Source organism: Loxodonta africana, unplaced genomic scaffold, assembly GCF_030014295.1.
Source record: "Loxodonta africana isolate mLoxAfr1 unplaced genomic scaffold, mLoxAfr1.hap2 scaffold_283, whole genome shotgun sequence".
Classification (NCBI taxonomy): domain Eukaryota; kingdom Metazoa; phylum Chordata; class Mammalia; order Proboscidea; family Elephantidae; genus Loxodonta; species Loxodonta africana.
In genome coordinates this window covers 88,911-160,999 of record NW_026975006.1, presented here as the reverse complement: position 1 = coordinate 160,999, position 72,089 = coordinate 88,911, and the positions used below count along the sequence as shown (strand labels likewise).

At 44.3% G+C, this 72,089-nt stretch overlaps 1 long non-coding RNA gene across 2 annotated transcripts; it reads right to left on the bottom strand.

Moving 5' to 3' along the window:
• Nucleotides 1-19,643: 19,643 nt before the first annotated feature.
• On the bottom strand, nucleotides 19,644-70,621 carry LOC135229360 (uncharacterized). Of its 2 annotated transcripts, none has more exons than XR_010320142.1 (3): nucleotides 32,989-33,953; nucleotides 25,757-25,931; nucleotides 19,644-20,396 (listed from the first exon to the last, which is right to left on the bottom strand). It is a non-coding gene; the product is annotated as an uncharacterized LOC135229360 (long non-coding RNA). The 2 variants fall into 2 exon arrangements; XR_010320143.1 differs by lacking the exon at nucleotides 19,644-20,396 and adding an exon at nucleotides 70,539-70,621 and having other exon boundaries at nucleotides 23,012-25,931; nucleotides 32,989-33,136.
• Between the last annotated feature and the right edge of the window lie 1,468 nt (nucleotides 70,622-72,089).

Genomic DNA, 72,089 nt, shown 5'->3' with positions numbered 1-72,089 from the left:
TTTTTCTATACTCTATATTTTCTATATTCCGTTTTCCATACTCTGTGTTCTATATTCAATGTTTTTTCTATATTCTATATTTCCCCATACAATTTTCTGTATTCTATATTCTACATTCTATACCCTATATTCTTCTATGGTCTATATCATATATTCTTCTATATTGTATATTCTCTTTTTACATTCTACATTCGATATTCCATAATCTATATTCTCTATATTATGTATTTATTCTATATTTTATATTTTTCTATATCCCATTCTTTGTATTCTATATTCAATGTTGTCTCTATTCTATATTTTTTATAATTTTCCATATTCTATATTCCATATTGCATGTTCTGTAAACTATATTCTACATTCTATATTCTCTTATATTTCATCTTCTATATCCTATGTTTAATTCTACATTCTATATTCCAGAATATTCTATATTCTTCCATATTCTATGTTCTTTATTCTATATTTTATATTCAAAATTCTGCATTCTACTTTGTACATACTCTTCTATATTCTATATTTATCTCTATTCTATATTTTTCTGTATTCTCTATTCCATACTCTGTATTCTATATTCTATGTTGTATATTCTATATTGTTTATATCCTATACTCTTCTGTATTCTAGATTCTATATTCCATATTCTATATTCTGCATTCTATATTTTTCTATGTTCTGTATTCTATACTCTTCTACATTCTTATGCTACATTCTATATTCTTCTGTTATAATCTATATTCTTCTTTCTGCTATGTTCTATATTGTACATTCTAAATTCTATATTCAATATTCTACAGTCTACATTCTATAGTCTCAATTTTTCAAAATTGTTTATTCTTCTCTATTCTCTATTCCATATTCTATGTTGTCCCTTCTCCATTCTCCATTCCTTTTTCTTCTATATTCTATAGTCTACATTTTATATTCTAAATTTTTCTGAATTCTATATTCCTCTATATTCTATATTTTTTACTGTATATTCTACCTTCTAATCTCTATAGTCTATAAAAAAATTTTAATACTCTTCTGTAATCTAATATTCTATTCTACATTCTATATTCTTCTATATTTTGTAATCTACATTCTTCTACTTTATTCTCTATTCTTCAATAGTGTATGTCCTATATCGTATATTCCCTATGTGTCAATATTCTGTTTTCTTCTACTTCTTGTCTTCTATATTCTGTAGTCTGTCATCTATGTTCTTTATTCTTCTATATTTTGCATTCTATATCCTATATCTTCTATATTCTAAATTTATGCTGTTTTCCTATATTCTGTATTTCAATATTTTATATTCTTCTATAATTATATTCTACATTCTCCTATTTTCCATATTCCATGTTCTTCTATACCCTATATTCTTTTTTCTTTTATATTCTCTATTGTATCTTCTATGTTCTTCTATATACTATATTCCTCTTTATTCTATAGTCAATATTCTATACTCTATGTCCGAAATTCTTCTATATTCTATATTCTGTATTTTATATTCTATATTCTACATTCTAAATTGTACATTCCTCTATGTTCTATATTCGTTTATATTCTACTTCTATATTTTTCCATATTCTAGGTTCTATATTCCATACTCTGTATTCTATATTGTACATTCAAATTTCTGCTCTATATATTCTTTATTTTTCTATAGAGTATATTTTTCTGTATTGTATAATCTATGTCTTTTTATGTTCTATATTCTATATGCTATATTCTACATTCTGTATTCATGAACAGGCCCGAATAGTGGAGCCCCGCACGCACGAACAGGCCCGGATAGCGGAGCTCCGCAGGCTCGAACAAACCCGAATAACGGAGCTCCGTAGGCACGAACAGGCCCGAATAGAGGACCCCCGCAGGCAAGAGGAGACCCAAAAGGACACTCCTGCAGTCAAGATTAGGCCTGAATGGAGAATTCCGCAGGTAAGAATAGTCCCGGATGGAGGGTCCCGCAGGCTAGAATAGGCCCGAATGGAGATTCGTGCAGGCAAGAATAGGCCAGAATAGAGGAGCCCCACAGGCAACAATAGGCCTGAACAGAGTTCCGCAGGGAAGAATAGGCCCGACCGAAGAGTATCGCAGGCAAGAATAGGCTCCAACAGAGAGTCCCGCAGGGAAGAATAGGTCCAAACGGAGAGCCCCACAGGTGAGAATAGGCCAGAACGAAGAGTCCTCCAGGCCTGATAGGCCCGAACAGAGTCCAGTAGGCAAAAATAGGCCTGAATAGAGGAGCCCCGCAGGCAAGATTAGGCCCGAAGAGAGTCCAGCAGGCAAGAATACGCCCAGAGAGTCCTGAAGGCAAGAACAGGCCCGACCAGAGTCCCGCAGGCAAAAATAGGCCCTAATAGAGGAGTCCCGCAGGCAACAATAGGCCCGAATAGAGTCCCGCAGGCAAGAAGAGGCACGAACGGAGAGTCCTGCAGGCAAGAATAGACCTGGAGTGCGCTGCAGGCAAGAATAGGCCCGAACGGAGATTCCCGCAGGCAAGAATAGGCCCAGAGTCCAGCAGGAAGTATAGGACCGAATAGAGGAGCCCCGCAGGCAAGAATAAGCCAAACACAGTCCCATAGGCAATAATAGGCCCAAAAAGAGGAGATCCAGAGGCAAGATTAGGCCCAAACAGAGAGACCCGAAGGCAAAAATAGGCCCGAGTACAGGAGCCACGCAGGCAAGAATAGGCCCAACCAGAGTCGCACAGGGAATAGGACCGAATAGCGGAGACCTGCAAGCACGAACAGGACTGAATACCGAAGACCCGTATGCATGAACAGGCCCGAATAGAGGAGCCACGTACGCACAAACAGGCCCAAATAGCGGCTCGATAAGGCCTGAATAACAGAGCTCCATAGGCATGAACACTACGGAATAGAGGACCCCCACAGGAAAGAGGAGGCCCAAAAGGAGACTCCCACAGCTGAGAATAATAAAGAACAGAGTCCCGTAGGTGAGGATAGGCCCGAACGGAGAGTCCCGCAGGCGAGAATAGGCCCAGAGAGTCCCGTAGGTAAGAAAAGGCCCGAGCGGAGAGTCCCACACGCCAGAATAGGCAAGAATGGAGAGTCCCGCAGCAAGAATAGGCCCGAATAGAGGAGCCCCGCAGGCAAGAATAGGCCTGAACAGAGTCCCGCATGCAAGAATAGGCCTGAAAAGGGGCATTCCTCAGGCAAGATTAGGTCCGAAGAGAGTCCAGCAGGCAAGAATAAGTACGAATGGAGTGTCCCGCATGCCAGAATAGGCCCAAACAGAGATTTCCGGAGGGAAGAATAGGCCCGAAAAAGAGTCCCGGAGGCAAGAATAGTCCCGAGTAGAGAAGCCGTGCACGCAAGCATATGCCCGAACAGAGTCCGGCAGGACATAATAGGCCCGAACGGAGAGTCCCGCAGGCAAGAATAGGCCCAAAGAGAGGAACCCTGTAGGCAAGATGAGGGCCGAGTAGAGTTCTGCTCGCAAGAATAGGCCCAAACAGAGAGTCCCGCAGGCCAGAAAGGCCCAAACGGAGAGTCTCGCAGGCAAGAATAAGCCCAGAGAGTCCCGCAGGCCAGAATAGGAAAGAATGGAGAGTCCCCCGTACAGAACAGACCCGAAGAGAAGTCACGCCGGCGAGAATACTCCCAAACTGAGAATCCCACAGGCCAGCATAGGCCCAGAGAGTGTTGCAGGCAAGAATAGACCTGAACGGAGAGTTCTGCAGGCCAGAATTGCCTGAAAGCAGAGTCCCGCAGGTCAGAATAGGCCCAAACTGAGATACCCGCAGGCAAGCATAGGCCCAAAAAGGGGAGCCCTGCAGGCAAGAACAGGCCTGAACAGAGTTCCGCAGGCAAGAATAGGCCCAGAGTCCCGCAGCCAGAATAGGCACGAATAGAGGAGCCCCGCAAGCAAGAATAAGCCCAAACAGAGTCCTGAAGGCAAGAATAGGCACGAGTAGAGGAGCCGTGCAGGCAAGAAGAGGCCCGAACAGAGGCCGGTAGGCGAGAATAGGCCCGAACGGAGAGTCCCGCAGGCCAGAATAGGGCCGAAGAGAAGTCACGTAGGCGAGAATACTCCCAAACTGAGAATCCCACAGGCCAGCATAGGACCGAACAGAGAGTCCTGCAGGCAAGAATAGACCTCAACAGAGAGTCCCGCAGGCTAGAAAGGCCCGAACGGAGAGTCACGCAGGTCAGAATACGCCCGAACGGAGAGTCCCGCAAGCCAGAATAGGGCCGAAGAGAAGTCACGCAGGTAAGAATACTCCCAAACTGAGAATCCCGCAGGCCAGAAAAGTCCCGAATGGAGAGACCCGCAGGCCAGAACAGGCCCAAATGGAGATTCCTGCAGGCAAGCATAGGTCCGAACAGAGTCCCGCAGGCCCAAATAGGCCCAAACGGAGATTCCCGGAGCAAGAATAGGCCTGAACAGAGTCCCGCAGTCAAGAATAGGCCCGAGTAGAGGAGCCGTGCAAGCAAGAAGAGGACCGAACAGAGTCCACAGGCAAGAATAGGCCCAAATGGAGAGTCCCGCAGGCAAGAATAGGCCCGAATGGAGATTCCTGCAGGCAAGAATAGGCATGTATGGAGTCCCCTAGGCAAGAATACGCCTGAGTAGAGGAGACATGCATACAAGAAAAGACCTGAAGAGAGTCCCGCAGGCAAGAATTGACTCGAACGGAGAGTCCCGTAGGCAAAAATAGGCCCAAATGGAGATTCCTGCAGGCAAGAATAGACCCGAACAGAGTCCCGCAGGCAAGAATAGGCCAGAATAGAGGAACCCCGTAGACACGAATAGACACGAATAGAGTCCCGCAGGCAAGAATAGGCCCGAGTAGAGGAGCCGTGCAGGCAAAAAGAAGCCATAACAGAGTCCCGCAGGCCAGAATAGCCCCAAATGGAGAGGCCCGCAGACAAGAATAGGTCCGAACGGAGAGTGCCGAAGGCCAGAAAGGCCCGAACAAAGAGTCCCGCAGGCAAGCATAGGCCTGAACAGAGTCCTGCAGGCCAGAATAGGCCCCAACGGAGATTCCCGGAGGCAAGAATACACCCAAACAGAGTCCCGCAGACAAGAATAGGCCCAAGTAGAGGAGCCGTGCAGGCCAGAAGAGGCCCAAAAAGAGTCCCACAGGCAAGAATACGCTCAAACGAAGAGTCCCGCAAGCCAGAATAGGCCCGAACGGAGATTCCCGCAGGCAAGCACAGGCCGGAACAGAGTCCCGCAGGCCAGAATACGCCGGAACGGAGATTCCTGGAGGCAAGAAGAGACCCGAACAGAGTCCCGCAGGCAAGAATAGGCTCGAACAGAGAGTCCCGCAGGCAAGAATAGGCCCGAACGGAGATTCCTGCAGGCAAGAATAGGCAAGTACAGAGTCCCACAAGCCAGAACAGGCCCGAACGGAGATTCCCGCAGGCAAGAACAGACTTGAACGGAGAGTCCCGTAGGCAAAAATAGGCCGGAATATAGATTCCTGCGGGCAAGAATAGGCCCGAACAGAGTCCCGCAGGCAAGGATAGGCCCGAACGGAGATTCCTGCAGGCAAGAATAGGCACGAACAGAGTCCTGCGGGCAAAAATAGACCCGAGTAGAGGAGCCATGCAGGCAAGAAGAGTCCTGAATAGAGTCCCGCTGGCAAGAATAAGCCCAAACGGAGTGTCCCGCAGGCAAGGAAATCCTAACGGATACTCCTGCAGACGAGAATAGGCCCGAATGCAGAGTCCCGAAGGCCAAAATAGGCCCTAACGGAGATTCCCGCAGGCAAACCTCGACCGGAACAGAGTCCTGAAGACCAAAATAGGCCCCAACAGAGATTCCGGAGCATGAAGAGGCCCGAACAGAGTCCCGCAGGCATGAATAGGCCTGAATAGAGGAGCCCCACACGCACGAATAGGCCCGAGTAGCGGAGCCTCGCATGCATGATCAGGCCTGAGTACCGCCCCGCATGTACGATCAGGCCCGAATAGCAGAGCTCCACAGGCTAGAACAGGACCGAATAACGGAGCTCCGTAAGCACAAAAGGCCCAAATAGAGGAGCCCCGCATGCAAGAGGACACCTGAAAGGAGACTCCCGCGGGTAAGATTAGGTCCGAACGGAGAGTTCCACAGGTAAGAATAGGCCTGAACAGAGAGTCCCGCTGGCAAGAATAGGCCCGAACGGAGAGTCCCGCAGGTGAGAACAGGCCCGAAGGGAAGTCCCTCAGGCGAGAATACACGCAAACTGAGAATCCCGCAGGCCGGCATAGGCCTGAACGAACATTCCCGCAGGCAAGCATAGGTCTGAACAGAGTCCCGCAGGCCAGAATAGGCCTGAACGGAGATTCCCGCAGGAAATCATAGGCAAGAACAGAGTCCCGCAGGCGAGAATAGGCCCAAAAGGAGATTCCTGGAGCAAGAATAGGCCCGAACAGAGTCCCACAGGCAAGAATAGGCCTGAGTAGAAGAGCCGTGCAGGCAAGAAGAGGCCCGAACAGAGTCCCGCAGGCAAGAAGAGGCCCGAACGGAGAGTCCTGCAGGCAAGAATTGGCCCGAATAGAGTCCCACAGGCAAGAATAGGCTCGAACGGATAGTCCCGAAGGACTGAACGGCCCGAATGAAGAGTCCCACACGTAAGAATAGGCCCGAACGAAAATTCCCTCAGTCAAGCATAGGCCCGAACAGAGTCCAGCAGGCCAGAACAGACCCAAACGGAGATTCCCGGAGGCAAGATTAGGTCCGAACAGAGTCCTGCAGGAAGAATAGGCCCAAGTAGAGGAGCCGTGCAAGCAAGAAGAGGCCCGAAAAGAGTCCCGCAGGCAAGAATAGGCCCGAATAGAGAGTCCCGCAGGTGAGAATAGGCCCGAACAGAGAGCCCCGCAGAAAGAATAGACTCGAACGGAGTGTCCCTTAGGCAAGAATAGGCCAGAACGGAGATTCCTGCAGGCAAGAATAGGCACGTACAGAGTCCCGCAGGCAAGAATAGGCCCGAAAAGAAGTCATGCTGGCGAGAATACTCCCAAACTGAGAATCCCACAGGCCAGCATACGCCCGAACAGAGAGTCCTGCAGGCAAGGATAGACCTGAACGGAGAGTCCCGCAGGCCAGAAAGACCCGAACAGAGAGTCCCGCAGGCCAGAATAGGCCTGAATGGAGAGTCCTGCAGGCAAGAATAGGCCCAAATGGAGATTCCCCCACGCAAGCATAGGCACAGAGTCCCGCATGCACGAACAGACCCAAGTAGGGAAGCCCCGCATGCACGATCAGGCCCAAATAGCGGAGCCCCACATGCATCATCAGGCCCAAATAGTGGAGCTCCGCAGGCTAGAACAGTACCGAATAACGGAGCTCCGTAAGCACAAAAGGCCCAAAGAGAGGAGCCCTGCATGCAAGAGGTGACCCGAAGGAGACTCTCGCAGGCGAAAATAGGCCCGAAGCAAGTCCCACAGGTGCAAATACGCCAAAACTGAGAATCCCACAGGCCAGCATAGGCCTGAACGGAGATTCCCACAGGACAAGCATAGGCCCGAACAGAGTCCCACAGGCCAGAATAGGCCCAAATGGAGATTCCTGAAGGCAAGAATAGGCCCAAACAGAGTCCCGCAGGCAAGAATAAGCCCGAATAGAGGAGCCCCGGAGGAAAGAATAGGCCCGAATAGAGTCCCGCTGGAAAAAATAGGCCCGAGAAGAGAAGCCATGTAGGCAAGAAGAGGCCCGAACAGAGTCCCCAGGCAAGATTAGGCACGAATGGAGAGTCCCGCAGGCAAGAATAGGTTCGATCGGAAAGTCTCACAGGGAAGAACAGGCTCGAACAGAGATTCCCGCAGGCAAGAACAGGCCCAAACGGAAATTTCTACAGGCAACAATAGGCCCGAACAGAGTCCCGCAAGCAAGAATAGACTCGAACGGAGAGTCCCGCAGGCAAAAACAGGCCTGAATAGAGACTGCTGCAGGCAAGAATAGGCCCAAACAGAGACCCGCAGGCCAGAATAGGCCCGAACGGAGAGACCCGCAGGCACGAATAGGCCCGAAGGGAAGCCTCGCAGGCAAAAATACGCCCAAACTGAAAATCCCGCGGGCCAGCCTAGGCCTGAACAGAGATTCCCGCAGGCAAGGATAGGATCGAACAGAGTCCTGCAGGCAAGAATAGGCCCGAGTAGCGAAGCCCCGCACGCACAAACACGCCCGAGTAGCAGAGCCCCACAAGCACGATCAGGCTTGAGTAGCGGAGTCCTGCATGCATGAACAGGCCCGAATAGCGGAGCTCCGCAGGCTAGAACAGGACCGAATAAAGGAGCTGCGTAAGCTTGAGAGGCCCAGATAGAGCAGGCCTGCATGCAAGAGGAGACCTGAAAGGAGACTCCCGCAGGCAAGATTAGGTCCAAACGGAGAGTACCGCAGGCAAGAATAGGCCCGAAGGGAAGTCCCGCAGGCGAGAATAGGCCCTAGTAGAGGAGCCGTGCAGGAAAGAAGAGGCCCGAACAGAGTCCCGCAGGCCAGAAGACGCCCGAACGGAGATTCCCGGAGGCAAGAATAGGCTCGAAGGGAGAGTCCCGCAGGCAAGAATAGGCCCAAGTAGAGGAGCCGCGCAGGAAAGAAGAGGCCCGAACAGAGTCCCGCAGGCAAGAACAGACCCGAACGGAGAGTAACGCAGGCAAGAATAGGCTCGAACGGAGAGTCCCGCAGGCAAGAATAGGCCCGTACGGACAGTCCTGCAGGCAGGAACAGGCAAGAGCAGAGTCCAGCAGGTAAGAATAGGCCCGAGTAGAGGAGCCATGCAGGCAAGAAGAGGCTCAAACAGAGTCCTGTAGGCAAGAATAGGCCCGAAGGGAGAGTCACGCAGGGAAGAATAGGATCGAACAGAGAGTACCGCGGGCAAGAATAGGCCCGAATGGAGATTCCTTCAGGCAAGAATAGGCCCGAATAGATGAGCCCCGTAGGCAAGAATTTTTTTAAAGTCCCACTGGCAAGAAGACGTCCAGAGAGTCCCGCAGTCCAGAAAGACCCGAACGGAGAGTCCCGCAAGTGAGAATAGGCCCGAACGGAGAGTCCTGCAGGTCAGAATAGGCCCGGAGAATCCCGCAGGGGAGAATGGGCCCAAACTGAGAATCCCGCAGGCCAGCATAGGCCTGAACGGAGAGTCTTGCAGGCAAGAATAGACCTGATCGGACAGTCCCGATGGCCAGAAAGGCCTGAACAGAGAGTCCCGCAGACGAGGAAAGACCCGAACGGCGAGTCCCGCAGGCGAGAACAGGCCTGAACTGAGAGTCCCGCAGGCCAGAATAGGCCCGAACGGAGATTCCTGCTGGCAAGCATAGGCTCTAACAGAGTCCCGCAAGCAAGGATAGGCCCGAGTAGAGTCCTGCTATCAAGAATAGGACCGAACGGAGAGTCCCGCAGTTCAGAATAGTCCCAACGGAGACTCTCGCAGGCGAGAATAGGCCCGAACGGATAGTCCTGCAGGCCAGAACAGCAAAGAACGGAGAATCCCGTAGGCCACAATAGGCCCGAATACAGGAGCCCCACAGGCAAGAATAGGCCTGAACAGAGTTCCGCAGCAAGAACAGGCCCGAATAGAGAAGCCCCACACTAAGGAACAGGCCCGAGTAGCAGACCCGGGCACGCACGAACACACCGTGTAGCGCAGCCCTGCACATATGCTCTGGCCCGAGTAGCGAGGCCATGCACGCACGAACAGGCCCGAATAGCAAAGCTTCGCAGGCTAGAACAGAACCAAATAAAGGAGCTCCGTAAGCACAAAAGGATCTAAGAGAGGAGCCCCGCATGGAAGAGGACACCCGAAAGGAGACTCCAGCAGGCAAGATTAGGTCCGAATGGAGAGCTCGGCAGTAAGAATAGTCCCGAACAGAGAGTCCAGCGTTCAAGAATAGGCGCGAATGGAGAGACATGCAAGCAAGAACAGGACCGAACAGGACATTTCTGCAGGCAATAATAGGCAACCTCCGGTGGCACACTGCATGTGCGTCACTTCTCCAAAGACAAGGCCAAAATCAGGGCATCCAGGGCCCCAGCAGTCCAGAGTCTGTGCATGGGGGCATAGGGATCACCTCTTTGAACTTACATGAGGGAGGCCTGGGCCCTGGATTGGCTCCGCTAGAGCTCCACGACCTCAGCTATTTTCCGTGATCTTTGGCCCGTACCCTTGTGAGTGTGTGATCTCTAGTTACACTTCTCCTCCGACCACTCTCAAAAAGCCACCTGTGGATACGTGAGTGTGGAAATCAACATCGATCACTGGCTACAGTGTCACAGGTCACTAGGTGACTAGGCTCAGGCTGACCTTGGTTGTCTTCTGTCCAGGCAAGGAGCTTAATCCTTCAAAGGAAATGAGGACACGTGGTCACTGGCCGACAACCTTTCTTTCATCCACACAGCGCTCTAGATGAGGATAAAGAGGCCACGTAGCCCAGGTGAAGGCTGCGTGCCAGGCCTAAGGCTTCTTCCCCAATCAGTAGGCAAGGCGCCCTTCCCAAGCATCTATGGCCCCACTCTGGATGCGTTCATTCAGAGAAATCTCTTCCTTCTACCCCTGAGACACATCACAAGTATGAGGGGCCTGACAGAGAGCCTGGAGATGAAACGGGGGAGGTTTCTGGCTAGACCGCTTCCCCGTGGGTAGACAATAGCAGGTAGTCTCTCTGGAAGGTCTTAGCTTCTGTTGATTGACATGGGCAATACAGTAGGGGTGGTCCCTGGCCAGGTGGAGCTTGTGGGCAGATGCAACCTCTCCGGCGACGAATAATCCCGCTGCTGCTTTGTTTGGTGAAAACCTCCCCCGGCCAACTCGGATGGACAGAGAACATTGACCCACACCTGCCAGGGGCCTTTCCTGGGACTAAAGATCCCAGCCTGGTCTCAACGTCATCACCCTCTCAGCACACACCTTTCCTGCACACATAATCCTGCCTTTCTCCGTCAGTGCCTTATCCTACTAGGAAACAAAGCATGCCGCTCAAAAAGGCCGATGCCGGGGAAATCGAGGAGACACTGCCATTTTCCAAATTTTTGCTGTCTACATGTCCCCGCCTCCGGTGCAAGGCTGCGTATGTGGCCGGGCTCCGAAGGCAAGGCCGAAATCCTGGCAGCCTGGGCCCCGGCAGTCCAATGTTTTATGGACGTGGGGACACAGATGACCTGTTTGCCACATACAGGAGAAATCCTTGGGCCCTTCACTGGCTCGCCATTCGGCTCCACGACGTCCATTCCTGGCCCTGGCCTTTGGCCGGTACCCCATTCAACGTGTGCTTCAGAGCCATGTTTCTCCACCCATCACTATCCTTTTGCAACCAGGGGATATGTGAGTGTGGGAGTCACCATTTGTCACTGGCAGCAGCGTCACAATTCACTAGACGTCCAGGGACCCGCAGACCTAGGCTGCCTTCTGCCTCAGAAAAGGTCCTGAATCCTTTATCCCAGATGCTGACAACTGACCACTGGCGGACAATCATTTTGATCAACACAGAGGTCTGAGTGAGGGTCAGGAGGCCGGGTAGGTGAAGTCAAGGCCAGGTGGGCGGGACTAAGGCTTCTTTGCCATCATGATGGAGACAGTCTCCCCAGCGGAAGAGTGGGCGCAGCTTATGATGGGCCTGGTGACAAGACTCAGCCAATGGCAGAGATCCAGCCCACCAGGCAGATGACACAGGGCCCTCCATTGTGACCTAGGACACCTAGTGGCCACAGGATTTGAGCACACTCTGGGAAAGGCTACGCAGGCACAAGGGAGCCCCTGGTGCGGACTGCTTCAGGGCATTGGCAAAACAGGCCAGGATCCAATTTTCCCACTTTCCGCAGGATTTCAGTACGCAAGACATGCCCACTTAGCATCTCTTGGCTCTCTCTCTGTGTCTCTCTCTGTATGTGTTCTTCTCTGAAATCTCTTCCTTCCCCCCCCAGGCACTTCACAGCTTGGAGTGCCTGACAGAGTGCCTAGAGACGAAAGAGCAAAGGGGGAAGGCCTCTGGCTGTACTGGTTGCCCATGAGCAGAGAAGATCTGGTAGTCTATATGGAAGGTCTAGAGAGTAGTCATTGATTGTGGAGCTACATCACGGGTGGACCCTGGCCGGGTGAAGCTTGTTGACATGTGGGAGCCTCTCCGGAGACTACTAATTCCGCTGATAACATTGTATGCAAATACCGGGTGAGTGTCATGTGCAGAAAACATTGACACATACCTGCCAGAGGCCTATCCTGGGTCTGAAGAATCCACCCTGGTCTCCAGCGACTCATCATCTCAGCACACACTTTGCCTGCACACACGGAATCCGCCTCTCTCCATGAATCCTTCTCCTGCTAGGAAACACAGGATGGCACTCAGCCAAAGGAGAGCACAGGCAAAGTCAAATGAAGCCCGCATTTTCAAGATCTTGCTTCTGCTGGGCCACAGCCGCCGGTGGCACACTGCATGTGCGTCACTTCTCCAAAGACAAGGCCGAAATCCGGGCATCCAGGGCCCCAGCAGTCCAGAGTCTTCGGATGGCGGCATACTCTGCGGATGGTGCCACCTATTTGCCAAGTACAGGAGGGAGGTCTGTGCCCTAGACTGGCTCCGCTAGGGCTCCACGACCTCAGCTATTTTCCGACACCTTTGACCCGTACCCTCGTGAGTGTGTGATCTCTAGTTACGCTTCTCCTCCGACCACTCTCAATCCGCCACCTGCGGATACCTGAGCGTGGAAATCTACATCTATCACTAGCTGCAGTGTCACAGGTCACTAGGTGTCTAGGCTCAGGCTGACCTTGGCTGTCTTCTGTCCAAGCAAGGAGCCTAATCCTTCAAAGGAAATGAGGACACGTGCTCACTGGCCGACATCCTTTCTTTCATCCACACAGCGGTCTAGATGAGGGTAAAGAGGCCAGGTAGGCCAGGTGAAGGCTGAGTGCGGGGCCTAAGGCTTCTTTCCCAATCACCATGGAGACAGCCACCGGAAGGCTGGTCGGAACTTCTGACGGGGACGGGTCACAAACACTGAGCCAATAGGAGAAGTCCAGCCTAACCGGCCAGTTCTGCAGAGCCCTCCGTTGTACCCATGGACACACAACAGGCCCTTGTGTCTTTGGCCACAAAATCGAGGGCACCAGGGAATAACTTGACAATAGCCAATCCCTGATGTGGACACGTTCGACACACTGGGACAGCAGGCAGGTACCTCTTTACCACTTACGCTAGGATGTCAGTAGGCAAGGTGCCGTTCCTCAGCATCTATGGCCCCTCTCTGGATGTTTTCATTCAGAGAAATCTCTTCCTTCTACCCCTGAGACACATCACAAGTATGAGGGGCCTGACAGAGAGCCTGGAGATGAAACGGGGGAGGCTTCTGGCTGGACCGCTTCCCCGTGGGTAGACAATAGCAGGTAGTCTCTCTGGAAGGTCTTAGCTTCTGTTGATTGACATGGGCAATACAGTAGGGGTGGTCCCTGGCCAGGTGGAGCTTGTGGGCAGATGCAACCTCTCCGGTGACGAATAATCCCGCTGCTGCTTTGTTTGGTGAAAACCTCCCCCCGCCAACTCGGATGGGCAGAGAACATTGACCCACACCTGCCAGGGGCCTTTCCTGGGACTAAAGATCCCAACCTGGTCTCAACATCATCACCCTCTCAGCACACACCTTTCCTGCACACATAATCCTGCCTTTCTCCGTCAGTGCCTTATCCTACTAGGAAACAAAGCATGCCGCTCAAAAAGGCCGATGCCGGGGAAATCGAGGAGACACTGCCATTTTCCAAATTTTTGCTGTCTACGTGTCCCCGCCTCCGGTGCAAGGCTGCGTATGTGGCCGGGCTCCGAAGGCAAGGCCGAAATCCTGGCAGCCTGGGCCCCGGCAGTCCAATGGTTTATGGACATGGAGACACGGATGACCTGTTTGCCACATACAGGAGAAATCCTTCGGCCCTTCACTGGCTCGCCATTCAGCTGCACGACGTCCACTCCTGGCCCTGGCCTTTGGCCGGTGCCCCATTCAACGTGTGCTCAGGAGCCATGTTTCTCCACCCATCACTATCATTCTGCCACCAGGGGATATGTGAGTGTGGGAGTCACCGTCTGTCACTGGCAGCAGCGTCACAACTCACTAGACTTCCCGGTACCTGCAGACCTAGGCGGCCTTCTGCCTCAGAAAAGGTCCCGAATCCTTTATCCCAGACGCTGACACCTGCGCACTGGCGGACATTCATTTTGATCAACACAGAGGTCTGAGTGAGGGTCAGCAGGCCGGGTAGGTGAAGTCAAGGCCAGGTGGGCGGGACTAAGGCTTCTTTGCCATCACCATGGAGACAGTCTCCCCACCGGCAGAGTGGGCGCATCTTATGATGGGCCTGGCGACAAGACTCAGCCAATGGCAGAGATCCAGCCCGCCAGGCAGATGACACAGGGCCCTCCATTGTGACCCAAGACACCTAGTGGCCACAGGATTTGAGCACACCCTGGGAAAGGCTACGCAGGCACAAGGGAGCCCCTGGTGCGGACTGCTTCAGGGCATTGGCACAGCAGGCCAGGGTCCAATTTTCCCACTTTCCTCAGGATATCAGTACACAAGACATCCCCACTCAGCATCTCTTGCCTCTCTCTCTGTATGTGTTCCTTCTCGGAAATCTCTTCCTTCTCCCCCTGAGTCACTTCGCAGCTTGGAGTGCCTGACAGAGTGTCTAGAGACGAAAGAGCAAAGGGGGAAGGCCTCTGGCTGTACTGGTTGCCCATGGACACAGAAGATCTGGTAGTCTATCTGGAAGGACTAGGGAGTAGTGATTGATTGGGGAGCTACATCACGGGTGAACCCTGGCTGGGTGAATCTTGTTGACATGTGGCAGCCTCTCCGGAGACTACTAATTCCGCTGATAAGATTGGATTCAAATACCCGGCTGAGTGCCATGGGCAGAAAACATTGACACATACCTGCCAGAGGCCTATCCTGGGTCTGAAGAGTCCACCGTGGTCTCCAGCGACTCATCATCTCAGCACACACTTTGCCAGCACACATGGAATCCGCCTCTCTCCACGAATCCTTCTCCTGCTAGCAAACACCGGATGGCACTCAGCCAAAGGAGAACACAGGCAAAGTCAAAAAAGCCCGCATTTTCAAGATTTTGCTTCTGCTGGGCCACAGCCGCCGGTGGCACACTGCATGTGCGTCACTTCTCCAAAGACAAGGCCGAAATCCGGACATCCAGGGCCCCAACAGTCCAGAGTCTTCGGATGGCGGCATACTCTGCGGACGGTGCCACCTATTTGCCAAGTACAGGAGGGAGGTCTGTGCCCTAGACTGGCTCTGCTAGGGCTCCACGACCTCAGCTATTTTCCGACACCTTTGACCCGTGCCCTCTTGAGTGTGTGATCTCTAGTTACACTCCTCCTCTGACCACTCTCAATCCGCCACCTGCGGATACCTGAGCGTGGAAATCAACACCTATCACTAGCTGCAGGGTCACAGGTCACTAGGTGTCTAGGCTCAGGCTGACCTTGGCTGTCTTCTGCCCAGGCAAGGAGCCTAATCCTTCAAAGGAAATGAGGACACGTTCTCACTGGCCGACATCCTTTCTTTCATCCACACAGCGGTCTAGATGAGGGTAAAGAGGCCAGGTAGGCCAGGTGAAGGCTGAGTGCGGGGCCTAAGGCTTCTTTCCCAATCACCATGGAGACAGCCACCGGAAGGCTGGTCGGTACTTCTGACGGGGACGGGTCACAAACACTGAGCCAATAGAAGTCCAGCCTAACCGGCCAGTTCTGCAGAGCCCTCCATTGTACCCATGGACACACAACAGGCCCTTGTGTCTTTGGCCACAAAATCGAGGGCACCAGGGAATAACTTGACAATAGCCAATCCCTGATGTGGACACGTTCGACACACTGGGACAGCAGGCAGGTACCTCTTTACCACTTACGCTAGGATGTCAGTAGGCAAGGTGCCGTTCCTCAGCATCTATGGCCCCTCTCTGGATGTTTTCATTCAGAGAAATCTCTTCCTTCTACCACTGAGAGACATCACAATTATGAGGGGCCTGACAGAGAGCCTGGAGATGAAACGGGGGAGGCTTCTGGCTGGACCGCTTCCCCGTGGGTAGACAATAGCAGGTAGTCTCTCAGGAAGGTCTTAGCTTCTGTTGATTGACATGGGCAATACAGTAGGGGTGGTCCCTGGCCAGGTGGAGCTTGTGGGCAGATGCAACCTCTCCGGCGACGAATAATCCCGCTGCTGCTTTGTTTGGTGAAAACCTCCCCCCGCCAACTCGGATGGGCAGAGAACATTGACCCACACCTGCCAGGGGCCTTTCCTGGGACTAAAGATCCCAACCTGGTCTCAGCGTCATCACCCTCTCAGCACACACCTTTCCTGCACACATAATCCTGCCTTTCTCTGTCAGTGCCTTATCCTACTAGGAAACAAAGCATGCCGCTCAAAAAGGCCGATGCCGGGGAAATCGAGGAGACACTGCCATTTTCCAAATTTTTGCTGTCTACGTGTCCCCGCCTCCGGTGCGAGGCTGCGTATGTGGCCGGGCTCCGAAGGCAAGGCCGCAATCCTGGCAGCCTGGGCCCCGACAGTCCGATGGTTTATGGACGTGGGGACACGGATGACCTGTTTGCCACATACAGGAGAAATCCTTGGGCCCTTCACTGGCTCGCCATTCAGCTCCACGAAGTCTACTCCTGGCCCTGGCCTTTGGCCGGTGTCCCATTCAACGTGTGCTCAGGAGCCATGTTTCTCCACCCATCACTATCATTCTGCCACCAGGGGATATGTGAGTGTGGGAGTCACCGTCTGTCACTGGCAGCAGCGTCACAACTCACTAGACTTCCCGGTACCTGCAGACCTAGGCGGCCTTCTGCCTCAGAAAAGGTCCCGAATCCTTTATCCCAGACGCTGACACCTGCGCACTGGCGGACATTCATTTTGATCAACACAGAGGTCTGAGTGAGGGTCAGCAGGCCGGGTAGGTGAAGTCAAGGCCAGGTGGGCGGGACTAAGGCTTCTTTGCCATCACCATGGAGACAGTCTCCCCACCGGCAGAGTGGGTGCATCTTATGATGGGCCTGGCAAAAAGACTCAGCCAATGGCAGAGATCCAGCCCGCCAGGCCGATGACACAGGGCCCTCCATTGTGACCCAGGACACCTAGTGGCCACAGGATTTGAGCACACCCTGGGAAAGGCTACGCAGGCACAAGGGAGCCCCTGGTGCGGACTGCTTCAGGGCATTGGCACAGCAGGCCAGGGTCCAATTTTCCCACTTTCCTCAGGATATCAGTACGCAAGACATCCCCACTCAGCATCTCTTGCCTCTCTCTCTGTATGTGTTCCTTCTCGGAAATCTCTTTCTTCTCCCCCCCCCAGTCACTTCCCAGCTTGGAGTGCCTGACAGAGTGCCTAGAGACGAAAGAGCAAAGGGGGAAGGCCTCTGGCTGTACTGGTTGCCCAAGGGCAGAGAAGATCTGGTAGTCTATCTGGAAGGACTAGGGAGTAGTGATTGATTGGGGAGCTACATCACGGGTGAACCCTGGCTGGGTGAATCTTGTTGACATGTGGCAGCCTCTCCGGAGACTACTAATTCCGCTGATAACATTGGATTCAAATACCCGGCTGAGTGCCATGGGCAGAAAACATTGACACATACCTGCCAGAGGCCTATCCTGGGTCTGAAGAGTCCACCCTGGTCTCCAGCGACTCATCATCTCAGCACACACTTTGCCAGCACACATGGAATCCGCCTCTCTCCACGAATCCTTCTCCTGCTAGGAAACACCGGATGGCACTCAGCCAAAGGAGAACACAGGCAAAGTCAAAAAAGCCCGCATTTTCAAGATTTTGCTTCTGCTGGGCCACAGCCGCCGGTGGCACACTGCATGTGCGTCACTTCTCCAAAGACAAGGCCGAAATCCGGACATCCAGGGCCCCAGCAGTCCAGAGTCTTCGCATGGCAGCATACTCTGCGGATGGTGCCACCTATTTGCCAAGTACAGGAGGGAGGTCTGTGCCCTAGACTGGCTCCGCTAGGGCTCCACGACCTCAGCTATTTTCCGACACCTTTGACCCGTGCCCTCTTGAGTGTGTGATCTCTAGTTACACTCCTCCTCTGACCACTCTCAATCCGCCACCTGCGGATACCTGAGCGTGGAAATCAACACCTATCACTAGCTGCAGTGTCACAGGTCACTAGGTGTCTAGGCTCAGGCTGACCTTGGCTGTCTTCTGCCCAGGCAAGGAGCCTAATCCTTCAAAGGAAATGAGGACACGTGCTCACTGGCCGACATCCTTTCTTTCATCCACACAGCGGTCTAGATGAGGGTAAAAAGGCCACGTAGGCCAGGTGAAGGCTGAGTGCGGGGCCTAAGGCTTCTTTCCCAATCACCATGGAGACAGCCACCGGAAGGCTGGTCGGTACTTCTGACGGGAACGGGTCACAAACACTGAGCCAATAGAAGTCCAGCCTAACCGTCCAGTTCTGCAGAGCCCTCCATTGTACCCATGGACACACAACAGGCCCTTGTGTCTTTGGCCACAAAATCGAGGGCACCAGGGAATAACTTGACAATAGCCAATCCCTGATGTGGACACGTTCGACACACTGGGACAGCAGGCAGGTACCTCTTTACCACTTACGCTAGGATGTCAGTAGGCAAGGTGCCGTTCCTCAGCATCTATGGCCCCTCTCTGGATGTTTTCATTCAGAGAAATCTCTTCCTTCTACCCCTGAGACACATCACAAGTATGAGGGGCCTGACAGAGAGCCTGGAGATGAAACGGGGGAGGCTTCTGGCTGGACCGCTTCCCCGTGGGTAGACAATAGCAGGTAGTCTCTCTGGAAGGTCTTAGCTTCTGTTGATTGACATGGGCAATAGGTAGGGGTGGTCCCTGGCCAGGTGGAGCTTGTGGGCAGATGCAACCTCTCCGGCGACGAATAATCCCGCTGCTGCTTTGTTTGGTGAAAACCTCCCCCCGCCAACTCGGATGGGCAGAGAACATTGACCCACACCTGCCAGGGGCCTTTCCTGGGACTAAAGATCCCAACCTGGTCTCAACGTCATCACCCTCTCAGCACACACCTTTCCTGCACACATAATCCTGCCTTTCTCCGTCAGTGCCTTATCCTACTAGGAAACAAAGCATGCCGCTCAAAAGGCCGATGCCGGGGAAATCGAGGAGACACTGCCATTTTCCAAATTTTTGCTGTCTACGTGTCCCCGCCTCCGGTGCAAGGCTGCGTATGTGGCCGGGCTCCGAAGGCAAGGCCGCAATCCTGGCAGCCTGGGCCCCGGCAGTCCGATGGTTTATGGACGTGGGGACACGGATGACCTGTTTGCCACATACAGGAGAAATCCTTGGGCCCTTCACTGGCTCGCCATTCAGCTCCACGACGTCCACTCCTGGCCCTGGCCTTTGGCCGGTGCCCCATTCAACGTGTGCTCAGGAGCCATGTTTCTCCACCCATCACTATCATTCTGCCACCAGGGGATATGTGAGTGTGGGAGTCACCGTTTGTCACCGGCAGCAGCGTCACAACTCACTAGACTTCCAGGTACCTGCAGACCTAGGCGACCTTCTGCCTCAGGAAAGGTCCCGAATCCTTTATCCCAGACGCTGACACCTGCGCACTGGCGGACATTCATTTTGATCAACACAGAGGTCTGAGTGAGGGTCAGCAGGCCGGGTAGGTGAAGTCTAGGCCAGGTGGGCTGGACTAAGGCTTCTTTGCCATCACCATGGAGACAGACTCCCCACCGGCAGAGTGGGCGCAGCTTATGATGGGCCTGGCGACAAGACTCAGCCAATGGCAGAGATCCAGCCCGCCAGGCCGATGACACAGGGCCCTCCATTGTGACCCAGGACACCTAGTGGCCACAGGATTTGAACACACCCTGGGAAAGGCTACGCAGGGACAAGGGAGCCCTGGTGCGGACTGCTTCAGGGCATTGGCACAGCAGGCCAGGGTCCAATTTTCCCACTTTCCTCAGGATATCAGTACACAAGACATCCCCACTCAGCATCTCTTGCCTCTCTCTCTGTATGTGTTCCTTCTCGGAAATCTCTTTCTTCTCCCCCCCCAGTCACTTCCCAGCTTGGAGTGCCTGACAGAGTGCCTAGAGACGAAAGAGCAAAGGGGGAAGGCCTCTGGCTGTACTGGTTGCCCAAGGGCAGAGAAGATCTGGTAGTCTATCTGGAAGGACTAGGGAGTAGTGATTGATTGGGGAGCTACATCACGGGTGAACCCTGGCTGGGTGAATCTTGTTGACATGTGGCAGCCTCTCCGGAGACTACTAATTCCGCTGATAACATTGGATTCAAATACCCGGCTGAGTGCCATGGGCAGAAAACACTGACACATACCTGCCAGAGGCCTATCCTGGGTCTGAAGAGTCCACCCTGGTCTCCAGCGACTCATCATCTCAGCACACACTTTGCCAGCACACATGGAATCCGCCTCTCTCCACGAATCCGTCTCCTGCTAGGAAACACCGGATGGCACTCAGCCAAAGGAGAACACAGGCAAAGTCAAAAAAGCCCGCATTTTCAAGATTTTGCTTCTGCTGGGCCACAGCCGCCGGTGGCACACTGCATGTGCGTCACTTCTCCAAAGACAAGGCCGAAATCTGGACATCCAGGGCCCCAGCAGTCCAGAGTCTTCGGATGGCGGCATACTCTGCGGATGGTGCCACCTATTTGCCAAGTACAGGAGGGAGGTCTGTGCCCTAGACTGGCTCCGCTAGGGCTCCACGACCTCAGCTATTTTCCGACACCTTTGACCCGTGCCCTCTTGAGTGTGTGATCTCTAGTTACACTCCTCCTCTGACCACTCTCAATCCGCCACCTGCGGATACCTGAGCGTGGAAATCAACACCTATCACTAGCTGCAGTGTCACAGGTCACTAGGTGTCTAGGCTCAGGCTGACCTTGGCTGTCTTCTGCCCAGGCAAGGAGCCTAACCTTTCAAAGGAAATGAGGACACGTGCTCACTGGCCGACATCCTTTCTTTCATCCACACAGCGGTCTAGATGAGGGTAAAGAGGCCAGGTAGGCCAGGTGAAGGCTGAGCGCGGGGCCTAAGGCTTCTTTCCCAATCACCATGGAGACAGCCACCGGAAGGCTGGTCGGTACTTCTGACGGGGACGGGTCACAAACACTGAGCCAATAGAAGTCCAGCCTAACCGTCCAGTTCTGCAGAGCCCTCCATTGTACCCATGGACACACAACAGGCCCTTGTGTCTTTGGCCACAAAATCGAGGGCACCAGGGAATAACTTGACAATAGCCAATCCCTGATGTGGACACGTTCGACACACTGGGACAGCAGGCAGGTACCTCTTTACCACTTACGCTAGGATGTCAGTAGGCAAGGTGCCGTTCCTCAGCATCTATGGCCCCTCTCTGGATGTTTTCATTCAGAGAAATCTCTTCCTTCTACCCCTGAGACACATCACAAGTATGAGGGGCCTGACAGAGAGCCTGGAGATGAAACGGGGGAGGCTTCTGGCTGGACCGCTTCCCCGTGGGTAGACAATAGCAGGTAGTCTCTCTGGAAGGTCTTAGCTTCTGTTGATTGACATGGGCAATAGGTAGGGGTGGTCCCTGGCCAGGTGGAGCTTGTGGGCAGATGCAACCTCTCCGGCGACGAATAATCCCGCTGCTGCTTTGTTTGGTGAAAACCTCCCCCCGCCAACTCGGATGGGCAGAGAACATTGACCCACACCTGCCAGGGGCCTTTCCTGGGACTAAAGATCCCAACCTGGTCTCAACGTCATCACCCTCTCAGCACACACCTTTCCTGCACACATAATCCTGCCTTTCTCTGTCAGTGCCTTATCCTACTAGGGAACAAAGCATGCCGCTCAAAAAGGCCGATGCCGGGGAAATCGAGGAGACACTGCCATTTTCCAAATTTTTGCTGTCTACGTGTCCCCGCCTCCGGTGCGAGGCTGCGTATGTGGCCGGGCTCCGAAGGCAAGGCCGCAATCCTGGCAGCCTGGGCCCCGGCAGTCCGATGGTTTATGGACGTGGGGACACGGATGACCTGTTTGCCACATACAGGAGAAATCCTTGGGCCCTTCACTGGCTCGCCATTCAGCTCCACGACGTCCACTCCTAGCCGTGGCCTTTGGCCGGTGCCCCATTCAACGTGTGCTCAGGAGCCATGTTTCTCCACCCATCACTATCATTCTGCCACCAGGGGATATGTGAGTGTGGGAGTCACCGTCTGTCACCGGCTGACCTTGGCTGTCTTCTGCCCAGGCAAGGAGCCTAACCCTTCAAAGGAAATGAGGACACGTACTCACTGGTCGACATCCTTTAACCAACACTGAGTCCCTGGTCAGCATCCTGGTGTCCTGGCAAGAAGAGCCAGGCATCTCCAGGAGCATCTGGAGGAGGAGACAAGGGCTGAAGAGACTGCCACACCTACTGGTGCTGCTACACATGTGGGAGACCTGGCTGCAGAGGGTGCAGGCATGGCCTGAAGGTCAAAGGAGAAGCATCTGAAGACGTGCTAGGCCTCTTAGACTGAGAGAAGCGGGATGTCTGGACTGAAAATATGCACCCTTCAGGGAAGAACTTCATTCAGGCTTCTTAAACCCACTTCACCTGGAAGATCCATCCTTTTAGCCTTGTGCCCCTTCCACGCCCCCTCTATTACGTGGAGAGATCCAGCCCTAGAGCACCATGGTGGAAGTAGGCCCAGGATAGCTGTCCGAAGACATGAGATCCACTCAAAAGCTCCCCCTGCCAAGGAGAGAAGAGGACAAGACTCATCTGCAGATGAGGTCTCAGGGCCCTGAGAATGAGCATAATGTTGGTAAGGAAAGAGAAAAGGGATTTCAGTGGGACATGGAAGTCTGAGAAAGAGCCTCTGCAAAGATAGCTCTAAGGGAGGTGTGATTGTGAAGGTGGGCTGGTCACTGAGTTCTTTGTAGTACAAGGTACCAGACAGAAGCCAGACTCTGGGGGGAATCTGCCTGCCGGTGAGCAGTGGGCATAAAACCCTAAACCAATGAGAATCGAATCCCTTCCCAGCAGCTTCTGCACAGATCAGTGATGTTTGCTTGGTCTCTCTCTTTTCTGTGGTCTAACCTGATCTGTCCTGAGATCAGAGAGTTGGAATAGAAAAGCCTGACTGAGATGAAACGAGCAAAGAGAAGACAAGGCCTCCTAAATCTGGTGAAGACAGAACACAGATAACCAAAGGTGAGGATGGGAAGAAACAGATTGAGTTCCAAGTCCCATCCACAGTATCCCAGGGCCTGGGAATCCCTGGAAGTGCCAGAGGTGTGTACTCCCTGGGAGATGCGACCCCAAGTGTCAGAGGTAGCCCTATGGAGCAAGGAAGGGAGGGCAGGGCCTCTAGGATGGGCACTTCCATACAGGCTGCCCATGTGAATTTCTCAGAGTGACCGTGACAGATCCTGAGAGGGACAGTTTGAGGCAAAGGAAAGTAAGTTTTCTGAAGAGGGGTGAATTCCACAGTCTCCTGATAATGAAACAGAAATCCCGTCCTGCTCAGAGGTACTGAGTAGGAGGGATTGTGAATTCCCATCCTGCACAGAGGTTGGCTGGGAAGTTCAACTGTCTAAAGACAATGTGGCCAAAGTCTTCTTTATCTTTCAAAGATGTATCTTTAACTTCCTGCAAATTCAATCCTGAAAAAAAGCCTAGAATATACAAGTGTGGGTTTTTCAGGAGAGCAACAAGGGGAGAAGGTGATAGTGGCATATCAGAGAAGGAGAACAATAGTCTAATGGTCCCCGTGTTACTTAATGAATCACACATGGTGTCCAGCATTCTTCCTTATCTGTAGACATGTAAATGCAGTAGATGTTTGAGCAATAACTGAATTAATCCTCACAGAATTCTTTTTGGCCATTTCCAGGCATAGAGACCAGAAGAAGTCATTAGTTACAAGAGCAAGCAATAATTCGCTGGTCTGAATTTTGTTCAGTTTCTGTGTTTGCCCTTCACAGATGGATAAAAGTCTCTGAATCTGGCATTGAAGACAGTGTTTTCTCTATTGTTATGGATTGAATAGTGTCCCCCAAAATGTGTGTCAACCTGGCCAGACCCTGATTCCCAGTATTGTGTGGTTGTCCTGCATTTTGTGATCTGATGTGATTACTTATGTGTTGTAAATTCTAACCTCTGTGATGTTAATGAGGCAGGATTAGAGGCAGTTAGGTTAATGAGGGAGGACACAATCTACAGGATTAGGGTGAGTCTTGAGTCAGTCTCTTTTGACATAAAAAGAGAAAAGTGAGCAGAAATGAGAGGGACCTCATACCACCAAGGAAGAAGTGCCTGGAGTGGAGCAGGTCTTTTTGACCCAGTGTCCACAGGCTGAGAACTTCCTAGGCCAGGGGAAGATAGATGACAAGGACTTTTCCCCAGAGCCACAAAGAGAGAAAGCTTTCTCCTAGAGCTGGTGCCCTGACTTCAAACTTGTTGCTTCTTAAACTGTGAGAGAATAAGCTTCTGTTTGTTAAAGCCATCCACTTGTGGTATCTCTGCTATAGCCACACTAGATAACTAAAAAACACATATATAAAATAGTCAAAACAGAAAAAAAGTTTCAAATACACACACATACACGTATGATGTTATTAACTTTAAAAGGTTTTACATTCTTATAACATATTTAACAATAGAGACTTGTATATAGAAGTTATAATAAGAGCCACCCCCTCATAAGTATATTGTACCTGCTCCCCAAAGTGTCCAGTGTCCAAAGATACATATGTACCCTTTTACACACTGCTTTTTGCCGGGACACACGTAAGTACATTCATTTGTTTGTTTTTATGGAAATTAGGTCACACTCTACCCATGTTTTTCTCTGAATCACTCTTCACTTGACAATTTTTCATGGTTCCTCTAAATCAGCAGACATGGAAGAAGCACTCTTTTTGGTTCTTCTCATTTTTAACTCCCACCACTCTTCTGTCAGTTTGTTGTAGTGTGGTGGCTTGCATGTTGCTGTGATGTTAGAAGCTATGCCACCGGTATTTCAAATACCACCAGGTTCACACATGGTAGACAGCTTTGAGTGGAGCTCTGGATTTAGACAGACTAGGAAAAAGGACCTAGTGATCTATTTCTAAAAAAAACTGGCCAGTGAAATCTTCCAAATAGTACTGGAACACTGTCTGATTGAATGACAGAGGATAACCCCTTAGGTTGGAAGGCACTCAAAATACGAGTGGGGAAGAGCTACCTCCTCAAAGTAGATCCCACTTTAATGACATTTCCTGATGGGGCATAACTCATAATGAGAAGAAACTGATGCAAATATCCTTTAATAATCAGAATGTGGAATGAAGGAAGTATGAATCTAGGGAAATTGGAAGTCATCAAAAATCAAATGGAATGCATAAAGGTCAGTAATCCAAGGCATTAGTTAGCTGAAATAGCTTGGTTTTGGACATTTTAAACTAGACAATGATATGTCCTACTATGCCAGGATTGAGATACTGAAGAGAATGGCATCATATTCATCGATAAAAAGAACATTTCAAGATCTTTTCTGAAGTACAACATTACGAGCAATAGGATAATATCCACAGGCCTACCAGGAAGACCAGTTAATAAGACTATTATTCAAATTTACACACAAATCATGAATGTGAAAGATGAACAAGTTGAAGGTTTTTACCAAGTTATGCAGTTTGAAACTGATCAAATGTGATGCATTGATCAATCATTTAGAATGCGAAGTTGAAAACAAAGCAGACAAATCAGCAGTTGGAAAATAAGGTATTGATGATAGAAATGACAATGAAGCTTACATGATAGAATTTGGCAAGACCAATGACTTATTCATTGCACATACCTTTCATCAGGAACATAAACGGTGACTATACTCATGAACCATTCCAGGCAGAATAGACAGGAATCAAATTTGTGGAAGGTGATGATGGAGAAGGTCAATACCATGAGTCAGAATCAGGCCAGGGGCTGACTGCAGAACAGATGATCAGTTGCTCATATTCACGTTCAAGTTGAAGCTGAAGAAAATTAAAACAGGTCCATGAGTCAAAGTAAGCCCTTGAGTATATCAAACCTGAATTTAGAGAGCATCTCAAGAATAGATTTGATGCACTGCACACTAATGATCGAAGACCAGAGTAGTTGTGGGATGATAGCAAGGACATCATATATGAAAAAAAACAAAAAGTCATTAGAAAGACAGGAAAGAAAGCAAACACCAAAGAGGATGTCACAAGAGACTCTGAATCTTGCTCTTGAATGTACAGTAGCTAAAGAGAATGGAAGGAAAAATAAAGTAAAAGAGCTCAATAGAATACCTGAAAGGGAAGCTGGAGAAGACAAAGTATGATAATATAATGTGAACAGATCTGGAGTTAGAAAACCAAAAGGGAAGAAAACACCTGGCATTTCTCAAGCTGAAAGAACTGAAGGAAATATTCAAGCCTCTAGGTGCAATACTGAAGGATTCTATGGGCAAAATATCGAACAACACAGGAAACATCAAAAGAAGATGGAAGGAATACACAGACTCAATACACCAAAACGAACTGGTCAACGTTCAACCATATCAGAAGGTAGCATAGGATCAAGAGCTGATGGTACTGAAGGAAGAACTCCAAGCTGCACTGAAGAAAAAAGGCACTGGCAAAAAACACGGCTCCAGGAATTGATGGCGTACCAAATGAGATGTTTCAACACACGGATGCAGTGCTGAAGGCGCTCACTTGTCTATTCCAATATATTTGGAAGACAGCTACCTGACCAAATGACTGAAAGAGATCTATATGTGTGCCCATTCAAAGAGAGGTGGTCCAACACAATGCGGAAATTATCAAGCAATGTCATTAACATCAGACGCAAGAAAAATTTTGCTGAATATAATTTAAAAACAGTTGCAGCAGTGCACAGACAGGGAACTACCAAAAATTCAAGCTGGATTCAGAGGAAGACATGGAACATGGGATATCATTTCTGATGTCTGATGGATCTTGGCTGAAAGTAGAGAATATCAGTAAGATGTTTACCTATTTTTGTTTACTATACAAGCACACTCAACTGTGTGGCTCATGACAAATTATGGATAGCTTAGCAAAGAATGGGAATTCCAGAACACTTAACTGTATTCATGCGGAATATGTACATAGACCAAGAGGCAGTCATTTGAGTAGGGCAAGGGGATACTGTGTGGTTTAAAATCAGAAAGTTATGTGTCATGGTGGTATCCTTTCACCATACTTACTCAATCTGTATGCTGAGCAAATAATCTGAGAAGCTGGTCTGTAAGAAGAACATGGCATTAGTTTTGGAGAAAGATTCACTAACAACCTATGATATGCAGCTGATACGACCTTGCTTGCTGAAAGTAAAGAGGACTTGAAGCAGTTACTGATGAAGAGCAACCACTACACCCTTCAGTATGGATTACACCTCAACATAAAGAAAACAAAAATCCTCACAACTGGACCAGTAAGCAACACCATGATAAATAGAGAAAACACTGAAGTCATCAAGCATTTCATTTAACTTGAATCCATAATCAATGCCCACAGAAGCAGCAGTCAAGAATTCAAACAATGTATTTCACTGGGCAAATCTATTGCAAAAGACCTCCTTAAAGTGTTGAGAAAGAAAGATGTCACTTTGAGGACTAAGGTGTGCCTGAGCAAAGCCATGATATTTTCTATCACCTCACATGCTTGAGCAAGTTAGACAATGAATACGGAAAACCAAAGAACTGATTCATTTAAAATATGGTGTTGGCAAAGAATACTGAATATACCATGGACTGCCAGAAGAATAAACAAATCCATCTGGGAAGAAGTACACCAAGAATGCACCTTAGAAGCAAGGATGGCGAGACTTCGTCTCACGTGCCTTGGACATATTTTCAGGAGGGACCTGTCCCAGGAGAGGCTCATCATGCTTGGAGAAGCTGAGGGTCAGAAAAAAAGAGGAAGGTGCTCAACAACATGAACTGACACAATGGCTGCAAGAATGGGCTCAAACATAGCAATGATTGTGAGGATGGTTCAGGATCAGGCAGTGTTTCATTCTGTTTTACACAGGATCGATGGCATCTAACAGCCACAACTAACATATGTATGCGTATATATATGTATGTGTGCGTGTGTGTGTGTATGTATATATATATATACCCATTGCCGTCAAGTCAGTTCCAACTCATAGTGACCTTACAGGACAGAGTAGAACTGCCCCACAGAGTTCCCAAGGAGCGCCTGGTGGATTCGAACTGCTAACCTTTTGGTTAGCAGCTATAGCTATTAACCATTATGCGACTAGGGTTTCCATACACACACACACACACACACATATATATACACACACACTCATATATATGTGTGTGTGTGTGTGTATATATATATATGTTCTCTTCACTAGTTTTGCACCTCTAGAGATCCCAGGCTAAGACATTTGGTACCTACACTGGTTCTAGAGGAACCAAATCTTAAGGATGAGTTTTCTGAATTGATTCTCAAGTCTGGCTAATCTTAAAGGCACTGATGACTGTCTCCAGGAGTAAACAGGCTATTGCTAATCCATGGTGGAGGTGACAATAGAAATACGCAAAATACTACTACCACTGGATCAAATATTTGTGAGAGACAAGGCTCTGCCTGATTATATATTTGATACTTTTCTATAATTTTGTCAGCATAAGAATAATAAGGAAGCTGCTTGGTTGGTCCTGCTTTTGCTAGCCACACTGGTGAATGAAAGAAATGGACTCAAAGCTCAAGCACCACATACAAGATCTGAAAGCTGCCACCTGTGCCCAGAAAGAAAACCATATTTCTTATAGTAACAAGGCTAATGCTGCCAAAAATAAACTCAGATTCTTATCATAAGAGTGACTGAATTAAAGCGCCGGTTGAATATCCGACCTCAAATGGTGTCTGAAGTTAGAGTGAGGGCATTGATTGGGAAGAAATGGGATCCTGAAACTTGGGATGAGGACATATGGGCAGACAGTCAGAAAGCGGGGGACAATGAACCTCCAATTTCTGTTGAATCGCTCTTCCTAACAGAACCAGATCTTTTACTACCATCTGAAGAGATTCTCTAACTTTGCCTGCTAAGGCACCCTTCCCAGTAAAACAATTATCCCTTCCACCTCCATCTGATGAGATTACCCCAGCTGTGCCTGAAGTGTCTTGTTTGAGTTGTCTCCTGGGGTGGTGTCTGGGGCATTGCCTGGGGCATCACCTTAGGCAGATGCCTTATAAGACACGGCTGAACATCCCACTGCCACCACCCATTTTTGCTTCTAGACCTATACCTAGGCTTCAGTCCCAACAAGCCCCCAAAGGTGAACTATAAAGTGTGACCCAGGAGAAGGTATGCTAAACTCCTAAAGAACTGCTTGATTTTTCTAATATATACATACAGAAACCTGGTGAATATGTGTGGGAATGGCTATTCCAGGTGTGGGATAATGGTGCAAGCAACATAAAGGTGGATTAGTCTGAGTTTATTGATATAGGCCCAGGAAGCATAGATTCTTCATTCAGTGTTTCAGCTTGAGAGGTTAGAAAAGGATCTCATAGTTTATTTGGTTGGTTTACTGAAGCATGGATTAAGTGGTGGCCTACAATAAATCAAGTGGAAATGGCAGATCTGCCATTGTATAATGTAGGAGAAGGTAACCAAAGGCTGAGGGAAATTGGAATGTTAGAATGGATTTATTAGGCTGGACCCACAGACCCACACACGGAGTGCCCAGGGGGCTCTCTTTTTACCATAGCGGTGAGGTACAAATTTGGGAAGCAAGCCCCAGCATTACTGAAGACTTCTGTGGTTGCTATTTTATGTAAGTAAGAGTCCACAGTGAGAACTGCCCTAACTGAATTAAGACACCTAACTACAATGCAGTTGACTGGAGCCCATGGTGGTAGCAGCCAAGTGGTGGCACTCAATCAACAAAGACAAGATGGGTGTGGTTACCATAACAGACAGTAGAGTCAAAGCAGTAATCAGAATAGTCTGCTCGCATGGATTTATGGCATTGGCTACTTAGTCATAGTGTCCCTGGGAGTGAAAGAACTGGGAAATGTACATCTCCTGGTACCTAGTGTCTTAGACATCTAACGCTCCTGTAACAGAAATACCACAAACGGATGACTTTAACAAAGAAAATTATTCCCTCACAGTCCAGGAGGTTCTGTAAGTCCAAATTCAGGGTGCCAATTCCAGGGGAAGGCTTTTTTTCTCCGTCACTCCTAGGGGAAGGTCTTTGTCACCAATCTTCCCCTGGACAAGAAGGTTCTCAGCACAGGGATCCTAGGTCCAAAGGATGCACTGCTCCTGACACTTCTTTCTTGGTGGTACTGAGGTCCCCCTGTCTCTCTGCTCTTTTCTCTTTTATATCTCAAAAGAGATGGACTTAAAACACAACTTAATCTTGTAGATTGAGCCCTGCCTCCTTAACATAACTGCTTCAAATCCTCGATCATTAACATCATAGAGGTAGGATTTACAATACATTGGAAAATCACATCAGCTGACAAAATGGTGGATAATCGCACAATACTGGGAAGCATAGCCTAGTCAAGCTGATATATACATTTTGGGAAGACAGAATTTAATCCGTAACACCTAGTATGCAGCTATCGACCTGTTAATGCCTTTTTCTCCATACCTGTTTCGAAGTATCACCAGAAACAGTGTGCCTTCTCTCTGACCTAAGTATATAAGGACCAAATAATATAGAGGAATCTCTGTTACATTTTCTCCATCTTACCGTTATTTGGCCTCATAGGCAGACCCAGTCACTTAATTGCACAGCAGAATGAAGAGATTAAAGCCTCTACATTCTTGCCAGTGGACCAGGAAGGTAGCTGCTCAGACATCAGAGAGCCTCAGAGAGACAGAGAAGAGGCGGCTCAAGAGAGGGATACCATAAAGTTGTTTTTCATACCCCCCCCCATAGTTGCATATGCTTTGCTCTGACCCTAAGAAGTAGATCAATCCTTTGAGAACTGCATTATGGGTTAGAACACCAACAAGGTCCCAGACTGGGTGACACTCCCATAGATTACATCCAAATATCACCGCAAAGTCTTCAAAATCTGAACCGACATCTGAGCCACAGCATACAGAAGGTGGGAAAGAACCTGCAACCTGAACATAACTGGGTCAAGTGATTCCTAAAACAAACAACATCAACATTTTCTGTAAGTCTTGGAATCATAGACAAAAACTTTAAAAAGCTACTTTAACCATGCTCAAAGAAGTAACAGGCACACCTTAGAAAAACAGAAAAATACATAGAAACCATTCACAAATGAAAATTTTAGACAGGAAAAATAGAAAAATAGAGATAAATAATTCACTTGATCAGCTCTACAGCGGAATGCTGTTGACAGACAAAAGGATCAATGAGATGAAAACAGTTCAACTGAAAATATCCAATCTGAAAAAAAAATGAACAGAGCCTCAAAATAATCCAAAAATATCTAACATTTATTTATTGGAATTCCATAAGGTGTAGAGAAAATATGTGGTGTAGAAAAAAGTATCTGAAGAAATACTGGCTCAACACTTTCCCAATTTGTTGAAAGACATAAACTTACAGATTCAAGAAGCTATGCAAACTCCAACAAGTTAAACTCACATAATTTTACGCCCAAATGCCTCACGGTCAATTGTGGAATAACAAGGACCAAGAAAGTATCTTCAAAGAAGCTAGAGAGAAAACAACTCATTTCACACAGGAAAAACAATTGGAATGACTCCGTATTCATCATCAGAAGCCATGGAGGCCAAAAGGCTGTGAAAACAACATTTTTTCAACACCGAAAGAAAAGAAACATTAACCCAGTATTCTATAGGCTGTTATTTCCTTCATGAGTAAAGGAAAAATATTGACATTCTCAGGTGAAGGACGCTTAAGAGAATTCATCGCCACCAGACTTGTTCTAAATGAAACACTAAAGGAAGTTCTTCAGGTGGTAGACTTGGAATTTCAGGAATTATGGAAAGCAACAAAGTCGAAAGTACCTTCTGAAGTTCACCCTTCAGCCAAAGATTAGACAGGTCTATAAAACAAACAATAACACACGTGAAGAAAGTGTTTCTTAGTTCAATCGTGTGTATGAGACCAAAAGTGCAAAACCTGCCCAAAAGCACAGAAAAGAGGGCAGGATGGAACAGGAATCATGGCGGATGGAAACGGGGAACTAGAGCATAGAAGAGAATACTGACACATCATGAATATTGCCACCAATGTCACAAAACAATTGTGCATAAATGGCTGAACAAGAAAGTAATTTGCTCTGTAAAGTTTCAAATAAAACACAATAGAAAATTTTTAAAAAGTGGTAGGTATCTGGGTAAACATATTATGCCAACCCTGCTGTCACTGCACAACATGGCGCAGGACTCCCCTCTTTGGAAAGACTTTCTAGCCTATTGGAAACACTTTGGAATATACTCTTGGTGGCAAATTAGTATTAGAGAATGGGATTAATTTGGAAAATATGAGATGTCTGTACTCATGTCTGGTGAATAAACTGGATAATAACATTTTCAGAGCGAAATGAGATGTTCTAACAGAAAAATAGGCCTGAATTCCCACCTGGGCCATGAGCCTAATCTGAAGGCCTTTCCCAGAGAGGCATTTCAGGCACTTCTAGAACAGCAGGAGCACTGGGGTATGCACGTATCAACCTCCCCCAGGGCCTTCTCTGAGGAGTAAGTACCTGCTTTAATACTAAGCTTAGTGGTTCATAAATAGTCATTCTGCATAAGGTCTTCAGGTTCAAGTCTGTAATCCAGCTGGGATTCTGTGTGTGCTGCATCTCTGCATCAAAAGAACATACTTCTAGAAGCAGAATGCCAGGAGAGAGGCTGTTGGGCAGTTGGGGGTGGAGGGTGCTGTGCAGACAGGGGTGCCCAAGGGAGGCACAATATAGTCATTCTGCAGGAGGTCTAGTCATTCTGCATAAGAATTAGAATGCTTCTGTCAATGCATAATAGTTTACTTGCAGCACATAAACAAAGTGACTGAAGGACAAAGTCAAATAGTAAACCAAGCCACTCCCTGTCAGTCCTTACCTGAGAGGGTCTTCATCAGGACTTCCGGGGATGGAGAAGGAAACAGTAAACGCTGATTTATTTTACCTCTTCCTTCCTCAAGAAACAGGAACTGGTGTTAAGATGTCAGGTGTCAAGCCCCAAACTCCTCTTCTGGTCTGTATTTAAGCTGTATAATAAAACTGGGAATCAGGCAATCAGCCGTGAGCAGACAGACCCAGGAGTATTCCCAGTGCCCCACATCTTTGAGCTCCAGTGAGATCCTGTTCTTAGTTACTACATTAGCAGAGGAGCTGAAAGACTGAAATTCCGTGTTTTAAGGCAACTTGGGCTTCAAACAGTCACTTATTGCTAAAGTCGTATTTCTCTGTGTTAATTTATGATCCTTAACTCAAATCCGGAGTTTGGAGCTCATTTTGATAACTCCTCATTAGTCTGCATAGACTAGAGTCTGCTCACAGTCAGGGATGACAATGGAGGAAACAAAGTCCCTAGCCCAGAGGAGGGACTGCTCCCCATATTTGGGGCAATGCCCCTGGGAAGCATCAGCGAGGTGCACTTTGGCCTCTGTGGCTTTGCCTTCTGCTCCTGGAATTGCACCCTGGGGGCCTCCATATGCAGACCCAGAGTCCCTGGGTGACCACAACTCCCGCCCTTCTGGGTCATCGTCCGGACACACATTGTGATATGCTTCCTGCCCTCCTTTCCAGCATAAGCGCTGCGATCACAAGTGGCAGAACCAGTTCTCAGGTCCAGACCCTAGACCTTGCCCTCCTTGGCCTTAGGCTTCCCCTAGTCCTGGTGGAACCTGCAAGCACCCGGCTGGGCGGGCTTGGGCCTGTCTCAAAAGGCTCATGGCGCACGCGGGTTCCGCCTCCTTGGAGTCTGCGGGCTTGCGGTGGGCAGCCCGGCATCTCCTGCCTCCCTCGGGCGCCCTCTCTGAGCAGCGGCTCCCCTCCCCCTACCCCGCCAACCACCCAACAGTCGCACTGCCTGCTTTCTGCTTCTAGAAGCACGTTCTTTTGATGCACACATGCAGCACAAACAGAAGCCCAGCTGGATTACAGACTTGAACCTGAAAAGCAGAACTTTAAAACTACTAGATTGGGGGAGGGGGTGTATTGGCAGTGAAAAAAGGAAAAAAAAAATAAGAAAAAGAACAATTACAAAAAAAGTATTAGAAGACTGTATCCTCACATTATGGACTCAAGAAGGCTGCGGATACACAACTGCGTAGATAGCATACTGTTGTCTCTTTCTTTGCAAATAAGTCTTAAATGAGGGAATTTGGTACCGGGAAGAGTTGCAGAGCCTGACTTTGGGGAAATCTGGGATTGATGAATTGGCTTGCATGAGGCTACAAGCCCTGATAATCAATATTTAAAGATGAGATTCGAGCAATCTAGAACATGCATCAGAATTTTTTCTAAGTAAATTAGCACCAGAAGATGCCTTTAACCACTAAATAAAGTGGGTCAGTAGTTCAAGATCTCCCTACAAAGAAAACGGCAGACCTAGATCGTTTCCAGTCAGGTTCCAGCAAACATGCAAGAAACAGTCATTTTAATCTTGTACATAGTCAACAGACATTACAAAACCATGAGATACTCCCCTAACTTGATCCTTAAGGCTAGTTTAAAAATGATAACAAATTAGAGAAGGAAGGTAGAAGAAGAGTTAGAGGACAAGCACACTCAGTAACTGAGATGCAAAACCCTACGTAAGATGCCAGCAAAGGAAATCCAGCAAAGGATAAACCACGTAACATGCCATGATCAAGGCGGTTTATTGTAGGCATATAAATTTGAGTGAATATTAAAGATTTAGTAATTTCATTCACCACATGCATAGGTGAAAGAAGAGAAGACATATGCTCACCTCAAGAGATGGGGGCAAAGCAGGTTGATAAAATGCAATCACACGGAGAGATAAGGACTAGGAGCAAACATGGAACAGAAAAGGAGTTCCCGAACGTGGAAAACTACAACTAGCATGATAGTTCATGGTGACGTGTGGGACATTCTCTTTAAAATTAATAAACAATAAAATAAGGGTGCTTCTATCATTACTTTTATTAAACATTTAACACTGGAAGTGTAAGCTAGTACAAAAAGAGAAAAAGTATAAATGCTATTCATAGATTATAACACTGTCTCCATTGAAAACTGTAGAAAATACTGGAATTAATAATAATCATAAATATAAAATAAATTGAAATTTCAATGCATCACCATCGAGCTGACTCTGTCATAACTCTTAGGTGAAAGCAAAGGACACTGATAGGAAAAGAGCAGGTTCAGGTGGGCTAGACCAAGGAGGGAAGAAAATTATTCTGCACTGGGCTGAACTTATAAGCACGGTTATGTGTGTTAGTTACCTAGTGCCTCCATAACAAAAAATATCACAACTAGATGGCTTTAAAGAACAGAAATTTATTTTCTCACGGTTTAGCAGGTAGTCGTTCGAATTCAGGGCATGGCTGTAGTGGGAGGTCCTTCCTTGTCTACCTCAGCTTCTAGTAAAAAAAAAAAAATGCCAGCAATCATTTGTGTTCCTGGCCTTCTAGAAGCATCTGTCTTCTTTGTCTGTCTTCCTTTTCACCTGTTTGTGTCTGGGTGTGTTCTGCTCCTTTTATAACTAAGAAGAGTTACGCTTAGGACCCACCCTACATTGGTATGACCTCATTCACATAATAAAAGCAGGCCCCCTCTTTCCTAACAAGGTCAGATTTACAGGTACAGGGGTTAGGATTTCCACATACATTTTGGAGGGACACAATTCAATCCCTAACAGTCGACTTACCAGATATTCCGGATTGAGAGTACTCGCATGAACAGCTGAGAGTGGTTCCAATTCTTTGCTACATTCGTTGGCTGAAACTTGTCTCAATGGTCATCCATAGGAATGCTGGAGCTTTTTATTGTGTAGGACCTAGCCAACCATTCCTAATCACATCCATTGTGTGGAAAAACACACATTCCCATCACTGAAGCCTTGAGAAATTCATCGATAAGAATGGAATGGTGGTTGGAACCAAGAATTGTTTCATAGCCTAGATAACATGGTGTAGGTGTTAGATATTCACATGGAGATGTCCGGTAATAAAACTTCACCCCACACGGAGATGTCAAGAATAATACCAACAGCTAATGTTCATTGAGTACCTACACTGGTGCCAGGCACTCCTGTGCTTTTTCTTTCATGTTTGCTTTTCATGATGGCCATAGGAGGAATGTATCATTATAATGCATAAAGAGGTCAATACAGAGAGTTACGCTGACATTTCAATATATGAGTCTGGACCCAGGAGGAGTCTGAATGGATGGAGGTATAAACCTCACGTCCTTAGCTACAAATAGACAGCAGTGAACTCACTGAGGCATCCTAGAGGGAGGGTGTCAATAGAGAGAGGAGCAGGCACCAAGCCCAAGGGTACTCTGGTATCTAGAAGCCTGCCAGGTGAACAGCAGCCAACAAGCCTCTCTGAAGTCCAGTGTGGTTCCTGGAAGGTTGTCTGTCCTTGCTCTCAGCTGCATTTCCCCAGTGCTCCTCCCACCTGCACTGGGTTGTCCCCTTCATGAGGACAGGGACAGTGTGTCAGTGTGTACCTTTCACCACTGTATCTGCATAACATAGACTATTTCTGGCCCATGGAATATACTGACTGAATGAAAAATAAACAAACGATAAGGACGTAAAATCCTTCGTAGTTGATACCTTGGAATACATTAAGGGGCTTCATGAGTAAGAGGGAGAAAAACTGATCAGGGCTGCTTCTGAGACCATCTCTTAGGCGTAAAGAGTGTTAAACAATAATTAAACAAAGAGATTTAATGGCAGAGATGTATGTTAAAAAGATGTAAGTATAGGTTGAGGATTACTAGAAACATGCACATTTATTATTGCAACTATAGTCAAATCGTTAAAAAACATATACTACATGCACACAGAATATTATAAAGTAATTTAATGCCCTCATTAAAAAAAAAACAAAAAAAATTTATTGTGAGAAAAGACTAATGTTGAATGAAAATATCAGGATATAATATCCGTGTTAATATACATAACTGTGTGTGCTAATACACACATAAAACCAGTTGCCATTGAGTCAGTTCTGATTCATGATGACACCAGCGTGCCAGAGTAGAACTGTACTCCATAGGGGTTCCAATGGCTGAGTTTTCGGAAGTAGGCTGCCAGATCTCTCTTTCATAGCAATTCTGGGTGGACCTGAACTCCAACTTTCTGTCAGCAGCTCAAGATATTAACCATTTGCATCAACCAGAGACTCTAATACACATACATGCCAATATAAGCAAGAAAATAGACATATCGGAACGTCAATAATTTATTCTATGCATTACGTATGTTTTCTTGTTATTTATTGCATACATTCGCATTGCTTCCAAGTTTTTGAGGAATAGAATGTACTTCTGGAAAAATTCATGAGAGATTTTTAAGTAATGAAATAATCAACAGAAACAGAATGAGTAAATCTGTGGCAAGGCAGCCCAGGAACCCAAGATTACAGTAACACTGGTATAAAAAGCAGAATTGTGGAGTCCTGAAGCTCAGTGGTCCCACGCATGCATCAGGAAAGAGGGAAGAGCAAATAAACAAGGAGAAAATACAGTGAGCCAGAGGAGTGGGAGCCCTCTGTTGTGGGCACAGTTTTCTCATGAAACTTTAGATGGACACAATGGGTGGGATTATCCACCTCCATCATACAAACATTTTTATTACCCTTGATTTTAACGGAACTATGTTATAAAAACAAATGATACAATAAAGTATAATAAAAGAATAAATCTCATCAGTGGACTACTATCATTTTCCCCAGCTACCGAGGAGGGCAGGAGACACACACGGGAAAGAAGATGGAGCAGTGTGAAGAACCATGCTATGTGGGGAGGAGAGTGTTTCTGAGACAGGCCTTAGCTGCTACTACCTAGGGAAGTAGGCAGCCGTGCACAACCAACTGGAAGAAATGGTACATTATTTCTGAGACCTACTCCAGCTCATAACAAATTATGGATAACATGGGGAAGAATGAGATTTCCAGGACACTTAATTGTTCTCATGAGAAACCTGTACATAGAAAAAGAGGCAGTCATCTAAACAGAACAAGGAATACTGCATGGTTTAAAGTCAAGAAAGGTGTGCATCACCGTTGTATCCTTTCACCATACCTATTCGACCTGTATGCTGAGCAAATAATCCGAGAAGCTGGACTGTCTGAAGAAGAATAAGGCGTCAGGATTGGAGGAAGACTCGTTAATAACCTGAGATATGCAGATGATACAATCTCCCTTGCTGAAAGTGAAGAGGCCTTAAAGCATTTACTGCTGAAGATCAAAGACTACAGACTAACAGCCTAAAAACTGGACCAATAAGCAACATCATGATAATGGAGAAAATGTTGACATCATTAAGGGCTTCATTTTACTTGGATCCACAATAAACACCCACGGAAGCAGCAGTCAAGAAATCAAACGACACACTGCATTGGACAAATCTGCTGCCAGAGATCTCTTTAAAGTGTTCAAAAGCACAGATGTCACCTTGAAAACTAACGTGCGCCTGACTCAAGCCATGGTGTTTTCAGTTGCCTCATACGCACACGAAAGGTGGGCAATGAATAAGGAAGACCAAAGAAAAATTGAAGGCACTGAATTACGGTGTTTGCAAAGGATATTGAATATACCACGGACTGCCAAAAGAATGAACAAATCTGTCTTGAAAGAAGTACAGCCAGAATATTCCTTAGAAGCAAGAATGGCGAGGCTTCATTTCACATATTTTGGACACGCTGTCAGGAGAGATCAGTCCCTGGAGAAGAAAGTCATACTTGGTAACAAGTGGCCACAACAATCGGCTCAAACATGACGACGACTGTGAAGGCAATAATAGGTAGTTTAACATACATTTTGACCCATACGAATTAAAATTTAAACAATTATTTCATGCCTTTTTGTAGCGGTTTCAGAATATACAATTAAAATAAATGTAAACAATTAATAGAAAAAATCTCTGAAAATAACATTTAATTTTTTAAAGTCACTGCTCCATACCCCAAATCTAAATGGCTTGATATAAAGCACTGGTCTTTGTGATTCACAAAAAGCAGGTGCCAATTCCTGAACAAGAACTGAAGTGACAGGAGAAACCCCCCGTGCTGTTAGAGCCCTGAGTATGGGCCCTAATCCAATAATCTGTCCTCATTAATTCCTTTTCATTTCATCTCTGTGAAAGGGGAGGGAGAAGGTGAGAGAGGGTTACATGTGCCTGTTCTGTTCTTTAGCATCTAGTTCACTGCCAGGAACAAGTATTCATAAGAGTCTACAAAACATTAAAGTACAAATAAGGAGGAAAACTTCCTCGTATATATATGTGTTAGGTGGCACAAAGAGTTAAGTGCTCAGCTACTAACTGAAAGGTTGGCAGTTTAAATCCACTCAGTTGCCTTGGAAGAAAGGCCTGGCAATCTACCTCCAAATGGTCACAGCTATTGAAAACCGTATGGAGGGCAGTTCTACTCTGAAAACTCACGGGGTCGTCATGAGTGAAAATCTACTCAATGGCAAGTGGATTGGTAATCTATATATGGCATAAGTGTTCGGAAAATTAGTTTCTGAACACATACACGGCATACAGAATACACTGCACATTAGTATTATGTGCCAAAACCCACTGTCATCAAGTCGATTCTAACTCATAGTGACCCCAAAGGACAGAGTAAAACTGCCCCATAGGGTTTCCAAGGCTGTAAGTCTTCACTGAAGCAGACTACCATATCTATCTCCTACAGAGACGCTGGTGGGTTCGAACCACTGACCTTTCAGTTAGCAGCCAAGTTCTTTAACCACAGAGCCACTAGGGCTCACTGCTGTCATGTACAGTGATTACATAAGCAAATTCTGAAACAAACTGCCTGGGTTTAAATCCTAACTCAATTTATCAGGTGGGTGATCTGGGCACGTTACTTTACCTCTCACTGCCTCAGTTTCCCATTTCTAAAATGGGTCTTATTCAAAAGGTGGTCATGCAGGTTAAATAAAACACACAAGGCACTTACAAAAAGGCCTTACACACAGAATGAACACAATAAATGTTAGCTTTCATAATTATTAAGGGAATACAAACAGCTTAGTTGAAGAAACTTCCATTGAGAAATAGTTGCGTTCCAAAATTCATGTGTAAAGTCATTTACATCAACTGTTAAAGTTTTATGTTTAGATTCAAGTGATTACTGAGGTATGTTATGATCTTGAACAGAGTTCTGGGGACTATACAGGCTGACTCTGCATGCCCTTCCCCTGCACATCCATTCCATCTCCCTTGGAGCCCAGACATCATGTTATCAATTAAACCCCTCCCACACTGGTGGTGTACTGTTTAAGAGCTATGGCTGCTAACCAAAAGGTCATCAGTTCAAATCCACCAGGCACTCCTTGGAAAGTCTATGGCACAGTTCTGCTCTGCCCTATAGGGCCGCTATGAGTTGGAATAGACTCAGTGGCAATGGGTTTTTAATGGGTATGAGTCAACTCTTCAGTGCTTAAAGACATACCAAAAGCAACCACGAACACAAAAGTATAGTAAAAAGTTCTTATTTCAGAATAGCAAAACCTTTTTCTAACACAGTGGTGAATTAGGGTGGACTGTGGATCAAGAGGAGGCCTGGTGGCATAGTGGTTAAGAGCTCAGCTGCTAACCAAAAGGTCAGCAGTTCGAATCCACCAACTAGTCCTTGGAAACTCTATGAGGTAGTTCTACTCTATGCTATAGGGTCTCTATGAGTTCAAATCAACTAGGGTCTCTACGGGTTGGAATCAACTTGATGGTGACAAGTTCGATTTGGTTTGGATTGAATTATGACCCTGAAAAACGTGTGTTTCAACTTGGTTAGGCCATGATTCCCACTATTGTGTAGTTGTCCTCCATTCTGTGATTGTAATTTTACTTTAAGAGGATTAGGGTGGGATTGTAACACCACCCTCACTCAGGTCACCTTTCCCTGGGGTGTGGCCTGCACCACTTTTTATCTCTGCAGAGATAAAAGGAAAGGGAAGCAAGCGGAGAGTTGGGGGCCTCAGACTATCAAGAAAGCAGCACCAGGAGCAGAGCATGTCCTCTGGACCCAGGGTCCCTGCACCTGAGAAGTTCCTTGACCATGGGAAGGCTAAGGACAAGGACCTTCTTCCAGAGCCGAAAGAGAGAGAAAGCTTTCCCCTAGAGCTGATGCCTTGAATGTGGACTATTAGCCTACTTTAATGTGAGGTATTAAATTTCTCTTGGTTAAAGCCATCTACTCATGGTATTTCTGTTATGGCAGCACTAGATGATGAAGACAGTGGGTCAAGGTGGAAGGGGTGGATGAAGAACAAAAAAACAAAAATGGACAACAGGAGAACCATAAGAATTCAGAGAACTGTGAAAATTTAATTCCTGAATATACTTTCTTTCTCCTCCCTATAACTGGAAGGACTTTTCTCATATACAGCATATATAAGTAAATCCTTGCAATATTTAAAACACTTAGATTTTTGTAAAACTCATTCTCTGAAAACTCATGGTGGCCCCATTAATTTGTGGCTTAAAAACAACTCAGAACTAAAAAGAAGCATAAATAAATAAATAAAGGCACTGCTGTCATTTGCGGGTGATATTCTTTTCCTGCTATCCACAACCCACACACTTGGGAGTTAATTTTCCAGCGTCAGTGTTCATAGACCATCCTCTTTCTCTTACCACCACCCCACCACCCTTAATTATTTAGAAAAGGCAGGGCCAGTCAGTGCTCCAAACATCAAGTTTTCTCTCCAAAATGCCAACTCGCACTTGGGGAGCAGGCTACATTCTCAGCTATCAGCACTTCCACTAGCCCCTGCACATAAGGAACATGTCTCCACTGAACTGTTCATTGTAATTAAAAAAAAAAAAAGTAAAAAACTGTTTCTTAAAACCAAAAAAAAAAAAAAAACCAGGCATTTCCCTATTACCCACCCACCCCACTCTCCCACACCCAGTGCTCCCCTCACCACACACACACTCAAATATTTCCTACCAAGGGTGTGTCCCAAGCACAGGGTCTGGCTCCGCTCTTCTTTTACACCCCTTGGAGGCCTCTGGAGAAACCATACCTTTGGTTGGCAATTCCCTGAACCCTGCCTATTCAAGCTGTCACTTATTCAAAAAGGCAGGTGAGTCTTCAAGTCAGGTTTTTGAAAGGAGTTTAAGAGGAGCCAGGTGATATGCCTACTCACCCTCAAGTTTCTCAAAGGTAATAATTTCTTGAGATGTTTACAATGTCTCAACTATGGGTTAATTAAATCCCTTAGGATGGTGGGCATGGGAAAATCCTCCATCTCAATGCCCCCCATTTAAAAAAAAAAGACGGGGAATCTCCAAAATTACGAATTTAAATTTCTACATACTTGTTTGAACTAAGGAGTAAGTTCCTCATGTGTGTTATTCTTGGTCTGAGCCATGGTGGTGCAGTGGTTAAGAGCTCAGCTGCTAACCAAAAGGTCTGCTGTTTGAATCCACCAGCTGCTCCTTAGAAACCGTATGGGGTAGTTCTACTCAGTCCTATAGGGTTGCTAAGAGACAGAATTCACTGGATGGCAATTGGTTTGTTTGTTTTTCAATCTTTGGCTGAAAGGTGGACTTTGTTATCAATTTATTAAATGAACTGGTAATTTGCTGGACATTTCTCATACACGAACTTTGATGTCTTCAAATCCAGCCAATCAGGTTTAGGAACAGAGAAACTTCTCTACCTTAGCCTCCCTGCCACTCCCACACCTTTTTCATTGATTTCCATGCCCTGTTTAAGTAACATCATTCATCACTTCTCACTGTCTAGGTTATCTGAGCCAATTCATGGCAGTCAATTCCACATGAGCCCTAGGATACCCTCATTTACATACTCTGCCCTGTTGTTCCTTCACCCATGGCTGTCTTCACATCTCCCCTTGAATGTCTACTAGGCATCTCAAACTTAATGTGGTTCAAATAAAATTCTTGGTCCAAGCGTCTTATCTACCTCCCAGTCTTCCTTATCTCAGCAAATGTTCTCACTATCCTCTGGGTTGTTCAGGACAAAAACCTAGAAATCATCCTCGATTTCTCTCCCTTATTCAAATCTTGCATCCAGTCCATTGACACATATTCTGGACTCTTGGCTCTACCTTAACATAAATCCTGACTCTATCCACTTCTCACTACCTCCACCTTACAGCCACCATCATCTCTTGGTTAAAACTGGACTCCATGCCACTGATCTTCCCTCTTACAGTCTACATAACAGCATCATCTCAGTGGCTTCTCATGGCAATTAGGAAAAATTCCCAAACTCTTCCCATGGTCTTTCATGATGCGGGGCTTGCCCACCACACTAACCTCATTTCCTAACAGTCTTCCCTCAGTTCACTCCACACTAGCCATGACTTATTTCCTGAGCTTCCTCAAACATGCCAAAACACTTGGTTATTTAAGGACCTCAGAAAAAACTCTTTCCTTTATCGGCAATATCCTCCCTCCAGAACTTCATACAGCTATTCTCTCCTTTGATATAGGTCAGTTATCTCCTCAAATATCCTGCTCCCATAAGCCTTTACTAACTATTAACCTAAAACAGCTCACCCCACTCATTCCCTCACATGCAACTCTGTCTTATTTTCAAAATATTTAGCTCTCCTTGACATTTTTGTTAATTATTACCTGTAAATGTATTTTTTGTGGTTGAGAATATATGCAGTAAAACGTACACCAACTCAACAGTTTCTACCTGTACAATTTAATGACATCGGTTGCATTCAAGTTGTGCAACCATTCTTACCCTCCTTTTCTGAGTAGACTGCTCCTTAAGGTTCCTATCTAATCTTTTCAGTAGCTGTTGTCAATCTGATGCCATATAGACAGTCCTTAAAAGAGCATATGCTCAAGGTAGACCATTTTTATTCGTTAAGTAGCTAATGTTCTGGAGCCCTCGTGGCACAGTGGTTAAGTGATACGGTAGCCAAGCAAAAGAAGAGCAGTTTGAATCCACCACCTGCACCTTGGAAACTCTATGGGGCAGTGCTATTCTGTCCTACAGGGTCTCTGAGTCGGAATCAACTCAACAGCAACAGTATGGTGTTTCCTTTTTTATACTTCAGTTTTAAGATGATTCAAGGGAATGCTTTTGGTGTAATGTTTAAAGATTATCTCACGGCAATAGTTTCAGGAGTTCATTCACCCTCAATGGCTCCAAAAAGTCTAGGGTTCATGAGAATTTTAAATTCTGTTCTGCATTTTCCCCCTTTTAATCAGGGCTTTGCTATGGACTCTTTGATCAAAATGTTCAGGGACAGTAGCCGGGAACCTTCTGGTTCTTCCGGTCTCATGGCATGCTAGACGTTCTTTTAAAAAACATGAGTGGACGCTGGAGGTTATCAAATACTTATTTTATTACACCTATTAATATAACCACATTTATTTTTCCTGTACATATGGCAAATTATACTGATTCATTTTTGAATATTAAACTAACCTTGAATTCTTGGGATAGACCCAACTTGGTCATAATATATTCTTCTTTAGAGTATTGCTGGATTTGTTTTGCCTATTTCTTTTTATATTTTGCATCTATGTTCATCAGTGACATTGCCCTGTAATTTTCCCATCTTGTGCTGCTCTTGTCAGGTTTTGGTATCAATATTCACTCTACAAGCTTTATAAAATGAGTTTGGGTATATATTTCATTTTATATTGAAGAATTTGTGAAGTATTTCTCGAATATTTGGCAGAATTTGCAGGAAAAGCCATCTGACATGAAGTTTTCTTTTTGAAAATAGTTTGAGCTCTAATTCAATTCTATTAACAGTTTTGGAATTACTTTTGTTTCCTGTTTCTTCTTGAATCGTTGTTATTAACTTACATGGTAGGATACGTTTGCCTACTTTACCTTAATTTGCAAATTTATTGGCTAATACGGTTCATAACATTCTCACATTATCTTTATGTTCTGCAAGATCTGTAGTCATTTTCTTTCTAATTCCTGATATTCGGTATTTATACCTTCATTCTTTTTCACTTGATCAATCTTGCCTAAAGTTTGTCAATTTTACCAGCATTTTCTAAGAATCAACTTTAGTCTTCGTTGATCGTCTGTTGCATGTATTCAATCATTAATAGAAACAAAAATTCCTATGAATGTTTGTTTCTGGTTTTTTCCCAACATTTTGAATGGATGTTTAACTCACTTATTTTTCAAGATTTGTTCTTTCCAATTATATTTTTAAGGCTATAAGTTTCCTATATTATATTGTCTGTACTGCACAAATTTTTATATGCACTATGTTCATAATTGTTCACTTCAAAACATATTCTAATTTTCATTATGATGTCTTTTTTAACACATAGTATTTTAAAATATCCAAGCACATGGAGATTTTGTATTTTCTTTTTCTAAGATGGTTTTTTTTTAAATTATGGTGTACTTACATAGTATCCTCTATATTATTGCAGACTCTTGAAATTTGTTGAGACTTGCTTTATAACACAGTATACAGTCAATTTTTATAAACACTATGTATGTGCATGAGATGAATGTATATTCTTTAGTGGTTAGATAATGCACACACACATACACATATATAAATTTGGTATTTTTATAGATGTTAAATCTTCTGTATCCTTGACAATTTATGGACTTCTATGTTTCTGAGGGGTGTGTTAAAAATCTATTATGATGCATGATGTCAAAAGGAGCCCCAGTAGTGCAGTGGTTAAGCACTCAGCTCTTAAACCTTTTGATTTGATCCACCAACTACTCGACAGGAGAAAGATATGACCGTTTCCTTCCATAAAGATTACAGCCTTAGAAACCCTTTGGAGAAGTTCTACTCCATCCTATAGTCACTATGAGTCAGAATTGACTCAACAGCACACAAGAAAAAATGTATGATGTGATGGAAACTCAGGAGAACAAAGCTCAAAGAATTGGTCCTACCTCCAGGGTCAAAGGATGAAGGACAGAAAAAACAGCAGAGACATCCAAAAGCTTGGAAAAAGGAGGCTGAGAGGACGATGGTTAGTGGTTTAAGGGCTTTGAAGGGCTACCACATATACTGAGGAATCTGGAGTGCAATGTTCTTGCCTAAGGATGAAGATATGCTCATAAAGACCCTGACAAAGCTTTAGGCTTGCACCTCTGGCTGATCTTTGGGCTCCATGGGGGCAGGAAGTGAAGGCTAAGGCAGAGTTTTAGGCCCTCTTGCTTAGCATTGAAAGAACACGCCAGTTCAGAGCCAATCTGCAAAGACTGGGATAATGTTACTTTTTCTTTTTGGCTACAAGCATTTAAAGAAAGCACTGTCAAGTCATGAACTGACTGCTGAGATAACAGAACAGAACCTCAGTGTCCACACATGAGAAGACATACAATCTTTGCAGAAATAGTTTGGAAACATCACTAAGCAAATGGATGACTGGCCCTCAACAATTGAAAAAGAAAAAAAAAGCAAACCATACTGACAGGAGGGAATCTGATTTCCAGAGTTACATTATAATATTTAAGATATCCAGTTTTCAACACACTATTTTAAGTCATAAAAAGAAAAAGAAAAGGATGGTTCATTTGTTAAGAACAAAGAAAGAAGAGAAATGAACAGAAAGCATCCCTAAGGAAACACAGATATTGGGATTACTAGACAAAAATTTTAAACCAATTGTCTTAAATTTCCTCAAAGAGCTAAAGAAACCATAGACAAAAAAAACAAAGGAAACCAAGAGAAGAATGTATGAACAAGTAGAAAATATTAATAAAGAAATATTATACAAAAGAACCAAATAGAAATTATAGAGCTGAAAAGTAGAATACCTGAAATAAAAATTTCATTAGAGGAGCTCAACAGCAGATTTGAGCAAGAAAGCAGGAAAATGTAAACTTGAAAAAGCACAACTGAAATTGTTCTAACTGAGGAGCATAAAGGAAGAAGAATGAAGAAAATGAACAGAGCCTAAGGGACCTGCGGGACAACATCAAGCATACCAATATACTCATTAAGGGAGTCCCAGAAAGGAAAGAAAGATGAAAGGACGGAAAGAATATTTGAAAACGTAATGACTGGAAGGTTCCCAAATGTCATCTAGATATCCAAGAAGCTCAATGAACTCAAAGGACAATAAATACATAGATATCCACAGAGAGACATAATCAAAATGTCAAAAGACGAAGACAGAAACTTGAAAGCAGCAAGAGATAAGCGACTCCTAATGTACAAGAGAGTCTCAACAAGTTTAACTGTTGATTTTTCATCAGAAACCATTGAGACAAGAAAATAGTGGGATGATGTAGTTAAGGTACTGGAAAAAAAATACAGAAACAAAACTATGAACCAAGATGTCCATATCTAGCAAAACTATCTTTCAAAAATGAAGGCGAAATTAAGACATGCCCAGATACACAAAACCTGAGGGAGTGTGTTAGCAGCAGAACTGCCTTATGAGAAATGCTACAGGGAATCATTCTGGCTGCCATGGAAGGACACAAGACAGTAACTGGAAGCCATAAAAAGAAACAAAGACTCCGTAAAGGTAACTACTTAGATAAAACAAAGTCAGTAATATTTTTATATCACGCCTCTCTTTTATTCATATATGATTTAAAGCACGAAAGCATAAAAATAGTTACACATCTCTCTTAATGGACACACAATGTATAAAGATGCAATTTTTGTAACAGCAACGTAAGTAGGGGAGGTAACTGAGCTGAATAAAAGCAGAATGTTGTATACTGTTGAAGCTAAATTTGTATTAATTAAAAGAAGATTGTTATAAATATAAGATATTAATTGTAATCCTCATGGTCACCACTAAGAAGTTAAAAAATATAAGGAAAGGAAACAAGGAGAGGATCAAAATTGTACACTTGAAAAAAATCAGTCAAACACAAAAGTGGACAGTAGTGAAGAAAATGAGAAACAAAATAGGTATATGACCTACTACAAAGTAGAAGATATAAGTCCTTCCTTATCATTAATCGCTTTAAATATAAATAGATTAAATTCACAATGGGGATCATTAAATTCACAATTGGGAACTTTGTTGGACCATGATTCTCAGTGCTTTGGCAGTTATGATGTAGTTTACCAGTCGTTTAACGATGCAATCACTTCCATGATGAGATGTGACATAATGTGATTACCTCCATGATGGGATCTGCTGTGAGTAGCCAATCAGATGTAAGGGAGTTTCCTCGGGGGTGTGGACTGCATCCAATATAGGTGGACTTTCTGGCAAGGCTCTTGAGCTTTTGCTAACTCTGAATCCTGCAGCTGGCTCCTCTTCATCTGATCTCAAGTTTTTGGGACTTGAACTCTCAGCTTACCTTCCAATTTTGGGATTCATCAGCCTCCGCAGTCTGTGAGCCGCGGCCTGCCAGCTTACCTGCCGATCTTGAGATTTGTCGGCCTTTGCAGCCTGTGAGCCACAGACCTGTTGTATGACCTGCAGATCTTGAGTTCTGCAGTCCCTGTATCTATGAGTCAGGAGAAGCCACCAGCCTGACCCATGGACTTGAGACCTACCAGCCTCTACAGCCTTGTGAGCCATTTCCCTGATATAAATGTATTTATATATAAATACATATATATGTATCTCTCACTGGTTTTGCTTCTCTAAAGAACCCAGCCTAAGATACCAATTAAAAGACAAACACTGGCAGAATGAATAAAAAAAATCATTCAATTGCTATCAAGCTGATCTGACTCATGGTGACCCCTCCCCCCATGTGTGTCAGAGTAGTAGTGACACACAAGTGTGTCAGTTCAATGGCTAATTTTTCAAATGTAGATCACCAAGCCTTTCTTCCGAAGTGCCTCTGGGTGGACTCAAACCTCCAACATTTTGGTTAGCAGCTGAATGCATTAACCGTTTGCACCTCCCAAGGACTCTATGTTTATTTCTGTATTACTTGTCTTTATACTATACACATACATACACACATACAAACACATACATACACAGACACGTAGACATCCATGAGTGGTTCATACAGACGCTTTGGACTTCAACTAGCAGGGCTCTAGTAATTATTCATAGAAAAGTACTGATACCAATTACAAATGCGTATTTGTCCATTTCCCCTTTCAGATTTATTAGTTTTTGTATTTTGGAGCCCTGTTGTTAAATATGTACACATTTAGGATGGTTGTATCTTTTTGGAGAATTGAACCTTTATTATGTTATGTCCCTACTTATTCCTAATAAGACTCCTTTTTCTGAAGTATAATTTGTCTGACATTAATATAGTACTGCAGTAGAACTGGATAATTTTCAACCATTTCAAGAGGTAGCATAAGATCAAGAACTGATGGTATAAAAGGAAGAAATCGAAGCTGCATTGAAGGCATTGGTGAAAAAACTATCCTCTCTCCACCATCTTCACTAACTCTGACACCAACTGTCCCTCACACAGCACTCCCTACTTCTTTGCTGGGTTCAATAATTCATTGCAATGGCCACACAGAGCTCACAGTCCATATTCATGATTATGGGGTTTATTAGGGAAGTAACAGTTATAACTCAGGCTCAAAGACACTCAGAATACAGTTCTTCTATCAGGACAGCCTCTTCCCTCCTGTGCTCATAGGTGTGCCTCTGCCTCGCCTTGGGCCTCTCTCCAAAGGCACTCAGCTTTCCTTCTCCATGGGCCATCATCTCCTATAGCCGGGTCCCTGTTGCTCGGTCTCTCCTGCCATGGCATCTTACCGTCTTCAGGGTTGCAGCTTCCTCTCTCTATCTCAGTCTCCTGCTTCTAGGAGCTTCTCAGTGTAGGGATCTCAGGTCCATAATATATGCTCAGCTCCTGGCTGTTCTTCCTTGATGGGAGTTGAATCCTCCTCTTTGCTCTGGAACTGGTTCTCTTTGAAGGGAAAACTAAACAATCCCCTTGGTGAGCCACAATTACCCTATCACACAGTCCTGCCCAAGTACCAGGGTAGATGTTATAAGACCATGGCTAGAAAGGCCACACAAAGTAAACAATCACATCACAGTACCTTGGACTCATTTTTCAAGTGAACTATCAAAAATCCCATCGGAACGGATTGGTAAAGAACATAATCAACAGCAAGAACATTTTCATAATTATGTTTTCTGTATTTGGAAGAAATCTATAGCACTATTCTTATTTTGCCAATTCACAGGGATCACAGACATTAGTGGTAGATATTGCAGTACCAGAAAACTCTCTGGTGAAACAGTCTGTGAGCAGTCTTACAAACATTGATATTCCACCAGAGTCAAAAGAATGACGTTACATTAATCATCAAAGAGAATATTTCAAGATCTAGCCTGAAGTACAATGTTGTCACTGATAGGCTAATATCCATACACTTACAAGGAAGACCAGTTTATATGACTACTCAAATTTATGCACCAACCACTAATGCCAAAGACAAAGAAATTGAAGATTTTAAGCAACTTCTGCAGCCTGAGATTGATCAAACATGCAATCAAGATGCATTGATAATTACTGGTCATTAGAATGTTAAAGTTGGAAACAAAGAAGGAAAAGTAGTTGGAAAATACAGCATTGCTGATAGAAATGATGCCAGAAATCTCATGAAAGAATTTTGCAAGACCAGTGACTCATCCACTGCAAATATTTTTTTTCAACAACATAAACGGCAGCTATACACGTGGACTTTACCAGATGGAATACACAGGAATCAAACTGACTACATCTGTGGAAAGAGAAGATGGGAAAACTCATATCATCAGTCAGAACAAGGCCAGGGATCGATTGTGAAACAGACTGTCAATTGCTCATATGGGAGTTCAAGTTGAAACTGAAGAAAATTAGAATAAGTCAAAAAGGGCCAAAGAATGACCTTGAGTATATCTCACCTGTATTTACAGACCACCTCAAGAATACATTTTATGTGTTAAACACTAATGACTGAAGACCAGAGGAGTTGTGGGATGACATCAAGGACATCACACATGAAGAAAGCAAGAGGTCCTTTAAAAGACAGGAAAGAAAGAAAAGACCAAAACGGATGTCGGAAGAGACTCTGAACGTTGCTCTTGAATGTCGAGTAGCTAAAGTGAAAGGAAGAAATGATGAAGTAATAGAGCTGAACAGATGATTTCAAAGGGTGGCTTGAGAAGAAGAAGTATTATAATGACTTGTGAAGATCTAGAGATGGATAACCAAAAGGGAAGAACACACTCAGCATTTTCTCAAGCTGAAAGAACTGAAGAAAAAATTCAACCCTTGAGTTGCCATTAATATTAAATGACGTAGGAAGCATCAAAAGAAGATGAAAGTAATACCCACAGTCACTAAGCCAAAAAAAATTCGTCGACCTTCAACCATTTCAGGAAGTAGCATATGATCAGCAACCGATGGTATCAAAGGAAGAAGTCCGTGCTGCACTGAAGGAATTGTTTAGAAAAAAAAGCCTCCAAGAATTCATGGAATACCAACTGAGATGTTTCACCAAATGGATGCAGCACTGGAATCGCTCACTTGTCTAGTCCCAAGAAATATGGAATACAACTACCTGGCCTACGAACTGGCAAGGATCCATATTTATGCCGATTCCTAAGAAAGGTGATCCAACCAAACGTGGAAATTATCAAACAATATCATTAATATCACATGCAAGTAATATTCTGCTAAAAATCATGCAAAAGTAGCTGCAGCAGTACATTGACAGGGAACTGCCAGAAATTTAAGCAGGATTCAGAAGAGGACATGGAAGGAGGGATATCACAGCTGATGTCATATCGATTCTGGCTGAAAGCAGAGAATACCAGAAAGATGTTTAAACCTGTGTTTTATTGACTATGCAAAGGCATTTGACTGCTTGGATCATAACAAATTATGGATAACATTGCGAAGAGTGGGAATTCCAGAACACTGAATCGTGCCGATGAGGAACCTGATCAAGAGGTAGACGTTCAAAAAAAAAAGGTGATAATGCGTGGTTTAAAGTCAGGAAAGGTGTGTGTCAGGGTTGTATCCTTTTACAATACTTATTTAATCTGCAAATAATCTGAGAAGCTGGACTATACAAAGAACACATCAGGATTGGAGGAAGACTCATTAACAACCTGCATTTTGCAGATGACACAACCCTCCTTGCTAAAAGATAAGAGGACTTGAAGCACTTACTGATGAAGATCAAAGACCGCGGCCTTCAGTATAGATTGCACCTCAACATAAAGAAAACAAAAATCCTCACAACTGGACCAATGAGCAACATCATGATCAAAGAAGAAAAGATTGAAGTTGTCAAGGATTTCATTTTATTTGGATCCACAATCAACACCCATGGAAACAGCAGTTAAGAAATCAAAAGATGCACTGCCATCAGGCAAATCGGCGCAAAAGACCTCCAGAGTGTTGAAAAGCAAAGACATCACCTTGAAAACTAAGATGCAACTGATCCAAGCCACAGTGTTTGCAGTGGCCTCGTATGTGTGGGAAAGCTGGCTGATGAATAAGGAAGACCGAAGAAGAATTGATGCCTTTTAATTGTGTTGGTGAAGAATTCTGAATATACTATGAACTGCCAAAAGAACAAAAAAATCTATCCTGAAAGAAGTATAACCAGAATGTACCCTAGCCTAGAAGCAAAGATGGCTGGCTAGACTACATCCTACATACTTTGGACCTGTTTTCATGAGGAATTAGTCCATGGAGAAGGATATCATGTACTATTTCTTTGGACTATCTAAGACGTCAAGAACAAAATCTCATGGTCCAAATTAACGTTTTTACTTACTAATTTTCAAATGTAGCCCTGGTGGAACGGTGGTTAAGAGCCTGCCTGAAACTAAAAGGTCTCAACCAGCCTCTCCTTAGAAGCCCTGCTGTGCAGTTCTGTTCTGTCCAATAGGGTCACTGTTAGTTAAAATTTAATCCACAGCAATGAGTTATTTAATTTTCAAATATGAATTTTTTGTGTTAATGTCTAAATTCTAAAGTAAATTTTCTTTTATAAACTTCCTGTTTTATAAATTTATTTTCTATTATTCAAATTTATTGTTATGGCAGAATCAAATTTAAAAAGTGACATAATTTTCAATCCAGGCAAAATGAAACGGCAATAACTAAGTGGAGTGCAAAAATGGAAGCCTGCAGAAGAGAAAAAGAAAATGATCTGTGAATCCCTGAAGACTATTCCAAAATTCGTTTTGAGAATGTAATAAATCAGAAGAGACTTCTGCCATTAAAGGTACATGCTTAATAGGTGGGAATCATCCTACTAGTACCACTAGTGCTGAAATAACGATGGCAATACAAATATAACAGAATTTGTTCTAAATTCTGCAACTATTTCTTGCTGTAGTAAAAAAAAAAAAAATTAGTAATGATCTAGAAAGTGAAACTAAGAATATTAAATGGTCACATCTGCAGACCCCATAAATAACAGAAATGCAGATACTGCCTTGTGGAATAATTTTCTTCCAACGAAGCAAATTACTGGATCAAAAGAGGCCCAAGTGATTGTCAACATCACAGTTGTCCACTTGTAAATTTGTGTTGAAAATTCCTGGACGGTAAACGAAGTTCTGTAGCCAGAATTTTTTCTAGAGTGCAAAGTTAATGATGAAAATTATAAGAGGGGGTGGCTACTGCAATCTCCATCAGTCGGCTCCCTGTATTGTTTTGTTTGCAAACCTACTAAACAAAAAAACAAACCCGTCATCCTCATTTAATTCTCGAATTGTTACAGATGAATTTAGCAATTGGTGCAAATTGAATAGGATCGGTAAACATGAAAATAGTTCAATTCACAAAGATTATGTTATCATATTTAAACCAAACACATTGTTATGGCTTAATTTATGAACTGGAATCACAAATTAATGAACATCAGTATTGAAAAGCCATTTTGTAATGTGTCGTTGTTGTCCTAACAATCACTGAATGTGGACTATCTTCGTGAAAAATAAATGAAGTCTTTGGGTCCCCACAAAATGGAAAATTTTAAAGTTGACTTCAACTTGTTGCTCATTTGATCTATTTTTAGCAAGTCACATCTCAAAACACGGTAACACAGGAAAGGGCAATCCATCCCATAATTCTAAAATAATGTGTAAAAAATTTATAATCTTGATAAGTGATGAAGTTCAATCAACTACTGTCAGTGAAATAAGTATAGCTCGATATTTTATTTTGTCTGTGGATTCCACTTCTGAGCCTTCTCATACAAGCCAGCTAAGTATTGTTTAAAGATCCGTATCTCCAACAGATAGAAAACCTGTGTGGTGATTTATCACATTTACTAGCTTAAAAAATCATACTGGTAAAGACATTGCAAAGCAAGTGTTTCACTAATTATGTGAAGTTTGCAAAATTGATTTTTCTAAGTGCAGAGACCAATCCTATGACAATGCTGCCATTACGTCACTGCATTATAAAGGCATACAACAGAAAATTCTGGAATGAAATTAATATGCCATTTCCATACCAAGGTGCTGCACATTCACTTAATTTTGTAGGATGTATCACAATAGTTTTTTTTGTCCAAAAGCAATTCATGTTTTTTCTAATATTCAGTTCCTTTACAAATTTTTTGCCACCTCTACTCACTGATGAGCTGTTCTTAAAACACATTCAGGCAATGATTGAGCATTAAAATGTCTAATACACATTGGGAAGCACATGCTATAGCAACAAGTACAATTCTAGGCGCCACACAGAATATTGCTGAAGACCAGATACAGAAAGGAAACTCCAAAACAGAAGCTAAAATCATCGCTGCCTTAGTCATCTAGTGCTGCCACAACAGATACCATAAGTGGATGGCTTTAACAAAGAGAAATTTATTTTCTCACAGTCTAGCAGGTTACAAGTCCAAATTCAGGACGTCAGCTCCAGGGGAAGGTTTTCTCTCTCTGTTGATTCTGGAAGAAGGTCCTTGTCCTCCATCTTCCCATGGTCAAGGAGCTTCTCAGGCGCAGGGACCCCGGGTCCAAAGGATATGCTCTGCTCTTGGGAGGATGAGGTCCCCAACTCTCTATCCTTTCATCTCCTGAGAGATAAAAGGTGGTGCAGGCCACACTCTAGGGAAACTCCCTGTATCTCAGATCAGGGAGGTGTTAAAATCCCACCCTAATCCTCTCAACATAAAATTACCATCACAAAATGGAGGACAACCTCACATGGCCTATCCAAGTTTATACACACATTTTGGGGGGACATAATTCAATCCATGACATTCTACCCTTTAAACCCTTTGGCTCCCCCAAAATCACATTCTTGAAAATGGAAAACATATTCATCCCATCAGAAACCAAAACCAAACCCACTGCCGTCCAGTCGATTCTGACTCATAGCGACCCTATAAGACAGAGTAGAACTTCCCCATAGAGTTTCCAAGGAGCGCCTGGCAGATTCGAACTGCCGACCTTTTGGTTCGCAGCCGTAGCACTTAACCCCTACGCCACCAGGGTTTCCTCATCCCATCATAGCATAGAAAAAGTCTTAAATCAAGTCCAAGTCCAAACTTCAAAAATCCCTCTTCATCTGTGAAATCGAGGACACAAGTTAACTGCTTCCAAAGGTACAATGGCATAAAAGGCACAAGCTAGACATTTCCATTACAAACTGAAGAAACTTGAGGGAAAGAAGGCATAACATGCACCAAGTGAGTCAGGAGAACACATCGCGTTAGCCCTCAAAGACATTGCAAACCAAGTGTTTCACTAATTAGACGAAGTTTGCAAAATTGATTTTTCTAAGTGCAGAGACCAATCCTATGACAATGCTGGGAAATGTCACTGCATTATAAAGGCATGCAACAGAAAATTCTGGAATGTAATGAATATGCCATTTTCATACCAAGGTGCTGCATATTCACTTAATTTTGTAGGATGTAATACAAGAGATTTTTGTCAAAAAAAAAAAGATTTTTTTCTTCTATTCAGATATTTTACAAATTTTTTGCCATCTCTATTCACCAATGAGCTGTTCATAGGCAATGATCAGCATTAAAATGTCTTTCTAATACCCACTGAGAAGCACATGCTAGAGCAACGAGCTCAATCCTGGACTCACACACTCAGATTCTAGGTGCCATAGAGAATATTGCTGAAGACCAGTCACAAAAAGGAGATACCAGAACAGAAGCTTAAAACGTCGCCAACAAAATGGAAACACAGCCCATATATTTATGTTTGTTATGTAAAATAATATATTCCATCATTTTCATCTCACGAGTCAATCCTCCAAGATTCAGAAGTAAATTTATAGGCATGCATAGATCTCTACCAGCTATTAACAAGATATTTACTTAAGAGAATATTTTGAAAACACAATAAAACAAATACTGCCAAATACTGATTATCAAGCAGTTTATTGTTGCAGAAGCATTAAAAGAAACAAGTAAATGACAGAAATGCTCCAGAAGTACTGAGGGCCAGAGATCAATTTCACATAACCACCATCACTGACACACTTGAATCTTCCATGAAATGAAGGATGATGATGTATGAAGTTCTTTCTGATATTTTTTTCCTTCTTAACATGAATATAAATGATGAAGAATTCCTGAAGGTACCTAATAAATTAGCACAGGCTTATTCTGATGAGGATACCCTGGTGGCACAGCGGGTAAGTGCTACGACTGCTAACCAAGAGGACAGCAGTTCAAATCTACCAGGCGCTCCTTGGAAACTCTATCGGGCAGTTCTACTCTGTCCTACAGGGTCGGGATGAGTCAGAATCGACTCGACGGCAGTGGGTTTTGTTTTTATCCTGATGACTTAAGACAAAACTTTATGGAGAAGTGCTACAATTTCATTCTTACTTTAGAATTAAGTTTAGAGATTCAAAACAAATTTTACTCATGTAGGCGTGTAAACCAAAAAACCAAACCCACTACTGGTGAATTGATTTCAACACATAGCCACGCTATAGGACAGAGTAGAATTGCCCCCATAGGGTTTCCATGGAGCAGCTAATGTATTCGAACTGCCAAGCTTTTGGTTAGCAGCTGAGTTCTTAACCACTGCACCACCAGTGCTCCAAATATACTCTGGCCCAGTAGTTCAAATGCAACAGCTGCTCCTTGAAAACCCGATGAGGCAGTTCTACTCTGATCTGTAGGGTCATTATGCATCAGAATCGACTCCAACCCAACGGGTTTGTTCTGCCTACTGCCTCATCCCTATTTCATTTTCTCAGAGATAAGTTTCTCTGATAGGGTCAGATTCAGGAATGTGATGAAAAATGTCTCTTGTAGGGGGTGGGGCCAAGATGGCAGAGTAGTCAGATGCTTTGTGTAGCCCCTCTTATAACAAAGACCCAGAGAAGTAAATCGATTATATATGACAATCTAGGAGCCCTGAACATCAAAGGTGAAGTTACAGAATTGGACTTAGTGGCACGGCGAGGGGGATATGGTTCAGAAGCAGTGAGATGCTGACAGACCTGACCAGGCAGAAACCAGCACCCTGCAGGCTGGATTGGATGGCATGTGTGGTGAGGCAAGCAGTGATGCTCGGGACATGTTTTTCACATCAGAAGAGATCGAGTGGTGGAAAGTCTACACAAGCTTCGAGAACCAGTGAAAAGCAGTGCTAAGTTGGCAAAAGATAAGTACATGTATTTAAAATGCCACACAAATCAAAAATCATCCCCTTTGGGAAGAACATCTCTCCCATTTACCTGCTTCCTCCCTCTCTGTTTTTAGTCTTGGACCAGCTTCAGCTATTTCTGGGTGCCCTGGGCCAGAAGTAGGAACTATCACATGCCTTGGAGCAAGAACAAACAACAAAAAATAATCTGCCAGCTTCCCTAAGCCAGGAACTTAGGGAAGGCACAGACATAAGGGGTCCAAGGACTTTGAATGCCTTTCACCCTTGCATAGATCTGTGTAGGCCCATTTCAACAGCATAGGCCCTCATTAGCACACTACGACAGGGTACATACCTGAAGCCTATTTTCAACTGTATCAGTTATAAAGCGGAGTGGCAGATTCGTGATATTTGACAACTTTCTGCCAATTAAGCAGAGTCCTCACCTACCCACATCAGTGACTTGAGGGTTGGTGGCTCCACCCATGCCACCTAGCCACACAATTCAGGAGTCCAAGAATAAGTGGTGAATCCCAGTCCTTACAACCAACAGCATTGGGTGCCCATGGTCTGGCTACAAAGCCCACCCACCTATGTGCTCTAGGGAACAGGGACATGCTTTCCTCCCAGACACTCAGGGGCAGTCATTCCCCCCACAGTAGCCAGACACCTGTACCTACACCAATCAACCCTGTCTATGCAGGACTGTAGGTGAGAGCCTACACCACATGCCAAACTAGCTCACCCAAGCAGCCTATTTGGGCATATCAAAATAAAACAAGAAGCTAGGACACAGTACACCAAAAAAAAAAGAAAAAAACAAAAACAAACCCAGTGCCATCAAGTAGATTCCGACTCAGCAAGCAAACATAAAATAAATGAATATAATAACTCACTAATGGCTCAGAGACAAGTGTAAATATCAAATAACATAAAGAGGCAGACCATGATGGATTCAGGAAGCTCCCAAAACAACAAATCAAGAAATCTTCCAAATGAAGAGAAATTCCAGGAATTACTGCAGGAAGAATTTAAAAGATTAAGAGACCGAGCTCTTCAAGAGATCCAGGAGGAGATCAGGCAAAACGAAGAACAAGCCAAGGAACACACAGATAAAACAATAGAGGAACTTAAGAAGGTTAGACAAGAGTATAATGACAAATGTAACAGGCTGCAAGAATCCATACAAAGACAGCAAGCAAATCCAAAAGAGTAACAATAAAATTTCAGAATTAGACAACCCAATAGAAAATGAGAGGAGCAGAATTGAGGCACTGGAAGTCAGAATTAGTGAGACTGAAGATAAAGCACCTGACACCAACTTATTTGAGGAAAAATCTGATAAAGTAATTTTTTTTAATTGAAGAAACTCTAAGAATTATGCGGGACTCTATCAAGAGTGATTGGAACACCAGAATCGGGGCGGGGGGTGGAGGGATAACAGAAAACACAGTGAGAATTGTTGAAGACTTCTTGGCTAAAAACTTCGCTGATCTTGTGAAAGATAAGAAGATATCTACCCAAGATGCCTACTGAACCCCACGCAAGGTAGATGCCAAGATAAAGTCACCAGGACATATTATAATCTTGCTTGCCAAAACCAAATATAAAGAGAGAATTTTAAGAGTACCTAGGGATAAACAGAAAAAAACAAAACAAAACAGAAAGTCACCTAAAAAAAAGGGTCAGTAAGACTAAGCTCGGACTACTCAGCAGAAACCATGCAGGCAAGAAGGACATATACAAAGCCCTGAAGGAAAAAAAAAAAAAAAAATTCCCTGACAAGAATTATATATCCAGCAAAACTGTCTCTCAAATATGACGGTGAAATAAGGACCTTTCCAGATAAGCAGAAGTTTAGGGAATTTTTAAAAACCTAACCGATATGACAAGAAATAATAAAGGGAGTTCTCCAGGTAGAAAATCAATAACATCAGCTAACAACCCAAGATTAGAACACGGGACAGAACTACCACATATCAACCCACATAGGGACGTCACAAATAAATCCAAGCTAAAACACTGAAAATATAGAAACAGAGACATCGATCTGTAAAAGATGACAATATTAAGACAAAAAAGAGAGACTAAATAATGTAGTCATAGATCTTTCATATGGAGAGGAAGTCAAGACGATATAAAGAAATAAAAGATTGGATTAAATTTAGAAAAACAGAGGTAAATGTTAAGATAACCCAAAGGAAACGAACAATCCTACACATTAAAATAAAAAAAAAACAAGGAAAACATAAATTTTCGGCAAATACAAAAGCAACAACAAGGAAAAAGATGAAAGACTAAAAAGAAAAACGATTCAGCACAGAAAAAAATTAATTAGCAGTAAATACAAAGGCAACAAAAATGAAGAGGATGGAAAGAAAATGCACAAAGAAGAACGACTCAACAGAGAAAATTAAGTGGAATAAGGAGAATGTCAACAAGACATACACGAAAAAGATGAAAACGACAGCATTAAACTCATAACTATGAAAAATTACAGTAAATGTAAATGGTTTAATTGCACCAATAAGGAGACAGAGAGTAGCAGAATGGATGAAAAAACATGATCCATCTGTATGCAGACTGCAAGAGACACACCATAGACTCAAAGACATTAAATAAATCTCAAAGAATGGAAACATATATATATATAAATCAAGCAGACAACAATAAAAAATAAGAGTGGCAATATTAATCTCTTATAAAACAGGCTTTAAACTAAACTCCGCCACAAAGGACAAGGAAATACACTATATAATGATAAAAGGGTCAATAAAAAAAAAAAATTTTTTTTTTTTTTTATACCAGGAGGACAAAATCATAATAAATACTTATATACCCAATGACAGGGCTCCAAAAGACATAAAACAAACTCAAACAGCATTGAAAAGAGAAATAGCTCCACAATAATAGTAGAAGACTTCAACATACCACTTCCGATGACAGGATATCCATAAACAAGCTCAATAAAGACATGGAAGATCTAAATACCACAATCGGCCAACTTGATCTCATAGACTTAAACACAACACTTTACCCAACGGTAGTCAAGTAAACTTTCTTTTCTAACGCTCATGGAGCATTCTTGAGAATAGACCACGTATTAGGCCACAAAGCAAGCATTAAGAGAATCCAAAACATCAAAATATTACACAGCATGTTTCCTGATCATAAAGCCATAAAAGTCAAAATGCTGTAGTTATCTTAACATTTTAAATTCTTACATATTTTAAACCCAATAAAGTCTATTCTTATTATGTCATGCAGTCAGTAATCATCTATTTTTACCCATTTCATTAACTTTCATTCCTTCTTGCATCTTAAGCCTTTCACCTTATTTTCTTTCTGCTTGAAGAATACCTTTGTAATTTTCTTTAATGTGGGCATGCTGATGTTAACTTATCAAGGTTTTGTTTGTCTGAAAACAAAAGGTCTTTGCTCATTCATGATGTTTTTCCTCAGCATAGAGTTCTGGGTTGCCATGTATTTTCTCTCTATAATTTAAATATGTCATCTTATTGTCTTAGGGTTTTCACTATTTCTGTAGAGAAGTCATCAGTCAGTTTTTTTTTTTTGTCCTTTAAAGATAATCTCTTCAATTCTTTCAGTAGTGTTAAATTGGTTTTTGTGGGTTTTTTTTGTCTTTAGCTTCAGCAGTCCTACTATGATGTATGTAGATATGAATTTCTTTCTATTTACCCTACATGGGTCTTATAAGGAAATCCTCGTGGCGTAGTGGTTAAGTGTTATGGCTGCTAAGCAAAAGGTCAGCAGTTCGAATCCACCAGGCGCTCCTTGGAAACTCTACGAAGCAGTTCTACTCTGTCCTATAAGGTTGCTTTGAGTCGGAATCGACTCGACGGCAGTGGCTTTGTTTTTTTTTTTTTTTTTTGGTTTGGGTTTTGTTAGTCTTCTAGGATCTGTGACTTGATATCTTTAATCATTTGAAGAAAATTCTCAGCCATAATCTCAGTTTTTCTGCCTCATTCTTTTTCTTCCTTCTTAAAGTATCTTATGCTAAATATTCTCATTGTATTCTCTGTATCTTATTCCTTTTTATATTATATATATTTTTCCTTTTCTCTATGCCTCTATTTTCTTCCAACATATCTTCCAGTTCACTAAATCTCTCTTCAGCATTTGTAATCTGCTGTTATATACATACATTAAGATTTTAACTTCAGCTATAGTTTTCAGTTGACTTTCTAAGTTGATCGTTTTCTTAGTTTCTAGTTTTTTGCCAAATTTCCAAGTCTTCCCTTTATTTCTTTGAATTTAATAGAGTTATTTCAGTGTCTTTGTCTGATAGCTCCAATATCTAGTTTTTCTGTGGATCTCATTCTGTTATTTGTTGTTTCTACAGGTTTCACTTTTCTTTCTCTTTTAAAAAAATGGTTGATTATATTAGAGAGGCGAAGCCAAGACAGCAGAGTACTGAGACGCTGCCAGTGATCCCTCTTACAAAAAAGACCCAAAAAAACAAGTGAAGCGATTATATTTATGACAAGCTAGGAGCCCTGAACATCAAAGGCAAAGTTAGAAAATGGACTCAGTGGCAGGGGGAGGGAGAGACTATTCAGAAGCGGAGAGGAGTTACTGGACCTGAATAGCCAGGAATCCTCAGGCACCGTTCCCTGGAGCGACTGCAGTGGGGCTGGCAGTAGCGTTCCAGAGGCGCTTCGCTCAGGGAAAGACAGCAAGTTGCACAGATTACTCACACCTCCAGAACAAGAGAAGAACGACACTCTCGGCAAAAGCTAATTACTTGTGCTTATTTTACCACGCCCCCAGCCCCCAAGCCGGCTTCAGTGGCTGTCAACTTCCCTGGGCCTGAGATAGGCCCTGGTACCACTCTGAGCCATTTTTCCATCCTTGAAGAAGGTGTAAGTTCACAACTGGGGGAAAGATAATCTGCCAGCTCAATTAAGCTGGGGAGCTCAGGACAGAAGCAGCTCTTGTTCAGGCACAGACAGTCCATGGGCTTTGAATACCTTTCACCCCAGCATGGACCTGTGTGGGCCCATTTCGGGAGACTAGGCCCTTGTCGCCAGACTGCAACTGTTTCAGCTGGACGGTGGAAAGATGGGTGTTTGATGTTTGACACTGCTTTGCCTGTTAAACAGGGTCTTCACCTACCCACATCAGGGGCCTAAGGACTGGTGGCTCCACCCATAATACCTAGCCACCTGTGACAGGGCTCCAAGGATAAGTAGTACCGCCCAGAACTTACAACCAAAAGCATTGGGTACCCATCGCCCTTCTGCAGAACCCACCCGTGTGCTCTACAGAACAGGGATGCACTTTCCTCACAGACACTCAGAGCACAGGTGTCAGACCCCTGCCTTGATCAGACTCTGACCCCCTACTGCAGCCAGATACTTCTGCCTACACCAATAACCCCTCCCCCTCTAAGACTGTAGGACAGAGCCTGTACCTTACACTTTATGACCAACTACCTGGGCACCTGAGTTGAATCCATACAAGAAAAGTAAATGAACTCCTAGGCTCATATACCTGGTAACAGTGCTAGCCATCTGGTGATAGCACATTAGAGCTTCAAGGGTGAAAATAATCAACCTAGTGCACTCAAGCAGCTTATTTGGGTATACCAAAACTAAACAAAGCAAGAAGCTAGGATACAAAAAGCAAGCATAAAATAAACTGATACAATAACTTACAGATTGCTCAGAGACAACAGTCAATATCAAATCACATAAAGAGGCAGACACAGGAGCAGGACCAAGATGGCTGACTGGGCTGACTAAGTAGAAGCTTCCGCTTATCCCTCTGGAAACAAAGACTCAAAAAAACAAGTGAATCAATTACATAAAGGACAATCTACAAACCCTGACCATCAAACACAGAACTAAGGAGTTGACCTGAGTGACAGGGGAGCAAAAAGCCACACTGCAGCAGGGACCACTTCCGGAGCCAGTGTCCCATGCCGCAGCCTTGAGCCCTCGCGGTTCCGTGGTGCCAGAGTGGTGGGGCTGATTGTGGCTTACTGAGACAGGGAAGCACAGATGTAGGCCTAACCCTCAGGACCAACCTCAGAGGGGACCCAGGCAGCACATGCAGGCTCCACACAGATGCGGCTGACAGGGAAATGAAAAACCACGGGGAAGCAGCGACTGGTTTTGGAGCCTGGAGTGCAGCGTCCCAGAAAGGAAACCTTGGTGCTGGGCTTGGGACTAAGTGTGGGGGAGCTGATTGCGGCTTCCTGAGATGGTGTGAGCATGGACGGAGCCCTAAGCCTCTGGGACAGTCTCAGCAGGGATCCAGCCAGCACACACAAGCTACACAATGCTCTGGAATCTCAGAAAAAACAGTCCTCACCAAACAACATAAGTAACTTTGTATATTTTGCCAGGCTACTCTCTTCTATATATCTGATTCCACCTCTCATTGCCCCAGCCAGCTTCATTAACATTGGAATTCTCTGTGCCAGAGGGTGAAGTGCACTGCTTGATTTTTTTTCTTCTTTCTTTTCTAACCCATTCTCCTGGCCTGAGAAAAGCAGCATTTAACCATCAAAGAAAAAATCCTTCCCTGACTTCCCTAAACTGAAATTAACAATACACAATCAGCTCCATCCAGGCATTAACAGACCCATAGTCTTTGGCTTTCACCCTACAGGTAACTAGGTGGCTATTATAATGCAAAGGCAATTCTGATAGAGATCTCACCATAATTGTTTTAGCTCCGCAGTGGAAAGGCAAGTTTTGGAGGTCAGATAACACTCTACCTATTAAACAGAGCCCTCACTGATCCACACCAGCGAACTGAGGGCTGAGACTCCACCCACATCACCTAGCCACCTGCTAGAGGGGTCTGAGAATAGTGACGCCTACCCAAGCATTGGGTGCCTAAGATACAGCTGCAGAGCTCACCCACCAGAGCACTCTAGAGAACAGAGTCACACCTACCTCACTGACACTTGAAGGAAGGCTCTCAGCATCCTGCCCTCCTCGAAATGTGACCCCCTGACACTAATAGAAACTGGTGCATACAACCATCACCACTACTCCTCTAAGATAATAGGTGAGAGCCTATACCACACACTAGGTGACCACATATCAGGACACCTGAGCTGATTCTATTCAAGAATAGTGAATGGACTCATACACTTACATACCTGGTAACAGCTCAGGCAAGCTGGTAATAGGACGTAAGTGATTCAAAAGCTACAGCAATCACGATACCACAATCTAGTAGCACATCTGGGTGTCTTGTAACAAAACAAAACAAGAGATAAGACTCAGTGAGCAAATATAAAAGAAAATATTACAATGTCTTATAGATGGCTCAGAGACAGCAGTCGAAATCAAATCACATGAAGAAGTAGACCATGATTGCTTCTACAAACCCCTAAATCAAAGAATCAAAATCATTCCTGGATGTAGATACATTCCTAGAATTGCCAAATGTAGAATACAAAAAAATTGTATACAGAATGCTTCAAGACATCAGGAATGACCTCACAAATGAAATAAGGCAATCTACAGAAAAAGCCAAGGAATATACGGATAAAGCAGTTGAAGACATCCAAAAGATTATTCAAGAACATAGTGAAAAAATTAATAAGCTGTAAGAATCCATAGAGAGAGAGCATTCAGAAATCCAAAAGAGTAACAATAAAGTCACAGAATCAGACAGCTCAAGAGGAAGTCAGAGGAACAGACTCGAGGAACTGGAATGCAGAGTGGGGGAACTGCAGGATAAGGCAATTGACACAAATATAGTTGAAGAAAAATCAAATAGAATTTAAAACTATGAAGAAACCCTAAGAATCATGGGGGACTCTATCAAAAATAATTTGCGTATGATTGGAGTTCCAGAACAGGGAGGGATAACACAAAATACAGAGAGAATAGTGGAAGATCTGTTGGCAGAAAAATTCCCAGGCATCATGAAAGATGAAAAGATATCTATCCAAGATGCTCATCGAACCTCATACTAGATCCCAAAAGAAAATCACCAAGACATATCATCAAACCTGCCAAAACCAAAGATAAAGAAAAATTTAAAAAGCACCCAAGGATAAACGAAAAGTTACCTACAAAGGAGAATCAATAACTTTGCACTACTCGGCAGAAACCACGCAGGCAAGAAGGCAGTGGGATAACATTGAGCACTCAAAGAGGTAAAACTGTCAGCCAAGAATCATATAACCAGCAAAACTCTAAAATATGAAGGTGAAATTAAGATATTTACAGATAAACACAAGCTTAGAGAATTTGCAAAAACCAAACCAAAACTGCAAGAATTACTAAAGGAAATTCTTTGGTCAGAAAATCAATATCAGATACCAACACAACACAAGGTCACAGAACAAAACATCCTGATATCAACTCAGATAGGGAAATCACAAAAACAAAATAAGATTAATTAAAAAAAATTGCTCAAAACAGGGAATCATTGATGTGATTATGTAAAAGATTACAATACTCAAAAAAGAGGGACTAAATACAGGAGGCATAGATCTTACTTATGGAGAGGAAACCAAGGTGATACAGGGTTAAACAACTTAGGTTTTTACTTAGTCAAACCGGGGTAAATATTAAGGTAACCACAATGAGGTCTAACAACTCCATACTTCAAAATAAAAACCAAGATAAACATAACGACTCACCAACATAAATTCAAATACTATAAAAAGGAGGAACACACATTCTACAAAGAAAAGCTCAGCACAAAAAAAGTAAATGAAAAAATGAAATTGTCAAAAACAAGCATCAAAATGAAAGCACTAAACTCATACTTATCTATAATTACACTTAATGTAAATAGGCTAAATTCACCAATCAACAGACAGAAAGTTGCAGACTGGATAAAAAAACACGATCAGTCTGTATGCTGCCTAAAAGAGACACGCTTTAGACTTAGAGACACAAATAAACTAAAACTGAAAGGATGGATAAAAATATATCAAGCAAACAACAATCAAAAAAGAGCAGGAGAGGCAATATTAATTTCCAACAAAATAGGATTTAAAGTTAAATCCACCACAAAGGATAAAGAAGGACACTACATAATGATTAAAGGGACAATTTACCAGGAACATATAACCATATTAAATATTTATGCACCCAATCATAGAGCCGCAACATTCATAAAACAAACGTTAACAGAATTAAAAAGTGAGATAGACACCTCCACAATTATGGTAGGAGACTTCGACACAACACTCTCGGTGAAGGATAGGAAATGCAGTAAGAAGCTCAATAGAGACACGGAAGATCTAATTGCTACAATTAAACAACTTCACTTCATAGACTTATACAGAACACTCCACCCAACTGCTGCAAACTATAATTTCTTTTCTAGTGCACATGAAACATTCTCTAGAATAGATCACATATTAGGTCATAAAACAAGTCTCTGCAGAACCCAAAACACTGAAATATTACAAAACATCTTCTCTGAACAAAAGACCATAAAAGTAAAAATCAATAACAGAAAAACCAGGGAAAAGAAATCAAATGCTTGGAAACTGCACAATACCCTGCTCAAAAAAGACTGGGATATGGAAGACCTTAAGGAGGGAATAAAGAAATTCACAGAATTCGATAAGACTGAAAACACTTCCTGTGAAAACCTTTGGGACATGGTGAAAGCAGTGCTCAGAGGTCAATTTATATCAATAAAGGCACACATATTAAAGAAGAGCCAAAATGAAAGAACCGTCCCTACAACTTGAACAAACAGAAAGAGAGCAACAAAGGAAACTGTCAGGCACCAGAAGAAAGCAAAAAATAAAAACTACAGCAAAATTAAATGAATTAGAGAATAGAAAAACAATTGAAAGAGTTAACAAGGCCAAAAACTGCTTCTTTGAAAAAATTAACAAAATTGATAAACCATTGGCCAGACTGACTAAAAAAATACAGGAAAAGAAACCAATAATCCGAGTAAGAAATGGGATGGGCCATATCACAACAGATCCAACTGAAATTAAAACAATCATATCAGATTACTACAAAAAATTGTACTCTAACAAATTTGAAAACCTAGAAAAAATGGATGAATTTCTAGAAACACACTAACTACCTAAACTAACACAAACTGAAGTAGAACAACTAAATAGACCCATAACAAAAAAAGAGACTGAAAAGGTAATCAAAACACTCCCAACAAAAAAAAGCCCTGGCCCTGACGGCTTCACTGCAAAGTTCTACCAAACTTTCAGGGAAGACTTACCACTACTACTGAAGGTATTTCAAAGCATAGAAAAGGACGGAATACTACCTAACTCCTTCTATGAAGCCAGCATAACCCTGATACCAAAACCAGCTAAAGACAACACAAATAAAGAAAATTACAGACCTATATCCCTCATGAACATAGATGCAAAAATCCTCAAGAAAATTCTAGCCAATAGAATTCAACAACATATCAAAAAAAGAATCCACCATCACCAAGTAGGATTTATACCAGGTATGCAAGGTTGGTTCAATATTAGAAAAACAATTGATGTAATCCGCCACATAAAAAAAAGACAAGAACCACGTAATTTTATCAATTGATACAGAAAAGGCATTTGGCAAAGTCCAACATCCACTCATGTTAAAAACTCTCAGCAAAATAGGAATAGAAGGAAAATTCCTCAACATAATAAAGGGTATTGATACAAAGCCAATACCCAGCATCATCCTAAATGGAGAGAGCCTGAAAGCATTTCCCTTGAGAACGGGAAACAGACCAGGATCCCCTTTATCACCGCTCTTATTCAACATTGTGCTAGAGGTCCTAGCCAGAGCAACTGGGCTAGACAAAGAAATAAAGGGCATCCAGACTGGTAAGGAAGAAATAAAATTATCTCTATTTTCCAACGACATTATCTTATACACAGAAAACCCTGAGGAATCCTCAAGAAAACTATTAAAACTAATAATAGAAGGGTTCAGCAGAGTTTCAGGTTACAACATAAACTTGCAAAATCAGTTGGATTCCTCTATATCAACAAAAAGAACATTGGAGAGGAAATCACCAAATGAATACCATTCACAGCAGCCCCCAAGAAGATAAAATACTTAGGAATAAACCTTACCAAAAATGTAAAAGAGCTATACCAAGAAAAGTACAAGATACTACTGCAAAAGAACCAAAAGGGACCTACGTAATTGGAAAAACATACCTTGCTCATGGATAGGAAGACAACATTGTAAAATTGTCCATTCTACTAAAAGCCATCTATAGATACAATGCACTTCCGATCCAAATTCCAATGACATTTTTTAAAAAGATGGAAAAACAAATCACCAACTTCATATGGAAGGGAAAGAAGTCGCAGATAAGTAAAGCATTACTAAAAAAGAACAAAATGGGAGGACTCACTCTGCCTGATATTAGAACCAATTATACTGCCACAGTAGTCAAAACAGCCTGGTATTGGTACAACAGACACATAGACCAATGGAACAGAACTGAGAATCCAGATATAAATCCATCCACATATGAGCAGCTGATATTTGACAAAGGCCCAGTGTCAGTTAATTGGGGAGAAGACAGTCTTTTTAACAAAAGGTGCTGGCGTAACTGTATATCCATCTGCAAAAAATGAAACAGGACCCATACCACACACCATGCACAAAAACTAACTCCACATGGATCAAAGACCTAAACATAAAATCTAAAACGATAAAGATCATGGAAGAAAAAATAGGGACAACATTAGGAGACCTAATACATGGAATAAACAGAATACAAAACATTACTAAAAATGATGAAGAGAAACCAGATAACTGGGAGCTCCTTAAAAAAAAACACCTATACTCATCTAAAGACTTCACCAAAAGAATAAAAAGACCACCTACAGACTGGGAAAAAGTTTTCAGGTAAGACATCTCCACCGGGCGCCTGATCTCTAAAATCTACATGACTCTGCTAAAACTCAACCACAAAAAGACAAACAACCCAATTAAAAAATGGGCAAAGGATATGAATAGGCACTTCACTAAAGAAGACATTCAGGCAGCTAACAGATACATGAGGAAATGCTCTCGATCATTAGCCATTAGAGAAATGCAAATCAAAACTACAATGAGATTCCATCTCACTCCAACAAGGCTGGCATTAATCCAAAACACACAAAATAATAAATGTTGGAGAGACTGTGGAGAGACTGGAACACTTATACACTGCTGGTGGGAATGTAAAATGGTATACAACCACTCTGGAAATCAATTTGGCCCTTCCTTAAAAAGCTAGAAATACAACTACCATACAACCCAGCAATCCCACTCCTCAGAATATATCCTAGAGAAATAAGAGCCTTTACACAAGCAGGTATATGCACATCTATGCACTGTTTACAATAGAAAAAAGATGGAAGCAACCAAGGTGCCCATCAATGGATGAATGGATAAATTATGGTATATTCACACAATGGAATACTATGCATCAGTAAAGAACAGTGATGAATCTGTGAAACACTTCATAACATGGAGAAACCTGGAAAGCATTATGCTGAGTGAAATTAGTTTCAAAAAGGTGGGGGACGGGGGGGGTGGCAGGCGCCCATCCCCCAGCTTGGCCCGCAAACCCGCCCCGGGCAGAGTAGGGACCTGGGCGCAGCCCTGGACACAGCCTTTCTCCCGAAGCCCTTCAAGCCCCAGGCCTGAGGGCACTCCGCAGCTGGATCCCGCGGCTGGACCCCCACCCCCTCACCCCCGCAAATCCATGGGGATGCAAATTTCGCAGACCAGCTGCGTCTCCCGGGCCAGAGACTCCCTCTCGCAGCCCCTAGAGTGGCTGCGTCCGCCCAGCCCCGCACCGCGTCCGCCCCTGGGGATCACTCGGGACGGGGTACGCCGGAGGGGGCGATGCGAGCTGCTAACCCAACGTCCGGACTCCCCAACCTCTGGAGCCCACGGGGTGCTGGGACTGGGACCCGCCCTCCCGGCGCCTTCCCTCCACACCTTCGAGGGGCCGGGCTTGTTCAGTCTGGGAGCGGGTCCCTCCAGCCAGCTGCCGGAGTTTCATACCTTTCAGAAAACACGGCACGGAAAGCAGCACGAACATCATCCTCTCTAAGGCGCGCCATCCGGCCCGGGCCCCTCACCACCCGTCCCAGGGCTTCCGGGAGTAACTGGCTGGACGGCGAGGAACATGGCTGCCGGCCCCGCCCAGCGGCCCGGGTGTGGGGCGGGCGTGGGGGGGTTGGGCCTCCAGAGGGGACGGTGGGGTCTAGAAGCAAGGACAACGCCAAGGTGTGCGGGGTGAGGAGACAGGAGACGTCAGGAGAGGACCCACTCGCATGCAGAGTTAAGTATTGGAGGTACAACGGTTAAGTGCTTGGCTAACTGAAAGGTGGGCCGTTGGAACCCACCAGCTCAGGGGTTGAAAAGATCTGGAGATGGGCTCCCATAAAGATTCTAACCAAACAAAATCCCAAACCAGTTGCTGTTGAATCAATTCCGACTTATAGTGACCCTATAGGGCAGAGCAGAACTGCCCCATAGGGTTTCTAAGACTATAAGTCTTTACAGAAGCAGACTGCCATGTCTTTCTGCAAAGAACCAACTGGTGGATTCGAACTGTCCACCTTTTGGTTAGCAGCCGAGCTCTTAACCACGGGGCCACCAGGGCTGCACCATAAAGACTGCAACCTAGGAAACCTTGTGAGGCAGTTCTAAGTTGTCATACAGGGTTGATATGAGTCAGAATCTCTTGATGGCACACAACCATGATTGTACTAAGAAAAATTCCTCCAAGCATCTCTCTACATGACCCCTGAAGCACACATGCATGCACGCTATCAAAGCAGTGCGGCCAAAGACAGGAAATTGGGATAGAGACATTATAGACTGCACACTGGAAAGTGATTTCTGAGGGGCATGCAGCTCAAGCGGAGGAGGTAGCATACAACTAAATGCCCTTCTCCTTCTATTGTTCAATGGTCTTGAGAAAGAATGTCTTCCAGGAATTAACTGTAGCCCAGGAGAACTTGAAGACAGCAAACACAGAGGAGCGGTCAGGATAGTTCTGCAGTGGTCAGGGTGAGGAGTGATGGTGGAAGTGCAGGTGGGAACAGTGGGCAGGCTTGAGGTGTACTTTGGAGCTTGAGCTGCCAAGAATTGCTGGTGGATCAGATGTATGGGATGAGGGGAATGGAGAATCAAAGGTGACTTCTAGAATTCAGGCTACCATGAGCGCATGGTCACCAGAGCCATTCTCTACCATGTGGAAAACCATGGAGGAACAAACTTGAGAAAATGACCAAAAGATTTTTTCTGGACATGTTAGCTTTGGATGTCTGAGTTTGTCCAAGTGTGGAGAACAGTTCCCAGCTGTGGATACCACTCTGAGGTAGAGTAGTTTTCTGGGTTCTAAGAATTTGGAGATCATCAGCCTATAGCTGATTTGAAAGCCACTGGTGGTGCGATGATTACGCATTTGGGTGCTACCAAAAGGTCTGCAGTTTGAATCTACCAGTCGCTCCTTGGAAACCCTGTGGGGAAGCTCTACTCTGTCCTATAGGGTCCCTATGAGTCAGAATCCACCGGGTAGCGACTTTTTTTTTGTTTTGTTTTAAT